This window comes from Camellia sinensis, chromosome 6 (assembly GCF_055761805.1).
Source record: "Camellia sinensis isolate YWXY chromosome 6, ASM5576180v1, whole genome shotgun sequence".
NCBI lineage: Eukaryota > Viridiplantae > Streptophyta > Magnoliopsida > Ericales > Theaceae > Camellia > Camellia sinensis.
This window is the reverse complement of record NC_138966.1, coordinates 89,509,118-89,581,206: the sequence shown is the minus strand read 5'-3', so window position 1 is coordinate 89,581,206 and position 72,089 is coordinate 89,509,118. Positions and strand designations below refer to the sequence as shown.

Sequence of the window (72,089 nt, the reverse complement as noted above, 5' to 3'; positions counted from 1 at the left end):
GTTCGTTAGGTTACTTTCTCCAAGTAACACCCAAAATTAACTGCCACTTGGATTATATACAAAATGCATGTGTTGGGATGTAATTTTGCAAACCCACATGGACAAAATTCGTATTTTACTCAAAATATAATACTAATTTACCGCAACAAGTCATAACAAATCAATACGAAGCCAAACCCATCGTTAGTTGATAAACCACACCGCAAAAAACCCTTCAGTTAGATCCAACCAAATATGGAACAGAAACAAGCAACCCGCAATAGGAATCTTGGAATACAGACATAAGCCAATTTCCCACCCAAAACAATACACAGACAACCCATATATATCTTACCTTTAATTAGTTTTCAAAATGACAAGTCACTGCAAACACAAATGACAACATCACTCTAAATAATATGGGAAATTTACAACTCGTGGCCTTGTACATAAGTAACGTTGTGCCATTTCCTGGCATTGTACGTAACCAATTATTTACACGTTACGTATAGCAATCCGTGCAAAATGAAAACTACATACATTATTTACATGTGTTTTCAATAGCTAGTATTGTCTACCTAATAAATTAAGGGAATAAGTAAATCATACAAATTATACAATACCTGATTCACCTCATCAATTGTGGTCGCATCATTTTTGCACACTGCTGCTTCAACACTACCGTATTGGCCCACAGGCTGCTTGGAATCAGGAAAAGCATCGAAAAATAGTCGCCGTTGCTTAATGTGCAGTGTATTTGGATCCACCAACCCAGTTTTGCAGCGAACGGGCAATGACTCTGCATTGTACTCACGGTCAGTTATGTGGGTTGTATCTGCATCTGAGTTACAACCCACTGTTCGGCTAAACCGAACCTTAGTGTAATAATCCCGACCTCCGATTAATGCTAAACCATGATTATTTATGCCTGACAGTAATTTAGAAGGAATCCGGAATTAAATTGCATATATATTGCATTATCTTTGTGCTTTTATCTGTTTGCCATAAAATGATCTATTCATGTTTTATGTTTTAAACTGCTAATTGAAGGCCTTATCGGCGGCCGAATCCGAAACTAATTAGTTTTTTGTGATAATTAGAATTAATGTGATTTTATGATAAATTTAGTTGAAATTTATTTTGGTATGATTAAATTGGATTAAATGGGCTAAATTACATTAGTTCAAGTTAATTACATCATTGCCCTTGAGTGGGCCACTTTCTCATACATTGTTTAGACTTGATTCATATACCATTCTCAGCCTTTTCCTTGCCTAAACCATAAGAGAGATGGAGTGAGGAAGGAGATTGATTTCATCTAGAGATTTTGCTTGGAATTGGAAGAATTGAAGAGTAGTTGCATATTTGAGCTTCTAGGCTTGGAATTCAAGACTTAAGGTACGAGATTTCCCTTTCAATTGTGCATTTAAGTTTAATTCTTACATGGTTCATGGAAGATTAGAGTTTAAAATCTAGAATTGGTTTAAAGAGTTGGATTTGAGAGTGAATTCATGCATGCATGCACATATTCTTGGATTTTGGAGTTGTTCTTCATGAATTTCCACATGCATGTCCACATTTTTGTTATAGTCCATGAATTCATCCTATTCTTGAGCTTAATCTTGCTTTGGATCATGTTTTGGAGCATTAGAAGTCATGAGAATTCATGCATGTTACATTTAAGTTATGTTCTTGAAGTTTTATTTGAAATTGTGTTTAGTTGATTCACCTTTGGGCTTTGATTTTACAAATTGATCTCTGAAACATCTTATACTATGAGTTTACAAGTGTTTTCCAGAAAATGGGCCCAAGAGGTCGAGTTTTGAGGTATTGAATGCTTGGTTTGAGCTTGGAAGGCAAATCTGAAAATTCCAGAATTTGGCTTCCTCGCTCGAGCGAAGGATTCCACGCTCGAGCGACCATCATTTGTTCAGAGCTTCGCTCGAGCGAAGGAATGGTGGCTCGAGCGTAAATTGCAAGCTCTCAGGTTTTTGGTGCACGTAGACGCACGCTCGAGCCACAAGACCTATGCTCGAGCGAAGAGCTGTGTCTCACGCTCAAGCGAGCATCGAGCGGGTATCGAGCGTAAAATTTCAACAACCAGTACTTTTTCATTTTTACAGACCGCTCGAGCGAAGGAGTCTACGCTTAAGGGACCCCTCTGTTTTGACAAGCTCGCTCGAGCGGAGGAAGCTACACTCGAGCAAGGCCCCTGTTTTCAGCAAGTTTTGAAAAATGTTTTCCAAGGCATCTTTGCATCCTCATTCCATCCTAGGCATTCCTAGGCCATGTTTAAGACTCTATAGTGAGGATTTAAGGTTAGAAACACACTAAGAACCAACGACGTAAGTTTTGTGCAATTAGAATGTTTGTTTCAAGTGTGTGTCCGTTGTGTGTTCATGTAGGTCACGCGCCTCAGAACAAGTGAAGGGCCGCCTTACCATCTAGTTAGGGCTACCAATCATCTGTGAGTAATAACTTTGTAAAGTTATGTTTAATGTTAAGTATTTTCTAAATATTATGATACGAAGTAATTAGTTCTCTGAAATGCCATGCTATGTTTGAAATGAACGAATGGTTGTCCAAAATTTTGAAAGTTATTCGTGGCATCCTTAACATCATATGATATGCGTTCCTTTATGGGTCATCAAGTCCCTTTTATGGGTCATCAAAAACGTCTCTGTGCACATGAGTCATCAGAATGCCTTCGAGGTCGTCCCTTTATGGGCCATCGGATTTGTTAACGCTAAGGGATGTACCACGTATGATTATATGCAAAATCTGAATATGGAAATGATTATGAATATGCATATGAATCTGTCTCTATTAAGAATTTGATTTCTAACTCTGTGATGAACATCATTCATTAAATCATTTACTCTGTTATTATTCATTGAGCTTTAGCTCACAGTTTATATTATGTATGTAGGTGAGCCGGCATGTGACCAGGGCCAGAGTAAACGGCCTTCTATTTTGTTTTTGTCATCCAACTGTTGTGCCTCCCAAGGAGGTTCCGAACGGAGTTTAAAGCCATGGCTGTTTTTTTGTTATCATGCTAGTCTTTGTGTATGCTCTGTAAAGTCAGGTCTTTGGAAGTACTTTTTGTAAATACCTTATGAATATTGTGTATCTGGACTGGCATGTTTATGTATATGTAAATAAGTTTTGAAATGTTCTGTCCTATGTACGTTATCACAGCTCATTGGACCTTGTCTATTATATATTATTGCTTCCGCAGTTCCTTATTATTTGCTAATTTGTTCAGAGGCCTTTGGTAATCCACAGATTACTGGCCGGTTACGGTGTTAAATCTACAGGGGCGGGTTTGGGTCGTGACAGAGTGGTATCAAAGCACGTGTTCTACCGCACGCACAGGTCCATATGAGCTTAGGAAGTCCTAGTAAGAAGTAGGGGCATTTCATCTGCATGTTTATGTGTATTGTTCGAAAGTGAAATTATAAGTTCAAGTATAAACATGTGAATTTGAATACATAAAGTTTTGTTTACCTATAGCAAATGAACAATGCAAGGAATGACGACACAACAAGGTCCTTTGATGCCCGAATGAATAGAATGGAACAAATGCTTGCAACCTTAACCGGAGTGGTAATGCAACAACAGAGGCAACAACCTTTACCACCTCCACCCCTGCCGGCTCAAGTTGAAATGGGCACCGGTGACGTCATCAACTTGACACAGAAGTTCATGAAAATGAAACCGCCAACATTCTATGGTAGAATTGAACCGTTGAAAGCAGAGACGTGGTTACTTGAAATAGAGAAACTATATGAGGTGTCCCCTTGTTCTGAAGTCCAGAAAGTCCTCCTAACCACCTATACTCTGAAGGATGAAGCCCGAAGGTGGTGGTTACTGATTCGAAATGGCCACGAGAATATGACGTGGACTCAATTCAATACAATCTTCTATGACAAGTATTTTCCCCAGTGCTTCCGAGACCAGAAGGTTTCAGAATTCCAGAACAAGGCAGAATGTCTGTAGCTGAGTACGAGGCTAAGTTTACTGAGTTGGCCAGGTTTGCTCCTCACATGGTGGACACAGACTACAAGAAGGCCCGCAAGTTTGAGGGTGGATTGGATCTGGACATACTGGATAGGGTGGGAGTCCTGAACCTACCCACGTACGTGAATGTTTTGGATAGGGCATTAATGGCAGAGTCCATTTTAGCAGCGAAGAAACAAACTCTCGCCCCACGAACTAATTGGACGGGGAAAAGGTATGGAAACAGTTTCAAAAAGGGTCGTTCATTTTCTGGGAATAAGAGGCGAAACACAGGATCTTACAGTAGCTCAAGCCAAAGTAGTGGTACTATACTGACTTGCTCGGAATGTGGTAAGAAACACAAGGGGGATTGTTATCAAGCTTTGGGCGCCTGTTTTAGATGTGGAAAGACTGGTCATATGATGAAGGATTGTCCTGTCAGGTTCGAAAATACCAACCAACCAACGGCAGGCTCAAGATGCATCCAAGACGAATACGAGGGCCAATACTGGGAAAGAACCCCTGAGACAGGGTCGAGTGTTCGCCTTAGTGCCTGGTGACGTACCAAACACCTATACCGTGGTGTCAGGTACACTCCCTGTATGTTTTCAAGATGCATGCGTATTAATAGATTCTAGTTCTACACATTCCTTTGTATCACATGCTTTCTCTCGAAAATTGACTAGACCATTAGAATTTATGACATATGTGTTATCTGTATCTACGCCGTCTGGGGATTCTATGATGTGTGCTCATGTTTATCCTGCATGTGATATTATGATTGGCGATATGATGTTATATGTGGACTTATTACCCTTGGATATTAATCACTTTGATTGTATTTTGGGGATGGACTGGTTGACTAAATACTGTGCTACCATTGACTGTGCAAATAAAACTGTTATGTTTAGACCACCGGGTATGCCTGAATTTACTTTTATTGGGAATGGGGTAATTCCTCCCCCATATTTGATTTCGGCTATGAAAGCTGTAAAACTCCTTAGGAAGGGATGTAGGGGTTATCTGTATTGTATACTGATGCACCATCAGACAATACTACTGTAGAAACAATCCCTATTACTTGTGAATTTTCCGATGTGTTTCTGAATGACTTGCCTGGGGACTTAGTTGATAGAGAAATTGAATTCACTGTTGAGGTGTTTTCGGGGACACAACCTATTTCCAAGACTCCCCATGGAATGTCTACCTCTGAATTGAAAGAATTGAAAACCCAACTTTAGGAACTACTAGATAAGAAATTTATCCATCCGAGTACTTCACCTTAGGGTGCTCCAGTTTTGTTTGTCAAAAAGAATGATGGATCTTTAAGATTGTGTATAGACTACCGAGAACTAAACAACCTGACTATCAAGAATAAATACCCTCTGCCCCAAATAGATGACTTGTTTGATCAACTTCAGGGTGCCCAAGTGTTTTCCAAAATTGACCTCAGGCCCGGGTATCATCAATTAAAGGTTAGAGCTGAGGACATAGAGAAAACTGCATTCTGAACTAGATATGGACATTATGAATTTTTAGTAATGCCGTTTAGGATGACCAATGCACCTGCAGCTTTCATGGATCTTATGAATAGGGTGTTTAAATCATATCTGGATGACTTCATTGTTGTATTTATTGATGACATTTTAATTTATTCTAAAGGCAGAGAAGAACATGAGAACCATCTGAGAACCACCTTGCAGATTTTGAGAGAAAAGAAATTGTATGCTAAATTGTCCAAGTGTGAATTCTGGCTTGACAGTGTGGCATTTTTGGGACATGTGATCAACAAGGATGGAGTTTCTGTTGACCCTCAGAAAATTGAAGCTGTCGTGGATTGGCCTAGACCGACAAATGTGACAGAAGTCTGAAGTTTTCTGGGACTTGCAGGTTACTACCGGAGGTTTGTGAAAAACTTTTCCAAGCTTGCCATGCCATTGACTCAGTTAACTTAGAAGAATGTGCCATTTGACTGGAATGAACAAAAAGATGCAGCTTTCCAAGAGTTGAAAACCAAGTTAGTAACTGCACCAATCTTAACCTTGCTTAATGGTACTGATGGGTTTTAAGTGTGTAGTGATGCTTCTTATAAAGGCTTGGGGTGTGTACTAATGCAAAACGGAAGGGTGATTGCCTATGCTTCTAGACAACTTTGACCTCATGAAAAGAATTACCCAACACATGATCTTGAATTAGCGGCTGTGGTGTTTGCTTTGAAAATATGGCGTCACTATTTGTATGGAGTAACTTGTAAGGTGTATACCGATCATAAAAGCCTGAAATATTTCTTCACCCAAAAGGAATTGAATATGAGGCAGAGGCGATGGTTAGAGTTAATCAAGGATTATGATTTGCAGATCTTGTATCATCCAGGAAAGGCTAATACTGTAGCAGATGCCTTGAGCCGAAAATCCAGTGCGAATTTGTCCTGTTTGCTATCTAACCGAAAAGAATTGTTGACTGACCTAGAACAAGATGGGCTATTAACGGTTATCGCCGCTCAACCTACCATTCTTGACGAGATCAAACAGAAACAGTGCGAGGATGAATACTTGAAAAAGATCACGGAGGAATTTGATTCAAAGCCGAGGCCAGGATTTGTGTTTGAGAATGATGTGCTGAAATTTCAGAACCGTCTTTGTATGCCCGATTGTTATGATTTGAGGAAACGTGTTATGACCGAAGCTCACAGTAGTAAATTTGCTATACATCTGGGGAACACGAAGATGTATCATAATTTGAAATAGAATTTTTGGTGGCCTAGAATGAAAAAGAGTATTGCTGATTTCGTGGCTAGATGTCTACATTGCCAACAGGTTAAAGCTGAACATCAACGACCCGCTGGTTTGCTACTACCACTCCTAATACCGGAATGGAAATGGGAGCACATTACCATGGACTTCATTGTGGGATTGCCTCGTTCTTCTCGAGATATGGACTCTATCTGGGTTATAGTTGACCGTTTAACTAAGTCTGCCCAGTTTTTGCCTATCAAAACTATTTATAACGTTGATAAATTGGCCAATATCTATATGACTGAAATTGTGAGATTGCATGGAGTGCCAGTATCTATTGTGTCTGACAGGGATTCAAAGTTTGTATCGAGATTTTGGCAGAGTTTGCAATAAGCTTTAGGGACTGAATTGAGACTGAGCAGTGCCTATCACCCACAGACAGATGGCCAAACTGAACGAACGAACCAAACTCTTGAGGATATGCTCAGAATGTGTGTGTTAGACTTCCAAGGGAATTGAGAGACCTACTTGCCATTAGCTGAATTTGTGTACAACAACAGTTACCACTCAAGCATTGGAATGGCTCCTTACGAAGCTTTGTATGGAAGAAAATGTCGTTCTCCGATATGTTGGGCTGAAGTAGGTGATAGACCTTTATTGGGACCGGAACTTGTGCAAGAAACAACCGAAAAAGTGAAACTGATACAGCAGCGCCTGAAAATTGCACAGAGTCGGCAGAAGAGCTATGCCGATGTTCGAAGAAGAGAGAGGGAATATGAAGTTGGGGATCACGTGTTTATAAAGGTGGCCTCGATAAAGGGTCAAACTCGGTTTGGTGTTAAGGAAAAATTGGCACCAAGATATATTGGACCTTATGAAGTCCTCAAAAAGATCAATCTGGTATCGTATCGGGTAGTCTTACCTCCAGTAATGGAACACATGCATAACATCTTTCATGTATCGATGCTACGAGAATATTTAAGGGATCCACTCCACGTCATTGAACCGACACATGTGCTTTTGAAGGATGACTACACTTATGAGAAAAGACCTATCTAGATTGTGAATCGCCGGATCAAAAAGCTGAGAAATAAAGAAATACCGTTAGTAAAAGTTGATTGGCAAAACCATGGAGGAACCTATGCAACTTGGGAAACCGAGGAAGACATGATGAAGAGATATCCGGATTTGTTCCCATTGGACCCAATGTTGATTTCAAATGAAGGTAATTCGAGTTTGGAGGACCAAACTCTTTTAAGGGGGGAAGACTATAATAACCCCGACCTCCGATTAATGCTAAACCATGATTATTTATGCCTAACAGTAATTTAGAAGGAATACAAAATTAAATTGCATATGTATTGCATTATCTTTGTGCTTTTATCTGTTTGCCATAAAATGACATGTTCATGTTTTATGTTTTAAACTGCTAATTGAAGGCCTTATCGGCGGCCAAATCCGAAACTGATTAGTGTTTTGTGTTAATTAGAATTAATGTGATTTTATGATAAATTTAGTTGAAATTTGATTTGGTATGATTAAATTGGATTAAATGAGCTAAATTACATTAGTTCAAGTTAATTACATCATTGCCCTTGAGTAGGCCACTTTCTCATACATTGTTTAGACTTGATTCATATACCATTCTCAGCCTTTTCCTTGCCTAAACCGTGAGAGAGAGGGAGTGAGGGAGGAGATTGATTTCATCTAGAGATTTTGCTTGGAATTGGAAGAATTGAAGAGTAGTTGCATATTTGAGCTTCTAGGCTTGGAATTCAAGACTTAAGGTAGGAGATTCCCCTTTCAATTGTGCATTTAAGTTTAATTCTTACATGGTTCATGGAAGATTAGAGCTTAAAGTCTAGAATTGGTTTAAAGAGTTAGATTTGAGAGTGAATTCAAGCATGCATGCACATATTCTTGGATTTTGGAGTTGTTCTTCATGAATTTCCACATGCATGTCCACATTTTTGTTATAGTCCATGAATTCATCCTATTCTTGAGCTTAATCTTGCTTTGGATCATGTTTTGGAGCATTAGAAGTCATGAGAATTCATGCATGTTACATTTAAGTTATGTTCTTGAAGTTTTATTTGAAATTGTGTTTAGTTGATTCACCTTTGGGCTTTGATTTTACAAATTGATCTCTGAAACATCTTATACTATGAGTTTACAAGTGTTTTCCAGAAAATGGCCCAAGAGGTTGAGTTTTGAGGTATTGAATGCTTGGTTTGAGCTTGGGAGGCAAATCTGAAAATTCCAGAATTTGGCTTCCTCGCTCGAGCGAAGGATTCCACGCTCGAGCGACCATCGTTTGTTCAGAGCTTCGCTCGAGCGAATGAATGGTGGCTCGAGCGTAAATTGCAAGCTCTCAGGTTTTTGGTGCACGTAGACGCACGCTCGAGCCACAAGACCTACGCTCGAGCGAAGAGCTGTGTCTCACGCTCGAGCGAGCATCGAGCGGGTATCGAGCGTAAAATTTCAACAACCAGTACTTTTGCATTTTTACAGACCGCTCGAGCGAAGGAGTCTACACTTAAGGGACCCCTCTGTTTTGACAAGCTCGCTCGAGCGGAGGAAGCTACACTCGAGCAAGGCCCCTATTTTCAGCAAGTTTTGAAAAATGTTTTCCAAGGCATCTTTGCATCCTCATTCCATCATAGGCATTCCTAGGCCATGTTTAAGACTCTATAGTGAGGATTTAAGGTTAGAAACACACTAAGAACCAACGACGTAAGTTTTGTGCAATTAGAATGTGTGTTTCAAGTGTGTGTCCGTTGTGTGTTCATGTAGGTCACGCGCCTCAGAACAAGTGAAGGGCCGCCTTACCATCTAGTTAGGGCTACCAATCATCTGTGAGTAATAACTTTGTAAAGTTATGTTTAATGTTAAGTATTTTCTAAATATTATGAAACGAAGTAATTAGTTCTTTGAAATGCCATGCTATGTTTGAAATGAATGAATGGTTGTCCAAAATTCTGAAAGTTATTCGTGGCATCTTTAGCATCATATGATATGCGTCCCTTTATGGGTCATCAGGTCCCTTTATGGGTCATCAGAAACGTCTCTGTGCACATGAGTCATCAGAATGCCTTCGAGGCCGTCCCTTTATGGGCCATTGAATTTGTTAACACTAAGGGATGTACCACGTATGATTATATGCGAAATCTGAATATGGAAATGATTATGAATATGTATATGAATCTATCTCTGTTAAGAATTTGATTTCTAACTCTGTGATGGACATCATTCATTAAATCCTTTACTCTGTTATTATTCATTGGGCTTTAGCTCACAGTTTATATTATGTATGTAGGTGAGCCGACATGTGACCAGGGCCAGAGTTGACGGCCGTCTGTTTTGTTTTTGTCAGCCAACTGTTGTGCCTCCCGAGGAGGTTCCGAACGAAGTTTAAAGCCATGGCTGTTTTTTTGTTATCATGCTAGTCTTTGTGTATGCTTTGTAAAGTCAGGTCTTGGGAAGTACTTTCTGTAAATACCTTATGAATATTGTGTATCTGGATTGGCATGTTTATGTATATGTAAATAAGTTTTGAAATGTTCTGTCCCATGTACGTTATCACAGCTCATTGGACCTTGTCTATTTTGTATTATTGCTTCTGTAGCCCTTTATTATTTGCTAATCTATTCAGAGGCTTTGGTACTCCACGGATTACTGGCCGGTTACGGTGCTAAACCTACAGGGGCGGGTTTGGGTCGTGACACTTATGACACGTTCACTTTGTGTGCCCAATGCATTTGCAATTCCCACATTTTCTTGGTCTTCGACAGTTGGACGAGGCCCGTTCCGGGTTTCCTTTTGTCTTCACAACATTAGAATTTTCTACTCCAAATTGTCGAGGGAATGAATGTTTCCCTTTGTTTCCATTCCCAGCGTTCAGATTCCTCTCATATAACTTCTTCATCCGGCTCGTCATCGAAAGACATGCATCCCTAGCCTCTTTGAAACCTTCCGTTGATTGCGAGGCATAGAAACACATTTCATTGTAGGAAGAACTCAATATCCCATACCGGGCCGTTTGTGTTGTAGTGCTATCAATTGAGGGTTGAGGCCATTGCTGGCCATCCTTACTTGCAGCCCTTATCCATCTATGCAGCACACAAATTGAGGGAATTTGCGTTAAATTTTCGGCTTTCATAACATATATCATGTGACAGCAAGGTAGCCCCAATGACTCAAACTTCATGTAAGAACATCTCATTGCAGCATCCACTGGACTATGTGTTACTATCCATGATCTATCCTTCACTTTGTACTTATGAATATAGTAGCATTTCTGACCATCCGACAAAGGGAACACGTCCTTGACATTCAACTTCCCCTCTTCTAAGATTTCATCACGGAACATTCTAAATATATTTCTGGTGAATAGCTCAGCTCCATGTCTCTCTATATCTCGCAATGGAGTAATCAATACCGGAAAAGTGTTATTTGTTTCAGCATCATCTCCAGCCTCGTTATACCTTATCCTTGCAAGAGCCCGATCATAGTGCCTAAAAAATTCATATAACTTCAATTTGTGTTGGAGGAAGGGACTAAAATAAGCATTCATACTCTCCGAGCACTGAATGCTCTTCATCCCAGCAAAGAAATGTCCACGCATATATGGCTCAGCCAACATATAACGCTTCTCATGTGTCTCCAACACCCAACTGTTGGTTTGAAGTCCAAATTTTTCGACTATTGTCGTCCAGCCATGCTCAAACTTTGTCTCATCCGTTTCCATGTCCATGCACTGCTTGAAAGCATGTGCAAAACCACTTTTGTGAACATTTGAAACAACATTTTTCCCAACATGCCAATTACATAATCGATGTCTTGCGTCTGGAAATACTCTTCTGATTGCCTTTCGCATCGCCTTATCCCCATCTGTCAGTACAGACACAGGTGCTTTATTGCCCATCGCCTTCGTAAATGTTTCCAAAACCCATGTGTATGTATCAATTGTCTCATTAGCTAGCAAAACACATGCAAATATCGTGGTCCTAAAGTGGCTAGTCACACCAGCCAACATGACAAAAGGTTTCTTGTATGCATTGGTTCTGTAAGTTGAGTCAAATATCAACACATCACCAAACTTTGCGTAGTCGGCCCACAATTTCGAATCTGCCCAGAACAGATTTTGTAACTTGTTATCGTTACACACGTCATACTTGTAAAAAAAATGTGCATCAACATCAAGTTTTGCACATAGGTAAACCAACGTACCCTGCGCATCACCATCCTCAACTTCTGCTCTACGTTCGGCTTGAATATGGTTGTGCAGATCCGTATGGATGAAACCAACATTCTCATAAGACCCAGATTGATTTACCATATAGTCTATGATTTGGCTAGTCTTCACACCGACGTTGCGCATAGCCATTGCTTGAGCTTTGTCAACGCTGTTTAAACTGCGATGTGACCTCAGATACATCACACAGTGTTGTTCCGCCAATTCATGGTTGTGGTCTGCGACAAAGTGAGTCATAACATACTTTCCCCATTCACCAACATCTGCATCGTACCGTATACGAAATTGGGCTTTACAACCTACTCTTGTTAGTGCCTTGGGAGCTCTACTTTTCTCAGCAACACGGTCCAAGTATTTTGGTAATCTCTAACCTTCCCTTGAACACAACCATAGCCTACTGACAACCTTTCCCTCTTTATTTGTGTTAAATCTGGATATTCGTATACTAAATCCATTGGCTTTAGCATACGCATTGTAGAAAGCTTCTCTATCTTCGACCGAATCAAATTTTTGCTCTAGAATAGCACGTTTAACATTACTAACCATGTCATTTCGATGAGCATCGTCAACCATTTCTTTTTTCACATCGGCTCCACCATCTTCAATGTTCATGTTGGTTGTTTCTTCATTGCTCGGACCAGCTTCGCAACCATGATAAGGTTCTGCCCGACTTTCATTCATCAAACGAATGTTATCTGCTTCATTTGGAATGTCATAATCACCACCTTCCATTTTAACTTCCGCTGGGGCCATACTGCACATGACATTAGTACAGACAATTACTTGATGACTGAAAAATGTTAACACAAACACAAACATGACATTTTCACACGGTTTAGTTGTTTGTGCAAACACAAACACTCGCTTGAGAAAGAGAAAGATTAGTTGCTAATGGAGGGGTTTCCGTTTGAGCGAAGCGTAGAGCGGTTGGAGTTAGGATGGGGGTTTAGTTGAGGGAAAATAGCTGAAGTGAAGAGGCCAGAGAGAGACAGAGAGAGGGAGACAGCTCCATACCTCATATCTAGTTGGAGAAAAAGGCTTCATTTCAGCAATGGAACCAACACAGCCTTGTAGTTCCGTTGTTGTTGGAAATCGCTCGTTATACTGTTCCCTACAGAGCTTCGTCAATGGAACCAACCCAATAGGGGCTTCTCGCTGTTAATGGAAATCAAGGGTTACACTGACTCAACCTTACACAGAGAGGAGAACAGAGAGAGATAGAGACGAAATACAGAGAGTGAGTGAGATGCAATCATGCAAATACAAGCATTAATCGGTTGTCTCGGTTTCAACTTTTTCACGATTAAACAATTCAATGGTCTTTATCAATTATTGTAATTTAACGGCTAACAATTGGGTTACATATGATGTGCAACCTTAAAGGGGTTGCACACTTAACCAGTGCCTATATGATATATTCTTGTAATTTTATTGATTATATATTACATAAACTAACCAATAAAATTGGAAGGCTCACTCTGGTTGGAATTCCTGCAACACAGGATAATTCCTCCTCTCTGTGACTATAGAAACATTGGCCGAAGACTCCCAACTCAATGCTTTCTCTTCTCCTCCCTTCTCTCTCTCTCTCTCTCTCTCTCTCTCTCTCTCTATGAATCTATGATGAACCCTAGTTCGTTCCCACCGGAAATTCCATTCAATCCAATGATCACTCTCGCGAAACCCTAGTTTGATCTTCGATCCCTGAGCTGATCGGCCTTTGATCTCTGTGTTTTTGTCGTCTCTGTATATGCGATGAAGAGTTCTTGTCAAAGCTCCGACGTCTTCGATTTCAAAGAGGAAGATAAGCTCCCTGAGTTGGCCTCTGCCAAGTCGGTCAGCAAATTCAAAAACCCTAGTGCCAATGGTGAGCCTTTTGCATATAAATTATGCATTCAATTTCGCGATTTCTTTCTCGTACTGAAATGTCTTGTTGAACTGATAAGTGTGTCAACTGAGAATTTACTTTTAAAGGTTTAACTTGTATAATTTTGATAGACTGGATGGGAATGAATTCATTTTCATGCAAAGATAGGATTTTTGAATCGCGAAGTAATCAGTCATTATTTATTGTACAAGACTTGGTCTAAATCTTGTGCGATGTTTTCTGTTTCGGATGATAATTTTTGACAATTTATTCACTGAATGCAATTTGTACACCCTCATGGAGAATTGTAGGCATAAATCTTATGTGGTTTGTTTTGCTAGAGGTGATGAGAGGTTACGTAATGTCTTCTACTTGCTTTTGAATTTTTGGTAATGCCAGGTGATCATGTTGTTTTGCGATAAAAAATAATGATGTATTATGACCTTAATTGTGTAGAATAGCAGTTAGTGCAGGCATCGGAACTCAAGGGCTGAAAGTTGAGTCCTTTAAATCCATAAATTGCTTCTTAAATCGGAAAATAGAGTTTGATTTTTTAATGGAAATTAACTAAAAGTGAAAGTATGGCCTCGTTTGGGAATATGTTTTTCTAGTAACTTTTTGATTTTTTGACTAAAATATGATATAAAAAAACTAGTATGTTTGAGATGACTTTTTGATTTTTTAGGAAAAGATGTGTAAAAAGTAGTGAGAAATGGGAATTTTTGACTTTTTGGTATAATTTGTTGATTTTTTGATTTTTTTAGTGACTTTTTGGCTAAAAAGTAATGTTGCCAACGAGGCCTAAAGAGAAAATAAATTAAATGGGAGTTCAAGTAGAGAAGAGCTTAGGGCTTAGAATAACCCAAAAGTCTTGTAACATGGGTTTTTGCATTGATTGCAGAAATTAATTTAGTTTCATGATTATGATTCATTGTGGCTACAAGCCTTGATGAGATATCCAAGAAAAGTTATATATTAACAATCAGGTATAACCTATCTTCTAGCATGAATTGTCTACGCTAAATCTATGGTCATACACGACTCATTTTCTCTAGGTATATATTCTCTCAATTCTTGATTACATGTACAAAGATTACTGTTGTATAGCCGTTGTATTTAAGGTCACAAAAATTAAACATAGCCATTGAAAACCAATTTGATAAAATAAATATCAAGGTTATACGACTTTCAGGACTAAATAATCATTCTCAAAATACATATATATGCAATGCCCAACATTACTTGACTAGGGGTTCATCTAAACTCTAAGGAGGAAAATTGGTTGTCCATAGTAGAGGTGGCATCTTCCATCGTTGATGTGAACTATGGATTTACCTTGGAAAGCTTTCTTCTTTGCCTCTTTTGCCGTTCTCTCGGGTTGAAGAGCCCTCTTTTTTTGAGTTTGGAAACCCTATATATGATCTCTAGTGTATTCAGGTCACTTGAAAAAAAGAAATGCGCTTCTTGAGGTAGATCCGTACATGTGACCCAATTTCACTACATGTGCGGAATTGTATGGTACGCATTGGGTCTCTTTGGGGACTTCTGCATGTGTGGGACATTTCTATTGCACGTGCGAATTTGATCGGTATGCCTAGAGTCCTTCCTTTCACACTTGTTTTGTAACTTTTCATATCTAAAGCTTGGTTGACCTATAACACATGAAAATACCCATTATGAAGCCAAGTAACATAGGATAAAGGACTAAAGTGTATCTTTGATGGCCTCAATGTGTGACATCTCGGTTTTGATCACTAGTCTAGTTGATGCGTTGATGGGTACACGTAAGAATTCAAATTGAACTCAGGTGCCAAGTTGTATGCATGGCTGTTCATCTGTTTCAAAAGTCTCTTTGGGGATGTGTGTTGTTTTGCATCCTACTTTTTCCTAGGGAACATAGAAACGAATGGGCGGTGTCCATATGAGTTCACGGGTGACAAATTAGCTCTTGTTAGGAGACTTATTTTTTTCTTTAAGCATTATTTGTTTTAATTTTATTTATTTTACTTTTATGTGTTTTGAATCACCGGTAGAATAATGGTGTTGGTTATCTTTATTACTCGTATCAAATTGGACATTACATTACATTACATCATGAATGACTTCTATCTCAAGCTGCTCAAGTTGAGTATCAAGGCTGCATTGCATTGGTCCATTCTTGATGCATTGCAGCTAACACAAAAAGGGATGTAAGGGGTGAGAGCTAGTTTATTGTGGGGAATAGTTTGATGTTTTCATTTAAATTATTTTCACTCTGCTAAATTGCAGTTAACTACAGTGTTGAGTTGTTGTTGTTGTTGTTGTTGTCCCCCCCTGCCCCCCAGCTCTGACTATTGTCGATGTATAGACAAGTGAGATCTCAAATTTTGTTTCAATGGTTGTATTGTCATTTTTCCCATGATTTCTTTGTTTGACCCCTTAGTTAACAGGTTCATTGTGGCCCATGTTGATGACTTTTTTGTATCTCCATTATTTTTTAATAACCTGATGCTTTTTTGTCTTTTATTTTTTGTTTTCTTTTGGTCCAAAAAAATAAAATAAAATCTGCTTCAATGAAGTGAGTGGGTGCATCATTCTGTCTGCTGCATCTCAGGTCTCGTTTTATGTTTTCACTGTTTTGTAATGGCTGCAGACAAAGTTCCTGATATGCTTATGTGAACAAGGGACATACTGACTGTGAGATTTATCATGTTGTCTGGCTGTTATTAAAGTTCAGTTATTGGTGCTGGTGAACAACTTTTGATGTATGAAGTGATTCATTACATTCTCAGGCTATGATCTTCTATTGTTGTCTCTAGGTCTAATATTTCTTGCTCATGCTATTGTTATTCCATTTTCAAATTAAATATGATGAAATAAATATGAAATTAGTTATTGGCAATGTCTCTGTGGCTTTACTTGTATTTTTTATTTTCGTGGCTATTGCTTTCAGTTGTAGTGGGAACTGAATTTCAACAAAATGAAATGGATGACAATGATCACAATTGTGACAATGCTCTCTCATATACCCCTCCAGGCATGGAAGGAGAAGACCCTGCTACCAAACAAATGTGTGGATTGGATGAAGTATTGCTATTTAATTCCACAAGCCATGAACAGCACTCTCAATTTATTTCAGATAAACTCAAACCTGAAAGTTCTTATGCTCAACTGGAACCAAGAGCTTCAAGCCCTGGATCAGATTCACCTGGAAACAGCCAATTAAATTGTGCTCTTCAAGAGACTCCATCTACGGTAATTGAACTTTTATGTTTTTTACTAATTTATGCTGAGAATGCATTTATCAAGAAATGGTCATTTAAGCAAAATTTTTTTGCAGAATGAGTCAGTTGATGTGATTCCAGAACCTGATGAAAGCATGAGTGAGAGTTCTCCATCAACTTCTGATGATATTCCAGGAGATGGTAAATTCTAATGCATTTGTGATTTTTACCTTTCTTCCTTGCCATATGTTTTATGTGGTTATCTGTGGAACGCACCTTGATCTTCTCACTGTAATTTGTTATGTCTTTGCAGGTCCGTTAGATGGGCACGGGCCATTAGCTGATCATTGCTTTGGTGGTTGGGACATGGTAATCACTCTCATTGTGTTCTCTTTCCTTGAATCAATTGTGTTACTTTGACTACAAAATGCCGTGGAAAGAGAATTATGTTCTGCATGTATGAAATTCGAAATGTAGTTTGGACATGCCATGCTCTACAGTTGGTCTACCTGCATTTCTATCCGTCATTTCTTATTCTCTTGTTTAACTTTTTCTGCTTTGCCTAAATCACTAAATATATATATATATATATTTTTTCTAAATTTATTTAGAGTATCTAGTTAATAATTTCTCCTCTATTTGAGAAATCTGGATTTCTCAGCAGTGCCATTTAAATCCTTGGGAGTAGTTGATGCTTTTGACGCTATCATATCTTCACCTGCTAGGAATGGAAAGTGGATTTGAGAAACAATGGGTATGTTTGGTTTGAGTTTGGGAGATGAGTTTTAGAGATAAAAAGTACGAAAAGTTGTTTGGTTTGGTTTTTTTCAAAAGATGTTTTGGAAAATTATTTTGAGAGAGAATTTTGGAAAAAGTGATTGATTTGATGTGTATGAGAGAGAGATTTGTTTGGAAAACTTGTAAACCAAACAAGTTTTGAGAAATTTTTTTGGAAAAATTTGTTTGGTTTGATTACTTTTGAAAATTTATTTGTAGAGAATTTTTCCCAAAATTTTTTGAGAAACACAAACCAAACAAGGCCAATTTGTTTCTTAAATTGTTGCTTTTGACGCTATTATGTCTTCACCTGCTTATAACATATGTTGAATAAGATGAATTTAATAAGAAACAATTTGTTTGCACAAGATGTATTAAATGACAGAATACCCTTATAGTTTATGGTTAATCTCAATTTGGTCCTTATAGTTTTAATCTGGACAGTTGAGTCCTTTTTGTTGAATTGTGTCAATGTAATTATTACACACTATTAGGATTTTGAACGAATGAATCATGTGACTAACATGACATTGTAATAAAGGCAATTGACTATTTTACGCAAACATGTGAAAGACCCATCAATTTGGATCTTATTTGGGTTGACTTAATTGTATGTGTATTTAGATTAACCTCTCTCTATCTCCCAAAACCATTTCTTCCTCGCCATTCTATCTTCTCTCACTCATTTGCCATCATTAACCCTTTCTCTTTGAGGCTGATTTAGTGGCGGTTGTGATTCAGTTGTTGGTGCTCCAATTTTATGATTTTCAAGGTAGTGGAACCCTACACCATGACCATAGCAAACCCTATAGGTAGTGTAAAAGGAAACCCACGCTGTTGCAGGGGCCAATTTGCTTCTTGTGTGGTTGATGATGGTCACTTAAAGGAAAAAGGAGGGTGGCAATAAACTTGGTGTTTAGGACTCTAAAGGACAAGGGCGTTAGTGCGCTTGCGTTGATGAGGTGGTGCTTGTGGTGGGTCAACGTTGATCTTACCATGGTGGAAAGTTTGTTTCTCTTTCTTTACTCTCTCCCTCTGTCTCTCTCAATTGGTAGGATCAATCTTTATCTTGTGATGGTGTTATAGGGGTGGAGTGGCCTATGTTACATGGACTCTTTAAAATAAGTCAAATGCCCATGTCAGACACCCAACACTTGGACAGTGCGAGATATGTGTACGATACTTTCCATCAAACACTTCTTATATATTTGTATTTAATACTATCATTATTTGTATATTGTTGTATAATTGTTATAAAATTAGTAAAGTACATTTTTGACAATGTGAATTACATATAACACAATTTATCTCATGTAATATATCAAAAATATTAAAAAATATGACCATTTTTTGCCAAGTCCGTGTATTCTTAAATTTGAGGTTTGATGGATCTGACTTCTACTTGCACCTGAAACCCATACTCAAGTCCATGTGACATAGGGAGTGGCAATGGCGTAACATTGGCAGAAGCAATCTAGTGTGGGGATGGTGGTGAGGACTAAATTAGGGTTTATCATGGATTGTTCCAAATTTCAATAGGTATATATATGTAGACGTATGGTGAGCCATTCCGACTAGTGTGTTGAGAGAGGCTGGGTAGTGAAATGAAGTATGGTTTGGCATTGGGTGGTGGTGGTGTTAGAGCCGTTGAAGGAGGGTTTTGTTTCAAGAGAGAGGTGGAGTAGATAGGGGGGTTTAAGGGTGAGAGGATTATGGAATGGTGGTCGTAGCTACCATTATTAGATAAACAAAGAAGTGGTGGACATAGAGAGGAATAAAGGAGAGAAGGTCATGCATATGAATCTGTATATATATAAATGCAATTAGGTCAACCTAAATAAGATTAAATGGATTGGGTATTACATAAAGGAAATGGGCAATTATCTAGAATGCCATTGCAAAATGCACTTGTGGCTCACATGGGCATTTTCCATTCAAATCGCTAATGGCATGACTGTTGAACTACATTGACACTATTTAAAAAATTAAGGGACTAAACTGTCCAAATTGAAATCTTAGGCACCGAATTGAGATTGGCCCAAACCACAGGTGTGTATTTTGCAATTTACCCAAAAATATTTGTTTTATCTATGATTTGAAGTTTCAAGAAGTTGCTGGCAAATTATTCCACATTCACCTAATTTAAACATCTTGCAATGGTTTTTGCCAAAACTTGCATTGTTTCTAGTGATTTCTTGGGAGCTCTTCAAATTTCTGCAACTGTTTGAAACTCTTGAAAGTGATGGATTTCTAGGTTTCATGGTTAAACAGGAGTCAAAATGCTTCTCTTGTTATATATCAGCCTAGTTACAGCCTAATGGAATGTCCATCAACTAATTTTGAGATAATGAGTATGTTTAAATCATTTTTTGTTTTAGTTGTGAAATTTCTTTGATGTTTAGAGTTTAAAGAATTTAGTTAATCAACAAATTGATTTGGCTTTGATTTGGATGTGCTCAAATTATCATGAGCTATCATGTTGCTATGTAAGTCCTACTCTAATGATACAAAATTATACAAGACTGGAAAAATGAAAATTTCAAATTGCATTTTGTTTTAGTTGGTGTGAGGTGGTTAATGCCTCTTTTGCTTCAATTCAATCCTTAAGTTTTATTTTAAATCAATTGAGATCATGCTGTTGCAATTACCATAATGCGAAGCTTTGTTCTACTCTAATTCCGTATTTTCAATGTATGTTGAACATTTTTTGGCTGTTTCTGTGGTGTTTACAATATCTTTCTTGTTTGCTAGCTGGAACACAAACTTAGAAAGGACTTCTAACCACTATGAATCAAAAAAAGAAAGAAAGAAAAAAGGAGTACTTCTCACCACGCAATTGCCTATTGTCTTCCTTTGTTGTGACTGTTCGTTTGTGTGACTAGCAGGGTGACAGGCATGTGGCGGTTGTTTGTCCTGGCTATGTTGTATATCGTGGTACATATTATACAGAGTCTGTGTTAATTTTTTCCAGCAGTTGCATTGAACTGAAGGGTTCAACTGCCTATGGAAAACAAGGAACCTTTAGCTTTCAACTGGGAATTAATGAGATTGTTGATATTGAATCACAGTGGTGTGAAAGGGTGAGTCCCAAAAAATTCTTATTTCAGATTATTATTTATTTATTTATTTAAAAAAAAAAAAAAAAAAGTTGTGATACTTCTATATGGTTAAGATTGAAAAAAAATCATTTTATTCTTTTGAGTGCAGCTTGATATAGCTATGGTGAAACTTCGCTTGATATCCCAAGATACAATGCAAGCTCAAGATGTACATGACACTTCAGGTTGTTGCACTAGATCGAAATTTATGCTCATTCTGCTTGTCTGTTAGTTTCAGTTCATTGATAAGTCTTATTTTTCTTGATTAGCTGAAACTTTTGTGTTAGATTCAACTTTTGGGATGTTTTTTGGTTGAAAGCAGAAGCCTTCCCTTGGGTTTTTGAAACTAAAGCATGTATTCCCTGTATTTTTTCATTAGTCTGACTTCTCTTTAAGTCTGTACCATTATACTAGCCTCCCTTGTTAGGCTTAAGTAATATCCACTTTGTTGTTAGTTATCTAATGCGATTTACACCAGGACAATATGAAAGCTCTTCAGTTTTGCTGAAGTACCCGTGTCGACATGATAGGACACGGGTACGAGGTATGGATCCAATCCTTCTTTTTTGGAAGGATAATTTTGGAGTAAAATCATTTGCCAATATATTAAAACTATAGTAAAGTCATTATAGATAATATGATATACGATGAATATATAATATGATATATGATGAATAAGTTTTACTCTTACATATATAAAATTATGTTTTCCCAATTAGAGGACATATTCCCTTACCTGTATCTAATTTTTGGATCCTTTTTTTGTCGAGTCTGCATATCCTAAAATTTGGAGTTTGATGCATTTGACCCCTAGCTATGCACCCGCACCTGCATCCAAGTCCACGTATCATAGAGCACTAACGTAGTGGCAGTTGTTAACATTTTTATTTCTTGAATCATTATCAATTATGTGCTTCAGTTTTCCAAATTTGAAAACATGTTGAAAAAATAGATGCAACAAGAAGTGGTTATGTTGATAGAAAAACATGTCAATGTACTTACAGTTAACTATTGAAAAATGTATTAGACCTAATGTTACTAGATCTGTTGGATTCTATGTTCTATCTCACAAATTTCTGGATTTTTGCCCGACAGAATTTTTTTCATGTAATCTAGGAAATTTGAAATGCTCAATAATTGGGCTTTCCGTCTTATAGATGAATTAAATTAATCATAGAATAAAGTACTAAAAGGTGTAATTCGCAAGGATAATTTTCTCTTCAAAGTGGCAGAATCAAAGCAAAAGATAAACTATAATATCCTTTTTTTCCTTGGAATTACTAGCAGCACAATAACTGAAGTTATAAAATAGCTACAAAATTGATTTAGCAAAATCTGTCAAGGAGAACTTTCATGGGGTATCTATCATGAATCATATCTGTCTTCATTTCTAAATCATAAGATGTGATCAGGATTCATTAATATACTCAACTCTCTCCAACTCAACAAAGCCTGGTTACAACTACTTGAGGTTGGCTACGTCATCACCGTTTTACTATATGTTCATGGGGGTAAATTTGATTTGTGTAATATATTCCAATTTTTTAACTTTTCGTTGCCTCTGCAAGCTTCATCCAGGCATTGAGGAGTTACAGTTCGCCATAGTTGACTTGAACTGGTACAAGAAGCAGGAAGAGATATTGTGCAGTTCTGTTGTTTCACCATATGTTCATGGGGATAAATTTGATTTGTGTATTGTATTTCAATTTTTTGACTTTTCCTTGCCTGTGGAAACTGCATCTAGGCATTGAGGAGTTACAGTTCACAATAGTTGACTTGAACTGGTACAAGAAGCAGGAAGAGATATTGTCTTTGGATGTGAGATATAAGGCTCTATGGAATGTTGTTTTCAAGTAAGTATTTGACACATAGTTTTCCCTGCTTATGTTTCTTGTTAATGTTCATAGATTTATGTTCCTTTTCTTTTTGGCATTGGATCATAAAGTTAGGTTTCCAGCATATGAGTGAATGTTAAATAGTTGATTGTTGAGTTTGTTGGGTGAAGGGATCCGCTTTCCAATTCTGGAGTTGATTTCACTGAACCTATTCTGTTTCTTAATGATCCATTGCTTGCTCCCAATGGCCAGCTGATGGAAATAGACCCAATTTGTTGTATTTGGATATAGATCTCTCGCATTTGTTGCAGTAATATAATAATGAATTTTTAAAATGAGAGAGATGCCTAGTTTTTAGAAATTATTACATGTTCGTAAACTTTTTGGGCGTTAGTTACCAAATAATTGTCATAATCTTTTATCATGCTCCAAAAATGTACATAAGTAAGGGAAAAATTGAAATTTCATATGCTAAAGTCTGATAAGTTTATTGTGGCCCTTCTCTTGTACTTGTATTTAAGTAGCTAACACTGTGACCTTGCCCCTCGTAATATCAATAGTTGGAGGTTCAGCGGTGGCTTTCACTAGTTGGGAAGTCAGTCATCAATTGTCTTGACATGGAAGTGATGGCGATTAATGTTAAGAGATAGAATGCTTGCAGTTATTACTGGTTCTTTGAGTAGTGCTGTTTAGATCTGAGTAGGCATCATTGACTTCCAATACTTATAATAAAAAGGGATTATTTGAAGGAGAATGACAGATTAAGTTCACTTTCAAAAAATAGAGTGTTCATCATGTTCTAATGTTTCAAAGTGGAACTCTCTCTCTTCCTTTTCTTTTTCCTATTTTCTTTTCCCTCCCTCATGCCCTTCCTTTCGCCAAAAGACGTGGTAGGGGGTTGGTGCATGTACCGAAGGCGTGACTTTGGTGTTAGCTGACCACATGTAGATATTGTTGGTCCACCACAACACGAGGGCATTTTGTGTCATGAATCCAAGCATCGAGCAAAGGAAGAAGAACTTTACCACAATCTTGTGGGCATATTGTGGTTTACCGTTAATTAAATACTTCTGTTGTTTTTTCTTCTTCTTTTTTTTCCCCTGTTTCGTCTGGTAAGAGAGATGACAACAGATCAACATTTTGGATATGTGCTACTTGCGAATTTTTTTTAAACATTTGACATCTTCATCTCATTTAAATTTAGACACCTTTTTTAAAATTGTGGCAAAGTTGGTTGGATTATAATATTTGCTTTTGCTTTTGCTTTTAGGGATTGGTTTTGGTTTGTTATTGCTATATTTGTGGTAATATGGTGTTTCATTTTTAGTTCTAATCCATCAAAATGTACTCGTTAATTTCCTTGTAGTACTGACATAGGAGGGGATGGAGAGGCTTTGCCCGGACAGAATAGTATATGCATTCAAAGGAAAAGATATTTTCCCAAGTGAGTGACTGAAATCGTTCTTCTTCATAATTTTCCCTTGGAGATGCAACTTTTCTTGTGTATTGGTCTCATTCTTATTTTGTATTTTGTATTTTTTATTTTGATACTTCTTTTGCTATCTATCAGCATTCATCTGCCCATTTAAGGTCCTCCATTCCAATTTGTACTGATGGTATTCTGTTCTATTTAATGATTTAAAAGTTGTTGGATGCTGATTATTTGTGGCATTTGTCTGTCATATTTTAGTTTCACATCCATGTCCGATTTTGTACCTTGTGGTGATGTATTATATACTAGTATATTGAGTTCAACGAGACATGTTCTTCTCCTCCTTTATCATGACTATTTAAGATTTTAGTGAATAGGTAAATTTACTTCTAAGTTACAATATGCTTTTTTTTCTTTTTTTCTTTTTTTGCAGTGTAAACACACCATACCATTGTAGTCACTCGGATTACGTGGTCTAGGTTTCCCTTAGGGACCATCCTTAAGTAACTTGACAAAGATCTCTCATGCTATTATTCATGCTCCATGATAGGGAAAGAAGCATGCATGGTTATATTTGTAAGTTTTCGTCAAAGTGCACATGTGATGCGCATGTAATTGTTAGTGATCTTTGGTTCAAACAATGACTAAAGCATGCATGGTTATATTTGTAAGTACTCATCAAATTGCACATACGATGCGCATGTAATTGTTAGTGATCTTTGGTTGAAACAATAACTAAAGCTAAAGGCTAAAGAGTTAAAATTTGGTAATACACATGGTGCAAGTGTGTCTCGACAAATGATCTAAAAAGGACGAACACTTGTAGCAAGGTGGCTTTTCCGTATCAAACTCCTATGCTCATCAAACACTTCCGGACACATGTCAAACACTCGTCCAAACATGTCCTATTATTACCACCATCACCATTGCGACACAAGTGAGAGTGCGTAGGTAGCAAGTCAAATTCAGCCTCTAAATCAATATTTACTAAACAACCACTATAATCACGATACTAAGAACGCATGCACTAATTAAAATAGAGAAGTGGTCGAGTCTACCAGAATTGCGAGAAACTTGCAATACAACCTCCCACAATGAGAGCTTGGTATCTCTTGAATAATGTTACTATTTCTGGCAATGACAGCAAAAACTTGTTACAATTTTATATCTCAGTGAGTCCAGAGTTTAACCATAGGGATCAGTATATTCCACTTGAAAAAAGTTGAATAATTATAAAATTTTAATTCGCTAAAAATAAATTTTGCATACAATATTAAGGAGGCATCAAGGATTCTCCACCAATGTTTCCTTTGTAACATCCCAGATTTTATTTTTGATAATTCAATTGAGAACTACACAGCATATTCCTAATCAAAAGAATAAAACATTGATTTCATAATAAACATCATTCGAAAAGATCAATTATTTTACAAAACAAAATTTTTTCCAAAAAATAAATTGAACTAATTAATCAAAATAATCTAGCATTAAAAACCATTATTGAATCATAGGAATACTTACGAAGAATTCATTGGGGTTTTGACTCCTAGCCTTGGCAAAGAAGCTTAACAATCCATTAAGAAGAAGAAAAAAAAAAACTTCGTATTAAAAATAACACATCATGAAGTATCTAATGACATTTATATATAATAAAATAAATACTCTCAAACCTAGTGTAATGGGAAAAGGAAGCTTATTGGCTTAAAACACAAGTAATTGTCTTATTAGAATATTTCATACAACTTGGGGACTCGTATGTGCTGGAGCACACTCTTTGTTATTGTTTTCTCCAATAAATATGTCCGCAGTAACTCAACACAGCGTAATGCATTTCTCATATGCACTGGCCTACCATGGTTGTACTAATAGCTTAAGCCTTTTTTTCCTTTCTTCTTTTGTTGAACAAGGAGGATGGGACCACACAATCAATTCATTTAAAGGCTGAAGCCTTTTGTTTGGGCAGCAATTCCATGTGTGCTAGCTCTGGGCACACTATGGCTCGTTTGCTGAAATGCTAGCCTGTTCTTCTTTTTTGCTCCATAATCACTGTAATTGCCAAAGTTTTTCCTATAAAAATAAAATTAATCCATTAAACTCACAAGAGGGCACAGATTGAGGGAATTAACATAATAAAAGTGCATTAATATTTAATACCCAAAAATGATGGAATAACTACACACTCTTAAACATTCATTACTGCTAGTAGGTAAAAGTTCTTGACTAGTATTGAATTGAAACTAGTAAAAATTGGTGATTTTTTTTTTTTTTTTTTTTTTCTCTCGGGTTTTTTTCCTTTTCTATAGTTATGAGGATTGGAGTTTGGCTTTTAGTCTCATATTGAAGTTTGCTTGCAATTTCCTCTTGTGGTTTTGTTCACAGTACACCAAATTTATGCCTTTGTTCTTTTATAAGCATGCTGATTCAATGCCCAATGCTGCAGCTTTGATGAGCCATTTGAGGAAGTTGTCTATCCAAAGGGTGATTCTGATGCTGTTTCAATTAGTAAGAGAGATGTTGATTTATTACAGCCAGACACATTTGTCAACGATACAATCATTGACTTCTACATCAAGTATGTTGGTTTACTTAGAAGTAATTTTTCCTTTCATAGAGTTGTTGAGAAGCAAATATTTTCCTTATGGCCTAAAGGAAAAGCAACTTATGAATTGGAAGAGAGGAGATGACAATCCAGTCTTTAGGTTAGAATTCTTAATGATGTGTTTGGTTGGGAGATTTAGGAAGGGATTTGGGAAGGGAATAGGAAAGGGAAAGGGAAAAGAGAGGTGAATAAGATATATCTACATTTCACCTAGTTTCACACACCTTTTTCCTTTTCCCGTTCCCTTCCCAAATCCCCCAACCAAACACAACATAAAGGATTCATTTGGGCTCATACCCTCCCTAGTAGGACTTGAACCTTTGACGGTTAGGCTTCACCCTCACCCTTTTGGGTGGCAGGTGAATTGGTGATACCTCCAAACTGAAGAGCTGGTGGTGGGGTTATTTTAAATAAATGAAATAACTTCAACTGAACCACCCTTTGGCTCTTCCGGTTGCACCCAAACCCACACACGCTCGCGCGCGTGCGTGCCCTGGTTTCATGGGATGTGATAGAGAGATGAACAAAACGAGAGAAACAGAACCAGGGCGGAGACTTGGCCCATAAGAGACCACCGAAGATCTAACTCTGATATCATGTTAGATCACTAATTGTCCCAAAAGTTTAAGGTGTTGTACATCAATCTAACAACTTTTAACTATGAGGATTTGAGTGTTGCTTTTTGCTGCATTGTAACATGCTTTACTGAATATTTTAATTGATGACAGATATCTGAAGAATGAAATGAAACCTGAGGAGAGGCACAGGTTCTTCTTTTTTAATAGTTTCTTCTTTCGGAAGCTGATTGATCTTGATAAAGATCCACCTAGTTCTTTTGAGGGCAGGGCTGCTTTTCAGCGTGTTCGTAAATGGACAAGAAAAGTGAATCTATTTGAAAAGGATTATGTCTTGATTCCTGTGAACTTTAAGTAAGACATTATCAGATTATCTGATCAAAATGTTTTTAATTGGAAAATTTCTTTGTAAGATTGAGTGCTTACATGCAACATGTACTTGTTTTATTGACAGTTATCACTGGAGTTTAATAGTAATATGCCACCCTGGTGAAGTCGCTAAGTTTCAAGGCAATTTCTTGCTAGATCTTAACATTTTCCCTTGTGATTCAAGTGTGGCAAATGGCTAATCTTTCCTCATTGTTGTGTATGTGATACGTCAGATGAAGATGTGGAGAAGTCACTTAAAGTACCGTGCATATTGCATATGGATTCTATTAAGGGAAATCATACTGGTCTCAAAGATTTTATTCAGAGGTATTCTGGTGGTTTTGAAATTCAATATGTGGTTTCATTTGCTGATGTAAATATTTTGTTCTGTGTGTGTGTGCACCATAGGCCATAGGCCATCATGTCTTTGGTCATTCTGTATGCCTTGTAGCACTGTCAATTTGAGACAGCTCAGTTCTTGTCCTTGTGCATTTAAGCTCTCACATAGTTAAACATTATGTTGCTGGCCCAGTTTTGCACTCAGCTAAAATGAACGGTTTTTATAGTTTGAATGGAACAGATGTTGCGCTATTAGCTGTTTTAAGTTGAGTAATAACTGTTTACCACTTAATCCTTTTTTGCACTATTATTACCAAGGAGACATATGAAGGACAGGATTAAATCCTCAATAAAACCACAATATCTCAGCTTCTATAGGGTGTAAAAGTGTCCTCTAAGGTGTTGCAACATAATTGTTGTCCTATAGTTTAGCTATAGGACAAAACAAAGTGTAGTAAAATTGGAAGCTCGTATAAAGAAGCTTAGCTAATATAATGCTTGGTGATAAGCTATTACAGTTTTACATACCATTTGTATAATAAATGTCCAAATGATTTTAAAATGTCTATGGTGTTCACTGTTCAGTAGAGAAATTAACCTATCACCATCATCATGCATCTATCATTACGTCCATTGTTATTTTTCAAAAAGTGTGCTCGCTTTCTTTTTTGTACTTTTTTTATTTGCTCCTCATTATGATCCTTGACGTGATCACTTCATTTCTCTATTTTATTTCTCATTTGTACTTGTCTAATTTGCTCATCATTTGTAGTGTAAATGCATTTAACATTCCTTGTTGAATTGCTTTCTAGGTTTTCTAACTATTTTGTTTTTTGTTATTTGTTATATTTGATTTTGATATTTAGCCTTTCTTTTTTTTTATTTGAAATTATAGTTACCTATGGGAGGAGTGGAAAGAGAGGCAAAAAGAGGCATCTGAAGATATTTCCTCAAAATTTTTCAATTTGAGATTTGTGCCACTCGAGGTATTGTGTCTATTCTCAGCTAATTTGGCATCTAATTTAGATAGTGATTTTCAAAAGAGAATCATTATATAAGTTGTTTCCTTTGTCATTAGAATCTCACGATCCACGATACGATTCATGCAAGATCAATGTGAGTCATGAGTCTATTTTAGTATAGAATCAATGGTGAATCACACGATTCATAGTTCTATTCACAATTTGATTAAGGTTTGACAATTTATGTGATTCTTGAAACTATTAGGTCCAACAAATTTGACCATGTTTTTTACCTTTTTTTTGTGAAAATGCCATGATACAACTCATAAGAGTGTTTAATATGAAAATAACAAATATTTATGCATAATTTGTTATTTTGGTGATCTAAACCCACCCCCCCCTAAAAAAAAATGTAAAATACATATTCTTAGGATGTTTGAGGCTTAAGTAGCCCACACCCATGAATAGTATATCACTCCCTCCATCCCATTTTGTTAGTCCTTCTTTCCATCTTGGGATATTGCAAAATATTAGTACTATTTAAAGAGTAAATGACGTTTAAATTTCCAAAAACTATTTGTTACAAGTGGCTATAATTATATTTAAAAATGAAAATATAGGGGGCATTGTTGGAATGAATGCTTTGAAAATTGAATTCAAATGCACTAATTGCATGTCCCCTATATGATTTATAACTCCCAAAAGGGACTAACAAAATAGGATGGAGGGAGTATTATTTTGGCGAGGTAAACGTGAAAAGATGACATAGGTCAAGCCAATCAATTGATTCTCTCAGAAGTTTTAATTTAGTGCTAATTCCTCAGAGTTTCATCCACTAAGATAATATCATCTGCGAACGATGTATACTATGGAATATCATCCTTAATGTGTCTATTCAGTTCATCCATGACCAGGGCAAATGGGTAAAGACTCAAGATTGGTGCAATATTATATAGTAATGAAAAATTTTCTTGTTTCTCATGTAGGAAATCTAATTGCAGTTACAGCCTCATCATATATGTCCTTTTTCGCATCAATAGTTAGCAGCCATCACTAACATATTATCTTTAGGCACCATCTCATTAGCTTTTTTCTAAATTTATAAAAACCATATGAAGATCACTTTTTTGCTCTATGTGCATTTTTATAGTATATCGTTTCTGTAGTTGAACTATCAAGTATAAATCCAAACTAATCCTCTAACAATGTTGTTGCAACTCTTAAACAATGTTTAAGCACTTTCGTCAACAATCATATGACTCATCAACTTTATATATCTATAGTTGTTGCAATCTTGGATATATATATATATTTTAATTTTTGTATATAGGTACTAAAAACCTTTCCCTCTATTTGTCAAGCATTTTCCTAATCAGTATTATCTTGTTAAATAATTTGATTAGCCAAGACATTCCCTCCTTACCTAAGCATTTTCAAACCTTAATAGTGATACCATCTAGTGTTAGAGCTTTACCTAATTTCATCTTCCTTAGTGCAGTAGTTTTCACCTTTGTTTCTTTATTTTACAATAAAACTTCTATTCTTTAGTTCCATCAAGGCTACCATATTCCTCTCCTCCTAAACTTTCCAAGTGTTTTTGATTTAATAATCTCTCAATATAACTTGTCACCTTTCCTTAATCTCCTCATCCGTTGCTATCACCCCTGAATTCTCACTTTTTTATAATCTGATTTTATTAAAAAAAAATGGAAATAAATTTTTTTGATGGTATTATTCTTGACTCATGGGTTATCTAATTGTTAAATTTGTTGCCAATAATGAGAATAAGACACTGCAACATTGTGTTTCTTATGGGTGTTTAGCGGCACTTGTTAAATTTGACCTTTATGTTCCTGTCATGATAAGAAAATTTAATTTATGGTGAAAGACAATTAATGTTGTTTTTACTAACCTCACGTGTTGATCCAAATTTCTATAGAATCATGGTCCACAAGATGGCACAGGATTTTTATTTGTGATATAAGCGATGGGTGTCCTCCCCTTAGTCGTTAAGGTTTTTGGTTTTGGGCACGCATGTTTTTGGTGTTCGTAATGAGTCATTGCTTGATGTAATGATGAAAACCAGGCTGCTAAATGTGCAGATACTGGTCTAATTTTTGGGGCAGCTGTTTTATGCAAATACTGCGAAAGGTTGTTCTGTACCCAGTTCCACTCTCTCAGCTCCCTGAATTAATGGTGTCCTGCTCTGAGTGATGGCCTTTGTGATTTTGGTGGTGTTTGTCCACCTTCTCATACCAATCTCAAGGTTTTTCTTTAGAAGAGTCTGACTGAAGATGCTGATTTTTGTTAGGTCTTTTGTCTCAAGTAAAATGGTTAGATCCATTTGCGATGGGTATAGACACTGGTTTAATCCAAATTAGATATGTACATATATTCAATCTCATCATATCCTCATGTTTTGGCTCTGTTCTTGTAGAAGGGTGTTGTGGCAATGATTCAAATGTATATTTCTAGGCCACTTTTTATTTGCATGTCCAGTTTCTATGGTGGGTAAGTTGAATGGAGGAGGTTGGGGAAATCATCCTAATGTTACTACTTTAACCCTTATAGAAGGGAGGATGATAGGAGGTTTCATTTCAAGTCTTATTTATTTGTTTCAAGAACAAAAACATGATGAAGGTAATACAGAAAAAAAGTTCTATTGAATTTAGTTATTTCATACTTGGGTGAATGCACAATTGGCAGACGAGGATTCATGGAGCTGAATGAAAAATTGCAGTTTGACTATGTTGTGTTGCAACTTAAAATTGTAGATTATTCTGAAGTACACTGTGCTCAGTTGATATTATATATGTTATCCTAGTAATGACAACCCAGGAGGGGGAGGGGGAGGGGGAGGGGGAAGCAATTATGAAAACTAATGTAGTTTGAGCTAACTCAAAATTAAAACAGAGATATAAAACTTAAGCAATCAAACTATAACAAATATATAAGCAATGCAAACAATCACACAGGAAAATATAAGTAGAGATAAAGAGAGGAAAAGAGATATCAACACCGCGATTTATAATGGTTCGGCTCTATGAAGCATAGACACGGCAAAATGGAAGCCGTGGCAGTGTCGGATACGGGGACACGCCGGGGACACGGGGACACGTCGGGGACACGTACGGGACACGGCATCTGGCGTGTCCCCTTAATTTAATTTATTTTTTTGCAGGGGACACGCGTGTCCGAATCTGGACACGCCATGGACACGGCGAGAAGAGTAACTGAAAAGGGGAAAACGAGAACAAACCTGGTCGGCGACATCCAGAGCCCTTCGACTTCGATCGACGATCCAGAGCCCCATTTTACTTCGACGATCCAGCCCCTTCGCGTTCGCAGAGCTCTCTCTCTGTCTCGCCTTTGCCTTCGCAGAGCACTCTCTCTCTCTCTCGCCTTCTCTCTCTCCCTCGCTTCTGATCCTGATCGCGATCGCGATCGCGATCGTCTCCCTCTCTCTCGCTTCTGATCGCGATCGGCTCCTTGCTTCTGTCTCCCTCTCTCTCGGTTCTCTCCCGTCTGGCTTCATTTCTTGATATTATATTATATATTCATATATAATATATATAACTAATACCTATTATATAATATATATAAACTAATACCTATTATTATTTTATTATATAATAACTATATATAATATATAACTAATACCTATTATTATTAACTAATACCTATTATTATTTTATTATATAATAACTATATATAATATATATAACTAATAACTATTATTATTTTATTATATATTATATAATAATTATTATATAACATAAATATACTCATTAGATAATAGATAATACATATTATAAGATAATATATACTTATACATATTAATAAATAAAAAAATAAATACATGTATGTAAAATAAAATAATTAATTACAACACATTATTTAAAAATATAATAAATAAATAAAATAATTAATATGTATTAAAATAAAAATATTTATAAAAAAATTAAAAAATTTGCCGTGTCCCCTGCCGTGTCCGTGTCCCCATTTTTTAGAAATTCCCGTGTCCCGTATCCGTGTCCGTGTCCGTATGCGTGTCCGTGTCCGTGTCCGTGCTTCATAGGTTCGGCTTAACCCAAGCCTACGTCCACTCCCCAAGTATCCTCCTTGGGAATTTCTTCACTATCTTCAAATAGCATTACAAACCCTAGCTTTACAGGTGCTAGTGAACCTTTACAACAAGTGATCAACTCTCGGTCACTCAAGTCGACTAGTTTTGAATTCGGTGCCTAGTCACACCTAATCCAAGTGATTTTATCTAAAAACCACTCACAAAAAGATCACGACTAGTTTTGAATCCGATGCCAAGTCACATGCACCTATCTCAAGTGTTTTTATCCCAAAAACCACTCGCGAAAAAAATTACTCTCGCAAGAGTAAGAAGGGGGTGCAAACCCTTTTACAATAAAAGTTAAACTCTCAACGAAATCTCATTCAAAAGTGTATATCCCAATAAAGAACAGTGGAGAGCTTTCTCAGTATAACAGAGAGCTTTTCTTGAATATCACCAATGTGTTTTGCTTCTTCTTGTGTTTTTGTTGTGTCATTCAACTGAGGCTAGAATGCTCTTTTTATAGCTTCAAAAATATGACTGTTGGATCTTCAAAAATATAACTGTTAGAATTGATTCCATTTCGCAAATCAATTCCTCTTCTATATTGAACCTTCCATATGAGTGCAATTTAAATTTTGAATTTCTATGTTCTTCAATTAGTCCCACTGTCCATGCTTTCCTTCATCATGTATATCTTCACTTTAAAATAGCAGACAAGAGGGATCTTCAAATTCAAATTCTAATTCTATCTCTAAGCTTCATTTCTTGAATATCAGCACATTGCAATTTGTCTTGGAAAAGTTCTGAACAAATTTCTTTGATTATGCTATCTTTCCTTGTAGAGCAAATCTTCCTTGTATATCAAATCTAGTCAAAATCTTCATTTCAAATCCTTCAATATATTTTGAATTCAAACTCTTCAGACTTGATTTATGTTTGAATAATCTGCTCTGCAGAACACTTTGAGCTGACTCTCTGTGTTGAGCTGACTTTGAAAATTCTGGGAATTTCCTTTTGCAATCCAGTAAGCTTTGAACTGGCTCATTCTAGATTTGAGTTGACACCTTCTTTTTTGTTTCGATTCTATTCAGTACAATATATTTTGAGCTTGCTCCTCTTTCTTCATGAGCTTACTCGAATCAAGAATATTGTTCCAGTCAATTCTACAAGTTAGACAAACTTTAGTCAGCTTTAAATTTAACAATAACTTATTATAAGCATAATCACCTAAGCTTTGTTATCATCAAAATCAATTATATAATCCTTTGAAAACCATGGGGCTAACAATATAATTATGAGTCATGACTGTTCCAGTCAAGTGCCAGTGGAGTTTTCCAAACGAGAAGAGAAGAAAGGTGGTTAAAGCAATTGTAGCATTTTTACCTCTTTTGACAAGTTCACCTTCTTTATGGGAAAATATTTATAAGCAGAAACATCAGAAGTTTAAAGTGAGTTCAAGACAAACGAGTCACAACAAGAAGATATCTAGTCTCAAAAGGAAATGAAATTGAGAAATTATACTTTTAAGAGATTCTAGGCTTTATGGAAATCAGCCTGATGAAAAACCTATGCATTAATCTCTTCCATGAACACCAAAAGGAGAACAACCAGATATGTTCAGTATTAAGTCTGCATTTGTCTTGTGATAGAATCTTGCATTAAAGATTCAATCTGTCATTCTAACACTGGCCTTGCCTCATCTGCAGTTTTTCTGATATTTACTATATGCTCTGTGCAGTTACCACAGCAGCAAAATTCATTTGATTGTGGCCTCTTCTTGCTCCACTATGTGGAACGGTTTTTGGATGAAGCACCTCTGAACTTCAGTCCATTCAAAATAACAAAGTTCTCCAACTTTGTAAGTGGCTTGTACTTCTCACTTAATTTCACTAGCTTCTCATTCTTGTCTTAATACTTTGGTTTCAATTTTTTTGTTCGGATCAATTATTAAGTGGGAACTGGATGATTGCAAGTAAATCTGTGTTCACTGGGTTTTGTATTGTTTTTGTTTGTTGTGAGATGGCTTCTCTTCTTTCTTTTTTTTCCATGTCCTTGATGGATTTTTTGGCTGGATGGTGGTTTAGAATTGGCTATCAGAGATTTAAAGGGGAATGTGAAGTATAGATACATATTTGCAAGTGTTATGAGGTGTAGCCTTGGATTCTGTTTGATTTATTTGTAAATTATAAGGGGTGAAATGGAAATTATTAGAGAACCTGGAGTTTCCTACCTTCAAGTTGTTGAAATTGGTTTTGAAATAAATGTACTACTCACCCTCCTCTTTTGACAGGGTGTTCCCATCACTCTTTTATTTACTTTTTTGGAGTAATTCAATTTTATTATTATTACTATTGTGGTTGGCTTTAATTTTTGTCAACATTATCTCAATACTCTCTTCTTGGAGCAGAAACAATTCGCATATACTGCTGGATTTTGCATTCCTAGGCTACCCAGTTGGTTTCTCTGGGGTTAAATTATACAAACACCCCTTGGGTTAAATTACATTAACACTCATTACTTCACCCGACAATATATAAAAACACCCTATACATTGATTGTCCATCAAAATACTGGATGAAAAATGTTGGTGTCAACACCTTATAGTGTTTATATGGTTAATTTATCTTTATCCAACGAAAGTTCAATTAAAATTGTATTTTAGTGTTGTGTGAGGTCATTCCCTAGCTTCATTGATGGGATTATATATGTAGAAGAATTTTGCATGAATATATAGTGTATAAATTCCTGAAATCCTTGCTTTGTTGTGATGGTCTCTAATTGGTCAACCTAGTGGGACTCTTCACTTCTTTTTCAAATTTTAGTGCTAAATTAGTTATAATCTGAAAGAAAACTCTTGGCAACTCCTAGTAACTTGCCTTTGGTGCTTGGGTTCAACTAACTTCGGGCTTTGATCTGGACACCCAGTGCCAATGAAAAAAGAAAAAAAAATGGACTAGATGAAATGGTTCTTAAAATTGATTTTAGTTGTCAGCTTTATTGACTAATACTTAGTTGCAAGACACTCCACTGGAGTCTGGGGGGGGATGTTTCTGCTTCAGGAATGCAATTCCTTAGTTCAAGTAAAAATATTGTCAAAACCTCCAACTGGGATGTGAATAGGGAAAAGCTACCAAGTCAAAAGAAACTATGGGAATTGAAGTATGAAGACTTTTTGATAGATCTTGCAATTTGGGTTTGTGAGGATTGGAGTAAAGATATATGTTATTGGTGATGACTTGTGTAGAAATTTAATGTATAAAGAAAAATAGAGAATTGTATTATTGATTTATGTATGTTATATCTATTACAATGATTCATGATTCCTATATATAGAAGAGGGTGAGTGTGTAGTAGGTAAGGAGTAGGTGAAGTGGAGGTGGTAGTGGTGTAGTGGGTTAGGTTTAGTGGAGTAGGTGAGGTGGTAGTGGTGTAGTGGGTTAGGTTTAGTGGAGTAGGTTTAAGTGGGTGAAGTAGGTGGAGAGTAGGTGGATTTTAACAGCCCCCCGCAAACTCAAGGGGGATAGGAACTAACCAACTTGAGTTTGGAGAGAGGAACAAAATAAGAAAATACATAAAAATAAAAGAGGATATGTGACACTGTATGGTCGTGTCAGACCATTGGTGAAGACACTGGATGGTGGTGTCATAACGTTGTAGAGGACACTGTATGGGGGTGTCATAACGTTGTAGAGGACACTGTATGGTGGTGTCATAACGGTGTAGAGGACACTGGATGGCGGTGTCAGACCGATGTAGAAGACAGTTTATGGGGTCATGTCGGACCGTTGTAGCAGATAATGCTGTGACAGTTGGTGTGACAGTTTACGGAGTCTTGCTGGACCCTTGTAGAAACTAACCGGAATCAATGTCGGGACAGTTTACAGAGTCTTGTCGGACCCATAAAGGAGCTAACCGGAATTAATGTCGGGACAGTTTACTGAGTCTTGTCGGACCCATGAAGGAGCTAACCGGAATCAATGTCGGGACAGTTTACAGAGTCTTGTCGGACCCTTAAAAAGTCGCACCCTCAAAAGGTGTGCCCAATCCATAAAAAGGCGTGCCATCAAAAAGCGTGCCCAATTCATAAAAAGATGTGCCATCAAAAGGCGTGCCATCAAAAGGCGCGCCCACTTCATCAAAAGGGGCGCCTGACACGCGGCGATGCACGTGATTGACAGAGCGCGTGTCGGCCTCGTCGTCTCTGTCTTTATAAACCAAAGCGAAGTCTGAGGCTTGGAAGCATAACAAACCAGTTGAAACCTCTGAAACCAACCCTTCGCTGAAAAACTCTGCCTCTGCGGAGAGAGAAACTGTGGAACACTTTGTTGCCATTCTGTCACCAACCCTTCCGAACATTACCAGTCTGAAATTGCTATTTCGCTGAAACACTTAGCAACCCAAAAACATGGCCTCTTCTTCCCGTCCAGTTACCCAGAACCTGCTCACGCTCTTTCCAGAACTGAACGAGCCCACAAGAGAAATAACTGGTGCGGTGGCCAGTGAACCGCAACCAAACACCTCTGGTTTTGCTCCATTGAACTTTCCGATGCGGTCGGTGGAGCAAAAAATGGCGATGCAAACTGATATTGAGGCTAATCAGTATACTCTGAAGTCATGCGTGGAAACCATGACGGCGGTCACAAATTTGTCGAACCGGCTGCAGAGCAGGACAAATGAGGTGCAACAGTTAAACTCCCAGCTGGCTCTGCTCCAACGCATGTATAAGGATGCGCGAGCAGAGATAAGTGTGCTAAAGACAGAAAACAAGGAGCTGAAGCGGAAGGCCACCGTGATGTTCCGATTTGGAGGTCCACCGTATGCTGTAGTGGAGGAGCAGGGAGGAGGCAACTTGCTTGGTGGTCTAGGAAGCACGGAGGCAACACCGTCAAGGGCCGCACAGGACGGAGGCAAGAAGAAGAGACCGGCGGCAGAGTAGATAAGAAAAAATCCCGCCTGTGGATGTGTTGTTTGTTTTTTTTTTTTTTTTTTTTTTTTTTTTTTTTTTTTTTTTGTAAAATTGTGATCGGGGTTGAGCCCTGATATGAATAAAATATGGTTTGTTTTGCAAATTTGTAAATTGTTTTTTTTTTTTTTTTTTTTTTTTTTTTTTTTTTTTGAATGGAAAAATTATGTGTTGGAAAAATAAAAATAAAATGAAAGAAAACAAAGGAGAAAGAAAATAGATAAAAAAAAAATATTTATAGATGGATTATATGAAAAATATCAGTGTGATTGTTTCAAAATAAAGTGGGGTATTTAAAAAGGAGGAAAAGTGATTTGGAAAAAATAAATAAAAAATAAGTGATTTTAAAATCAAATGGAGGAGAGTTTGAGTAATAGAATATAATAAAAAGAGATATATATATATATATATATATATATATAAAATAAAGAAGGTGGGGAACAACATGATAAGGGTGTATTTTAAAATGATAAACAAAAGAAAGTTGAAGACAACATGATACCGGTGTGTATGAATGTGATAATGAGAGTGAAACAAACTTGGTGAGTGTGATTAAATAAATAAAAGAAGAATGGGTGTGCTTTCCTTAGTGCTCCTCTCTCTGCCTTCAAAGTCGAGATTGGTCTCTCCAAACGAAGGCTCAACATTCAAATCATTGTAGTCCTCTGAAAAGGTTCTAACCATGTGCCACAAAATTGGCCCCACCATTATTTGCCTGATAGATAGATGGCTGGAAGCCCTTGACAACACCAGCACCACATATGGCACCAAGGCACTGCATCACTATGTAGAAAACAGCCCTTGTTAGGGACAGCTTCCTTGCCAGAAACAATCCAAAGGTCACTGCTGGGTTAATATGTCCTCCTGAGATACCAGCAGTGCAGTAGACAAGGGCAAAGATCATACCACCAAAAACCCAAGCAATCCCTTGAATACCCACAGAGGCACACTTGGTAGGTGCCCTAACAACACCCATGACAGTCAAATTACTATGCATTTAGAGGCCATGAGGTGTACCAAACACCATTCAAGGAGGGGAAGAAGAGAGGGCTGAGAAGCTTGATCAGAAGCAAGTTGGCCATAGGAAGTCCATTGATACATTTGGACAGAGGACTTCACAGTATAGAGATGTCACAAGGCATAGATGGACTGGTAGATATGAAGCCAATCTATGGGACAACAGTTGTAAGAAAGTTGGAAGATGCAGGAAAGTGAAGGTATGTGTACAAAATTCCAGCGGGCAGCGAAGGCAAGGTTGCCGGCCGGCTGCCCGCCGGTGAGAAAACAAAATACGGGCCTAAATCTTATGGCTCTGATACCATGTAGAAATTTAATGTATAAAGAAAAATAGAGAATTGTATTATTGATTTATGTATGTTATATCTATTACAATGATTCATGATTCCTATATATAGAAGAGGGTGAGTGTGTAGTAGGTAAGGAGTAGGTGAAGTGGAGGTGGTAGTGGTGTAGTGGGTTAGGTTTAGTGAGGTGGTAGTGGTGTAGTGGGTTAGGTTTAGTGGAGTAGGTTTAAGTGGGTGAAGTAGGTGGAGAGTAGGTGGATTTTAACAACTTGTTACTTTTTTGTAATGAGAATTTACTGGACTTATGTTTGACAGTTTAAGTGCTATTATAATATATACAATTAACATAAATATTAAAATTTATGACTAAATAAAAATTTACACCCAGTTTAGTCCCCATTTGATGAGAGTCTGGGAGGGGTAGATTGGGTATTGACCTGATGCATAATTTGCACAAAGTACCTACCCTCATGTTCGAACCCACAACCTTAAAGTTAGTAGGTTGAGTTTTAACCACTGAACTAGTGACCCCATATATAAATATTACAATTTACAACTAACCAAAATATTTCTTCTTCTTGTTTTTATATATAAAATACATAAAGGCTTCCCTCTGTGATCCCAACCTAAATTCTTCTATATGATCTCGCTACTGATCCCCACCCCTACCCCAACTAAGACTAGTATATATATTTAGAATTTTATTATAATAGAACCCAACTTTAATTATAGTTACCTCATGGCTTTTTTATTTTATTTCATCTCTTTCATGTTTTGCTATACATAAATGACATCTCTCCCTTTTCCAGCTTAACGTGGATTGGTTTCCAGCTGCTGAGCCTTCCCTCAAGCGTGTTCATATCGAGAAGCTTATCAATAAAATCCTTGAAGGGGAAAATTCTCCAGCTGCTTGCAGTGGCAAACCTTGTGCCTCTAACTACCAGGCAAATACTAACATGATTAAAACCAGTGTGGAGTTTATTTCGGAGAGATGCACTCCTTTAAAGAGTTTTCATGGAAATTTATCTAGTTCTCGAGTTGGGCAGGGGATTGAAATGACTCTATTGCCTACATCTTCTCAATGTGCTGCTGATTCAGGCTTGGTTTTGAGGGAGTTCTTTGAGGAAGGAGTTAATCCAGGATCTTTTTTTGATGGACAATATCGAACTTTTGACCGGTCAGCATCTTTTGGCGATTTTAAAGGTGCCATTTCATCAATGGAGGTATTTCCCATTTCATCATCTTCTAATCATGTGGTATAATTAGACTTAAAAACTTAAAATAGGCTTGAGCATGAATATTTTTGGTGATGGCAACTGAAATGGTGGTCTATTCTCTTGAGTTTAGGAATAATTTCTGCCAAAATTGGAATAATTGCAGCTTTAGAAAGCAATATGATTTCTTGCAGATATATATATGTTTTTTTTTTTTTTTTTTTTTTTTATGGCAAATGATCAGCACAGATTAATAAAACAAATTTTTGTCCAAGAATCCAAAAAAGAATCATTTGCAAATTTGTTTTGAAGGAAAATCCCCAGACGAAAAAACAAAAAATAAATCATTTGCATTGAAAATTTTAAAAGGCGGTGTTACGTAACGGTTGCGGTGGTAAGCGCTACTCGTTACACCTGCTTTTGCGGTGTGACAGAAATTTACACGTGTAATGGCTATTTTGATATTATATAACGGCTTGTTACACACCGTTACAATATCTTGAATAGCTTCCTTTCCCAAAAAAAAAAAAAAAATTACAAAAAAAGAACAAATACTCAAGTGATCAAAGTCTAAAGAAAAAACCTTGTATGAATTTTTTTTTCTTTATAATTTATTTTATAATTTTTATTTCATTGCATTAGCATGTAAAATAAAAAAATTATATAAACAGTGGTTGTATTTATTTTTATATTCATTTCATTTAATATGTAATTCTAAATATTTTTTATTTTGTTACTATAATGTGTTGTCTAAAAAATGTCTTTAAAAAAAACCACTGATTTTTATGATTATTTCATTTAATACTTAATTGTAAATAATTTTATTTAGTTAGCTGTAAAGTGTTGTCTAAAAAAATGACTTTTAAAAAAAATAATTAGCTCAAAAATAATTTTTGTTTATGGCACAGTTTGTTTTTTTTTTTTTCATTTTTATAATCATTTTATTTAATAATTGTAAATATTTTTTATCTAGTTAATTTAGGTATTGGTCAAAAATAATTTTATAGACATTTAAAATCAATTATTCTTAAAATTATTAACTATTGAAATAAAATGTAAAAAGTTCCTTTTATAGTGACTTAAAAATATGAAATATATTAGATCATACTTAAAAAATAAAATGATCAAAATCTATTTTAAACCCTTATAAATGTGATTTTGAAAAAACAAATATGCGTATCGGTAAGTTTTTTTCAAATTGTGCGAAAAATTAAAAAATTCATGGTTTAGTTACCGCAACCATTACGCTACGGCCTTTACACCTCGCCACCGCAACCGTTACGGCAACCACAATTGCTTTTTGAAACCTTGAGCCTGATACATCAACCGATATGTGTGTTGATAATGACAATTTATTTGCCATGTTTCACCTCCCAAATTTATTTTCCTTTTTTAAATAATTCACTCCAAGGAAACTGTAATGTAAAAAAATTGTAGTGCGCTCACTAAATTCCTAAAATCCTGCAATTTTAACAGGTAGATGCAGAAGCTGGTGGGCAATTTGTCTATTCACCGTCAAACAGAACTGGTTTTCAGCAATTGGCTGGAATTACACCTGGAGCTTGTGGTTTTTCCTATCCGTCCAGAGATTTTGGTGCAGACGCGTCGTGGCATCCAGGAATTCACCAAGGTGGCCATGAAGATATCAATGCATCCCCAGAAACATCAATTTGTGCCTCTGATGATTCCTTAGAAGTCGAGGTCAAGGAAACTGACATAGTTAGGGAAGATCTCAATGTAGAAGAGAAGAAAATAGATCAACCAAGATCTCCATCACCAGAAAATGTTGAGTGCCTGACAGAAACCCTTGTCTCTGCTCCTAGAGAGATGCTTGATGTTGCAGATTCTCAGCCCTCTGATCATATGCTTGATTCTAAAACCCTTGGGTCTGCTGCTAGAGAGATGCTTAGTGTTGCAGATTCTCAGCCCCCTGATCATATGCTTGATTCTATAACCCTTGTCTCTGCTGCTAGTGAGATGCTTAGTGTCATAGATTCTCAGCCCCTTGATCATATGCTTGATTCTAAAACCCTTGCCTCTGCTGCTAGTGAGATGCAGAGTGTTGCAGATTCTCAGCCCCCCGATCATATGCTTGATTCTAAAACCCTTGCCTCTGCTGCTAGTGAGATGCAGAGTGTTGCAGATTCTCAGCCCCCTGATCATATGCTTGATTCTGTAACCCTTGTCTCTGCTGCTAGTGAGATGCTTAGTGTCATAGATTCTCAGCCCCCTGATCATATGCTTGATTCTAAAACCCTTGCCTCTGCTGCTAGTGAGATGCAGAGTGTTGCAGATTCTCAGCCCCCTGATCACATGCTTGATTCTATAACCCTTGTCTCTGCTGCTAGTGAGATGCTTAGTGTCGCAGATTCTCAGCCCCCTGATCATATGCTTGATTCTAAAACCCTTGCCTCTGCTGCTAGTGAGATGCAGAGTGTTGCAGATTCTCAGCCCCCTGATCATATGCTTGATTCTAAAACCCTTGCCTCTGCTGCTAGTGAGATGCTTAGTGTCATAGATTCTCAGCCCCCTGATCATATGCTTGATTCTAAAACCCTTGCCTCTGCTGCTAGTGAGATGCAGAGTGTTGCAGATTCTCAGCCCCCTGATCACATGCTTGATTCTATAACCCTTGTCTCTGCTGCTAGTGAGATGCTTAGTGTCGCAGATTCTCAGCCCCCTGATCATATGCTTCATTCTAAAACCCTCGTGTCTGCTGCTAGAGAGATGCTTAGTGTTGCAGATTCTCAGCCCCCTGATCATATGCTTGATTCTAAAACCCTTGCCTCTGCTGCTAGTGAGATGCAGAGTGTTGCAGATTCTCAGCCCCCTGATCACATGCTTGATTCTATAACCCTTGTCTCTGCTGCTAGTGAGATGCTTAGTGTCGCAGATTCTCAGCCCCCTGATCATATGCTTCGTTCTAAAACCCTCGTGTCTGCTGCGAGAGAGATGCTTAGTGTTGCAGATTCTCAGCCCCCTGATCATATGCTTGATTCTAAAACCCTTGCCTCTGCTGCTAGTGAGATGCTTATTGTTGCAGATTCTCAGCCGCCTGATCATATGCTTGATTCTAAAACCCTTGTCTCTGCTCCTCTTAGTGTCGCAGATTCTCAGCCCCCTGATCATATGCTTGATTCTATAACCCTGGTGTCTGCTGCTAGTGACATGCTTACTGTTACAGATTGTCAGCCCTCTAATCTTATGCTTGATCCTAAAACCCTAGTTTCTGCTCCTAGTGAGATGCTTGATGTTGCAGATGCTGAAACCTCTGATCATATGGTTGATTCCAATGGCAATGCTGATCATCTCATTCCTGGATTGTCTGATCAGGGTTGTGATGTGCAGGAAAATGGAGACATTACGTGTGCTGATGTGAGTTTGATTGGTGATACTAAAGTGTCTGAATCAGATGGCCAGCAGGTTTTAGAAAAGATTGATGACAATTCCGTGTCAGAAACGGATGTGCAACAGACTACAAAGAGGATCGGGGATGATTCTGTGTCAGAATCAGACGCACAGCAGCAGCACGAGGATGCTAATAAAATCGGCCATGATTCAGTGCTAGAGTCAGATGAGGTGCAGCCTGCTACTACTAAAAGGATCGCCGATGATTTGGTGGTGACACAGTCAGATGAGATGCAGGCTGCTAAAAAAGCGCGCCTTACACCTCCTGTTGAAGAGGAAAGAAGACAGATGAGAAGCCTCTCAAAAGATCTGCAATTGTAAAATGGGCTGTGCTAGTTTTTCTTCTTTTTTTTCATTGTCTTCCTTTTTCTACACCCAAAAATGGGATCTGATTAGGATATTGAATGCTATGATGTGAATAGTGTTGTGGTTTTATTATATGCAGAGACAATGTTTATCCTTTAAATTCCCCATTTAAGTTGGAGAGTGATATGATGATATATAACCACTTTGGATTTTGTATGATGATCCAATCACAATCCACATCGAAACAAATTTTGTGTGTGGGGTCAAAACGATATTTACTTGTACAATTGAAGATCTAAGTACAGCTTTTTAAAGCTCAAATGTGAGAAAGGAAATCGCGTTAATCATGTAAAAAGTGATGTAGAATAAAGTAGTAATAGGTATGTGGCGGAATTCCTTTCTCATGCTTGGGCTCTATATAATTATATAAGATTGTTTTGCTTAGACCTTTAGAAGATTCATATAGAGATGAGTATTTTGTGCAGTCAATATTTACTTCAACTTTCCTATTCTACTTGCTTCCCTCCATAGTTGCTTCATTTTTATTTTTTTTCCATTTGTTTCCCGCACAATTCAAGATTTAAACTGTTGTTTGTTAGGATTTTTCTTTTTCATTTTTAGAAACTGGTAACAAAAACTTGTTTGATATATCATTTTTGTTTTCTTAAAAATGAAAATTCAATTTAGGGGTTGTTTGGGGTGTCCTAAATAAAGTTGAAAAAAAAAATATAGATGTTTGGGTTAACTTTTTGACTTTTTATGAAAAAATGTGTATTAAAAAATTGTATAAAAAAGTGTGTAGGAGAAGATTAGAAATGTGGGTTGGCAGCCATACAATCTGTGCAATTGAATTGATGGTAAGAAATTATTAGCCAATGTTTGGGCAATGCTTTGAACGGTTTTGTTCAGCCCGTGGGGGCCATTACGGGTCCTATTTTGATAATCTAAACCGTTGAATGTGTAGAACTCGTCGAGTACTATATATCTATAAAAATCACGTTGATCGGATATTGATAGCTATCTGATCAGATTTATTTTTTTCCATTCGTTAATTATAACATCATCCATTTTTTTATACAAAATTGATTTGATCATTAGTTATCGATATCCGATCGACGTGATTTTTTACAGGCATATAATACTCGACGAGTTCTACATATTAAACGGTTCAGATTATCAAAACGGGACCCGTGATGAACCCCCACGGGCCGAACAGCAGTGTTCAATTGCACCCAATCTAATCAGATTTGTTCCGCCACACACAGCACAAAGCAGTGATTGCTTACATCACTGAGTTGTACTTGGCTCGGAAAATTAATTTTTTAAATTTTTTTTTTTTTGTGAGTAGTGATAACTTTTTAACTTTTTGAGTAACTTTTTAACTTTTTTGACCTTAGTAAATATGCATATCTTCTTTTGTTTTCAAGTACACAAAATAAGATTTTTTTTAAAAAATTTAAAATAAAATAATCAAACAAATAAAATAGTGACAACGTTATCAAATGACTCAAAAAATTTCATTTTCTATTTTTTGCTTTTATTTTCATTTTATATTCAGAAACAGGTAACAATAACTTGTTTGATACATTGTATCATTAATGAAATTTGAAAATCATTTTTTATTTTTTTCAAAACTAGTTTAGTAAAATTAGATTAATTTGATTACCATAGTAGACTGATACTAATGAGATCTCACTTCATTGACACTTAAATATCATCTCATGACCATTTACGCTACAAGTCAAATAAAGTTTTTTTTTTTTATATATATATATATATATATATTTTGCACAAAAACATAAACCTTGCTCCCCATTTTATAAAAATGAAAAACTAAACTAACAACGCCATCAAATTTTTCTGTCCAGTGCTGTATTAAATTGCCTTAAAACTAAGCTTGCTAATGGGTCGCTTTCCAACTTCAAAACTTGTTCCGTCAAAACACAATTCTCAAAACTCAACTAAAAATGTATCTAAATTAAAGAAACTGAAAGCCATTAAAGAGAATCAGAACAATTGAAACATGAATCAGGTCTCTCATTGATTGCCTAAGCTATTCTGCTCTGCCCAACAAATTCTTAATTCAACAATGATTTTTGTAAGGTTACTCATCAGTTCACGGGTTCAAGCCCCCAATACCCCTATCCCCTAGGTTTAGATAATATAAATTATTTCCTAAAAAAAAAATAAAATTATTCCCAATTTCGGGGGATCTTGTGAGAACAGTGTGCATTCCATAATGCAAGCTTAAAAAAACACAGCTTCAAGCATTTCTGGATGGGCACTTCTTATCTCATCAAGTTTGATCACCTTTCTTTTTGCCGCTGATTGCTCCGTGTAGCAGCCGAAACAGCTGGATTCTGCTCATCTTTCGAATTCGTGCCATCTGGGGCGGACCCACTCCCATTCTGTGAGGCAACCAATTCCATTGACTCTGTATTCGTAACAGACATAGATGGAGTCATTTCTTCCTCAATTGGCAGCGTTCGTTTTGATCCCTCTAAAGCAATGCCAAAAACAATTTTATCTTCCAATGCAGGCCTAGACACCAATGACAATGCAATAGGTCTCTCACCATCTTGCTTGCCAGATTCTTGGCAAGTTAAAGGTGGCTTGTTGTCAACAGAATTCACTTCTTTCACCCCATCCATAGCATTTTTCTTGAGTTACTGCTTTTCAGAGTCTTGGACTGGACCCACACACTCTGCATTTGGAGTTTTGGCATTGGATGTTGACACTGCTGAAACCTTAGAGTTTAAGCTGGCATCGGAGCTTGTAGCCGATGGCACCTCATCATTGGTTTTGGTCTCATAAAAAATTGAAGAAGATCCACTCTTGACATCTGTCTCGGAGTTGGATGTTGAGGCTGCTTCAATCTTGGCATCTTTTTCTTCATTCATGTGTGATGAACGAGTTGAGGCCTTGGCTTTATCATCGCCATTGATTTTATATGAGGGCTCAATCAAGAGCAATGGTCGGTTGCAAGTGGCTCTAGGACCAGTGAAGATGGTATCAGCAAAAGGTAGAATTTCAATGTCAGCCTCACTATGAAATTTCTGAATTTTGCGGATGGGTGTGGCAAGTCGAGCCTGATGGTGACTGACAACTCTCAGAAGATCCAACAATATAGCTTCCTGTTTCATTAAGCATCAATTGGTCTTGAGTGGGCTAAACAATCACATTTTACAAAATGTAGTGGAACAAACGAGGAACCAAAAATATTGTCCACAATTTTTTTTTTTTTTTTTTTTTTTTTTTTTTAGTAACAACAAAATTTTATTAAAACGGGAAAGAGAAAGAGGACAAGAAGTCCTTATACAAAGAAAGAAAAAGAGAAGAAGAAAAAACAAAACAAAGTCGCAAAACTCGTAACCCTAAGGATGGCAAACAACAGCCCAATCCCTAGAGATCAAAAACGAAGGGACTCCTTTGAAAGGAGGCGATACAAACGCCCAAAATGAAGCCAAATATTCCGCCTTATCCCACAAAGGCTCTACACTTACTTCCTTACCTTCAAAAATTCGAGCTTTTCTCTCCAACCATATAACTCAGAAAATAGCAAAAACAATGCCTATCCACATTGTTTTGGCTTTCTTGGTACTCCCAAACCCGTCAAACCGAATAAGAAGCATATGCATACACTCCCGTGGAGCAACCCACTGCACATCACATAACTTGAAAAGACGCTGCCATAATACAGATGCCACCGGGCAATGAAGAAAAAGGTGATTTGCTACCTCCAAATTTCTCTTGCACATCATACACCATTGAGGGCATAGAGAGTGATTAGGCATTCTCCTCTGGAAAACATCATTAGTTGTAACACCCTTTTGAGCCAAAGACCACATGAAAAACTTCACTTTATGAGGGACATCTGCTTTCCAAATTTTCTTATGAAAAGGGAACAAGGGAACCGAGGGATTATCAATAATCTTATCAAAAAAGGATTTGCATGAAAAGACCCCTGAAGAGACAAAATTCCACACCCTACTATCAAAAGACGAAGAAAGAAAAACCCCCTCTAGCACTACCAACAAAGATGCCAACTTCCCCCCCTCCCTATCATTCAAGTTTATAATGAGATCAAAATTCCAGGAGATGGGTGCCATAGACGAGCAAGCCACCGATGCTATTGACACATTTGGAGAACGAGCCAACCTGTAAAGAAGGGGAAAAGATCTAGCAAACGAAATATCTCCTAACCAAACATCCTCCCAAAACCGAACATTCTCCCATTCCCAACTCTGAATGAAAAAAAATTAGACACAAGAGGATAGAAACGAGAAATGAATTTCCACAGTGAACGACAATTGCCTCTATTAACCACATTAGAATTCCTACCATTGGATTAAACTCCATACTTGCTTTTAATAACTGAACACCATAACGACTCACTTTCAAGAGGAAATCTCCACAACCACTTGCCCAAGAAAGCAATATCCTAACAACGATGTTTCCTATAGCCAAGCCACCTTTTGCCCTAGAAAGAGAAACAGTCTCCCACCTAACCAAATGAACCCCTTTACCCTCATCACACCCTTCCCAGAGAAAATCCCTCATCAGTTTCTCAATCTTTCTTGCAATGCTAACCGGAATTTTGAAAAGTTGTACACAAAAATTTATAATTCATGAAGCTAGTCATTGAAGATGAGTCAAGTTAAATCAATGAAGCCCACTAAGACAATCAAATAAAATAGTTAATAAGATTTTTTATTATTTTTATTTTCCTTTTTTCTCCCCCCATTCAATGTGAAGCGATGTAAATATTGGTGATCAGAAGCAGCCTTGATTTGCATGTTGGTCAAAGTTTTAAAACTAAGTAGTAAATACAGAATTTAAGCATCTTTCCTTGCAATCCAACATTAGGAAGTCTTTCCTTCATATAATAAGGCATGATCATATAAAATGAGGTTACGGAAACATATAATAAGACCTGGGCCAAGTTATACTACTTGCTACATTCCTACCAAAACTAATGTCATGAAACTCCAACCCAAAAAAAGACAATAGAAGTGAGCTGGGATACTGGTCAGCATTGAGAAACAGGTGCGAACTAAGGACGCACGACTCTTTCCATCTTTGAAAAGGCTTCACAAGACCCAAATTTGGTATGGAACTAGAGTATAAAGATTTCCTTCCACAGATATTGCAGTGCTGCTTTGTAAATTCAATATTGTACTAACATACAAGTAATCTCTTATTGAATGCTAGAATGTTGTCAAGGCTCATTAATGACAAGCCCAACTACAGAATTTACAAAATGGAAATATGGCATTGGTGTTTGTTTTGTGGCTGTTTTTGACCTGTTTGTCTGCTTGTTCGGTGGGGTGATGAGAATGGCTGCTACACTATGCAATTGGGCTTCTTGTCTAGATATATGCTTTTGCTGCGGCTGAAGTAGGACTGGTATGGTTTAACACTTGTTCTTCATTAATGGTAATATCATGATAAAGTTTTAGCTTTACAATGCTTCCTTGCAGCTTATGGAGATTTTTGGTTCCATAATTTGGTAAGGGCAGTTGAGGAAAATGAGTGATATTGTCCTCTGGTGAGCTACTGGACAAGTTGTTCCACTGGTCAGTTCAAATATGAGAATTTTGTTTTTGTTCTGTAATTCCCTGATCACTGTGCTGATGTGCTCTTATCCTAGGGGTATGACTGTAGGATCTTTAGTAAGCTTCTTAACTGAGTTCTGATTCTTTACCCTTCTTGATTAGTAGATATTACAAATTTTGTTTTGAAATTATAATTACTTACCAAAACATTTCATTCTGTTTAGTCGAATTTCATAATTTCATGATTAGTTCTGTTGTAAGCTGCATGAAACATCTATTCAAATCACAAAAATTCAATTGCAATAAATGACAGTTACCTTGATGCAGAGGTATTCTTTAGAATGTGAGGTTTTCACAAAGCAAGACACCAAAATCTGTAACATAATGAAATTAAAGATCTTAAAAGCTTTGTTCACAATCAATCATCCATTTATATAACTACCAACATGAAAGCAATATAGTTAATTCCACATTTCTGATAATGCAATTGAGATGATTTGCTAAAAAAGGGTGTGAACAAGAACATAATTTTATGCAACATGAGAAATAAATAACAGTGACCTTTTATAAAATAAATAAAAGTATGTAGTGGTAATGTCAAACGATATATTTGGGCTAATATTTATCAAAAACAAAAAAAAAGAAGATCTATTTTGGCTAATACATGTCATTTTGTGGGCAAATTTTAGCAAGTGCATATCCTATGAATATGTTGTCAACCAAGATGTCTATGCAGCCATGAATCTGCAACTCATTGTCTCCATAGAATGCAATTCAACCAAAGTACTCCATGTTGAGTTTTGGTAACTCAAGTAAACCAAGATATCAACAAAATTCCCAGAAAGCTATTATCATCAGGTTGTACACTCGGTAAAAGTTAATAAATCAGAGGGCACACTATGAAATACTAACCATAAGAGCTTGATTCTCTGGGTTGATATTTTCCAGAAATACTCTTCTATGCAACCTTTGCTGTTCGACTTGAGGATTTTTTGCCAAAACCTTGCGCATATCAGCTACAATATTCTGTCAACAAGGGATGACCAATACTTCATAACATGCAAGAAAAAAAACATGCCAGTGATTGCACAGACTATTGTTGGCAAACAAATGAATCGAGTACACTCACATTAATCTTATTGACATCCAAGTGACTGATGGCAAGGTACATCTTGATGCGCCAATGAGTCTTGTGGCTAAGATTCCTCACCACATTTATTGTAAATTGGTGGTTTGGAATGTGAATTGCTTCACGATCATCACCTCTTACGATTGTTGGTGACCACCAGCCCACATGCTGAAACGACATCAAATTCTAAGTCAACATCTTACAAAAATCAGATTGTTATATATGTATGAGTAGCTGCAAGTAAAGGAATGACATGCATGCATTTGCAGATTATACTTTCCTAGTTTATTATCCCAGAATCCCCTTTTCTAAGGAATAAATGGACATAAATCACAAACCTCCACTGAACCAGAAACTTCATAGCCTTCAATCTTTGTTTGAATCCTTTCATTTGCAACAAATGGTCGAGTCACATGGATCATTACACTTGAAAGAAAATTTGTAAATATCTGAATAAAATAAAAAAATGTGAATCAAGCTTTAGTACAAATGAGAATTACCCTTCTTAACAAGACACTAAAAAAGTGAATGTTTTTATGGTCCGTAGACTGGCTGTTTGATGCAAGCATGTAGGTTTCACCGGATAAGGAAAAAGAAACAGGTTATACCTCACGACCAGCAAGGGTGATCAATACTGTGCCAAGACCCCCAGCAGTAAGCCACTTTTGGGTAGAGAAACCAAGCAATTCCACAAACAACGAAACAGCAGCAACCCATACTGCAGTATAAACAGCTTTCCCAGCAAATTGGAAGCCCATCTGCAAATTAAGAAATTGTAATTGAGGAATGAGTATTTATGTTACTCTGACAGCAGCCTCAGGTTAATTGGATAATTGATTCATAGCTCCTAACCAAAAAAGCCAAGAGTGGTTTAAAAAAATAAGTGAAACAAAAAATTCAAATTTGGAAGAGGAAACTATGCATCTATCCTTCCTCAAAAAGTAAATCAACAGATGCGATCTATAAAATGTCTGCATGTTGAAAAGGCATCAATAAGAGATATCCTTGAATGGATTAGAAGGAAGCATAAGAAACAAATTGATGAGAAAAGAATACTATTCACCTTGTTTGGTTTTGATTGATTTTCTGAAAATTGAGCTTTTTGTTTTTCATGTTTTTTTGTTTCTAGTGAATTTTGTTAATATTTGAAGTAAATTTTTTACTTTCTAGATGCATATAACTTAGATGCCCCTACAAAGTAAAATATTTGTAAAAAAAATATTTTAAAAATTCAATAAATATACAAGAATATGAAAATGTACTGAATTTATATATATATATATATATATATATATATATTTTGTACTTTTTGTATTTGAAGAATGTCTTAAAGATATTTTCCATAAATATTATACTTTTTAAGTGTATCTAGGTTAGATGCATCTAAAAAATAAAAATAAAAAAATCTTAAAATATTAAAAATTTTGACTAAAAACAAAAAAAAAGACGGAAAACAAAATACTTAATTTTCTGAAAACAAACAAGGTTTTTTTTTTTTTTTTTTAAAGTGTAAGAAAAGAATAACAATGACCGTGGCATGTTGATGTCATCAAACAAATAAGAAAGAAACATGATATCATCAGCATTCCAGAGTCTGAAACCAATAGCTTACACCAGCTGGCTACTCCGATTTCATTGAAGTATACAAATCAAATGATCTCTGCAAAGAAAATAAGGTACTCCTTGTTCACCTAGCATCTGTAGGAAAAGTCATTTTAACCAATGGCATCCTTATAAATTCATCAAGCTTCGCTAGTATGCACATGAAAGGAAAACATTAAAGGAAAATGGTGCTTGTAATTTCTTTCTTTTGTTTTCTTTTTCCCCTTTTTAAGGGAAGAGAATGTGAAAGTTACAGAATATTGATAAGAGATTATTAGAGGGTCTGCTATTCCCAATGGAAAACAAAATCATGAAAATGGTGTGAACCACTGCTGTTGGATAAAGCAGGCAATTCATCAAGTAATAATAATTACCTTCTTCCAATGAAGCATAAAGAGTTTACCATTTACAGAAAATTAAATAAAGTCATAAACCACATTGTATGCCCTTAAACAAGGTGTCATGATTAAGACAAATATACTAAGGCATCAGCATGTCATTTTTTATTGTTGTGTTCTAAGTTATTTGCAGTTATTCAACAATACTGTAGCCTAGGTTTCCATTTGATATTCATTAAGTACAGAGACCTCTAATCCTCTTTCTCCAATATCAATGATAGTTGAGTTTCTTTACTTCGCAAAGACATGGCAAGTGTTTGTCAACCAAAAGCTACCTTCAAATCTTTTAAATCTAATAAAATAAAATATGATAAACAATTGAAAATTTGAAGTAACAGAAACATACATTTCTTGCATCATTACAGTCATTTGTCTCCATAAAGAATTTTTGTGTTTGTCGAATCAAGCTGCCAAAACAGAATATGAATGTATTCAAACATCACGATGCAAACCTCACCGTGAATCCAACACATAAAGTGACCAGAATCCAATAAGATAAAAATAAACTGTGGTAAAATAAATGAATTAGGACATTACTAGTGAACAAGGAAAGAAAGGGGAAAATGAAGTAATTACCAGATATCAGTGGAAAAAAAAAAAAAAAAAAACTTAAAAGCTAGAACACATTTATGTTTGCAGTTCAAAATACTAGAAATATCAAATGGTTAATCATGATTCAGTTTATTATCTTTGAGAAAGATATACTAATTAATAACCAATCCATGAATAAGCCATTCATTGCTTAATCAACACTCAATTAAATGGTTTGATGACTATATTCACCAGTTCCAAAAGAGATATGACTGTGACAGCTACTACACTACCTTGATAAACAGTATGCAAAGGCCAGCACTGTAGATAATGATCGAATAAAATCCAAAAGTCGTTGCTTGACAGCTTGGCTTGCTTCTGCAGGTAAAATTATTGGATCCAACACCCTGAAGGAAAAACTTTCTAGTTAGCACCAAAGAGGCTAGCAATTAGTGTCAAGTCATATATAAAACATTAATTTCTTGCAGTGAAGAAATAACAAAGGTTCTGAAACCTGCAGGTAAGTGTTGTTCCAGTCCATAGAAGCAGAGGTTGGAGATATGAGGTCATCAGATAGTGTGAGCTACTTTTTTTCCAACTACTGTCACTCTTCTGCAGGAAATTTCATCAGGGAACCATCAGCCAATTAAGGGATGCAAAAATTGCTGAGAGAAAATAAAGTAAACACAATGCCAGGAAAAAAAACAGATAAATAACAAAAGTAACTGTACATGAAGGAAAATAATCCTGCTCATACGCATCAGTGGCCCAAGACCCCACCCAGCAAAGGCAATGATACCAACTGCTGGAACCAACTGAAGTACAATTGGGCTTCCATGAAAAGCATTATATGACCTGCATTACCATGAGAAAAGATTGCAGAGAGATCATCTGAAGAAAAAATGGGAGAGAAGAGAAAGAAACTTGAAAGAGAAAAGGCGTTGTTAAGAAATTTGACATGTAAAATTCCAACCCCTCCCCCACCCCCACTCCACGAGAGAGAGAGAGAGAGAGAGAGAGAAGTGAATTACAGAAATAAGTAAATTTAAAAGTGTAAAAAAATAAGAACAAGGAACAAAACCAACACTTGATCAATCAGGACAATTAGTCCCAGTGATACACATACACACATCTAAGCATTTAGATAATGAATATGAATATAAATGACAGGGCAGAAGTGACTAACAACTAACAGACAACAAAACCTATAGCGTGCTACCTGTTGAATAAAAGCAATTACAAAATTCTGTTTGAATTACAAAACCGTAACAGTTGGTTTCTTCACCCTGGCCTCGAACCTAAGATCTGGGGGCAATAACGAGGTATTCTCCAAGCTCAGTACAATAGGCTTGGCTAGCTCACACCCTCCATTTCCAATACCTCACCAAACCAATCCCCCCCCCCCCCCCCCCCCCACAATGCATTAGTGTGGCTACAGGTCAAAAGTAGGGCTTTGGGAACTCCTTGAGCGAAGAAGACAATCAAGTGTATCTTTGACAATATTGCTATGACCACCACTGAAGCATCATTGGCTAGTGTCAAGGGTTCGTCAAGCTGTTGTTCCCTTCTATGGAAAATGTACCCTGACTAGTCTTACACACACACACTTTCCTACTTCCTACATGGCCCCTATCTTCCAAGAACATGTGTCAAGCTCCATACACCCTCCATACCTAGGAGCACATTCCATGATCTCCACTATTCTTGTCTCTCTCTATCGCCTAATAGTATGGACACTTCTAAGAAGGTGACATGTACATGTCGAACACCGACACTCATTGGATATTCCTGACATGTGTCGAAGACACGTCCAAACATGTCCTATTAGATCTAGGCACGCTTTGGACATGTGGGACACACACACACACACGTGTCCACTGTTTAGATATGCATGAAACATATTACAAGTTTGAACCAAATAAGTTGGGGTCCAATAATAAAAGAAACAAACGAAATTTATAAACTTAATCATGTCTTCTTTAAACTTTAGAAATTAGTGTTATGTTACACTTTTATTATTATCTTCGAGTGAAATATTTATATATACGATGTATAATAAAAACATAAAATTATATATTTTGTGTGTACCCCAAATGTCGTGTTCAGTATTTTTTTTAAATTATTGTGCCAACCTGTCTATGTCCATGTCGCGTTGCGTGTCTGTTCTTAGTCTTAGTGTATCACAGTTACAATGGTGCTAGACATTGTATCAGACTCAAAGGAGACTACCTCCTAGCTCTTGTGCCAACTAGGATAAATGTGTGCCCACTCTCATCAATAGAAAACCTCCATCTCCTTAAGCATGCAAGCAAGCACCTTCAATACCTAGAGATTCAAGTGATCTAGTCTCCTTCAAAACTTCCACTACTTCCTGTCTTTCTTGCTCTCCCCCCTGCTAAAAAAGACCTTTGGTTCTCTCCCCTAGCTTGGTCTCCATCAATCTTGCACAACTCTACATGTTCAATCACTATTTCTTGAAACCCTCTTATCTATTTAACAGATATTTAAATAGGACAAATGTTTTACAGAAGTTAGATATAAGATATTAGTGTAAAAAAGTTTTTTAAAAAAATACTATCCTTAGGAGATTTGAAATTTTGAGCTTCATCTTAGAAATAGGTGGCTACGACCATAAATATGCTTATCAAAAAGTCTTTTTATAAAGCAGTGAAATGTACATGACCCCTGTGGGCAGGGACCAAATTAGAAGACAAGTGAGTGAATGTCATCAAAACATTAGGTCTGAATTTATTGCTAAATAGAAAAGATCTAGGAACTATGACTTTTGATGCCTTAAGACCAACTTTAACCAGAGAAAGGAAAGATGCATCTTACTCATATATTCTTAACTTCTTTTAATGTTGGACAGCATTAAGTTGTAATGTATAAAGATAAATGATTGTATTATTGATTGTTGTATATTTTTTTATTACAAATGGTGAGGGGCTCCTTATATAGGAGATGTAGTGGAGTAGGTGGTAGTAGGTGGTAGTGGTAGGTGTGTAGTAGGTGGTAGTAGGTGGTGGTAGGTGTAGTAGGTGGAGTAGGTGATGGTAGTTTTTAACAGCCCCCCGCAAACTCAAGGGGGATAGGAACTAACCAACTTGAGTTTGGAGAGAGTAACAAAACAAGAAAATAATCTGAAAAATAAAAAAATGGATAGGAGACACTGTATGGTCGTGTCAGACCGTTGTAGAAGACTGTATGGTTATGGCAGACCGATGTAGAAGACACTGGCTCGTGTTGGACCGACGTAGAAGACAGTTTATGGGGTCATGTCGGACCGTTGTAGCAGACAATGTTGTGACAGTTACGGAGTCTTGTTGGACCCTTGTAGAAACTAACCGGAATCAATGTCAGGACAGTTTACTGAGTCTTGTCGGACCCATGAAGGAGCTAACCGGAATCAATGTCGGGACAGTTTACAGAGTCTTGTCGGACCCTTGAAGGAGCTAACCGGAATCAATGTCGGGACAGTTTACAGAGTCTTGTCGGACCCTTAAAAAGTCGCACCCTCAAAAGGTGTGCCAAATCTTTGAAAAGGCGTGCCATCAAAAGGCGTGCCCAATCTATAAAAAGGCGTGCCATCAAAAGGCGTGCCTATCAAAAGGAGCGCCCATGTTGTCGGCGAGCGCCGAGAGGCGCATGATGCGCGTGTCTGCCTCGGCTATTTAACCAAGGTTGAGGCGGAGGCTGTGCAAACCAGTCTGAAACCGCCGAAAATCCTTTGAAAAAACTCTTCCGTTTCTGAGAAAGAGATTCTGGAACACTCTGTTGCCATTCTGTAACCAACCTTTCTCTGAAACACTCAGCAACCCATAACATGGCCTCGTCTTCCCGTTCAGCTACCCAGAATATGGCCTCTTCGTCCCGTGGTCTGCTCACTCTCTTTTCCGACCTCAACGAGTCAACAAGAGAGATAACTGGTGCGGTGGCCAGTGAACCTCAACCAAGCGCCTCTGGTTTTGCTCCGTTGAACTTTCCGATGCGGTCGGTGGAGCAAAAAATGGCGGTGCAAACGGATATTGAGGCCAATCAGTATACTTTGAAGTCATGTGTGGAGACCATGACGGCGGTCACAAACCTGTCGCACCGGCTGCAGAGTAGGACAAATGAGGTGCAGCAGTTAAACGCCCAGCTGGCTCTGCTCCAGCGCATGTATAAGGGTGCGCGAGCAGAGATAAGTGTGCTAAAGGCAGAAAACAAGGAGCTGAAGCGGAAGGCCACCGTTATGTTCCGATTTGGAGGGCCGCCATATGCTGCAGTGGAGGAGCAGGGAGTAGTGATCATGCCCAGTGGAGTGGGAAACACGGAGGCAACACCGGCAAGGGCCGCCCAGGACGGAGGCAAGAAGAAAAGACCGGCGGAATAGGCAAAGAAGTGAGGTCGGTTGGTGGCCGGCTGCAGAAAAGAAAACAAAGCTGTTTTTTTTTTTTTTTTTTTTTTGTGTAAAATTGTGATCGGGGTGGATCCCTGAGATGAATAAAATATGATTTGGTGTGCAAAGCTATATGGTATGAATGGAATTAGAAAAAGATTAAAAATAATGTGAAAGAAAAATAAAGAAAAAATAATAAAAATAAATTTGAAATAAAAAATGAAAGATGGGGGAAATAAGGAAAGTGGTTTGGAGAAAATAAATAAAAATAATGGAGTTGGAAATCAAACGGAGGATAGATGATGATTTTTTTTTTTATTTTTTTTTTTATTTTTTAATATAATATAATAAAAAGATATATATATATATATATATATAATAAAGAAAGTGTGAGATAATGATGTTGTCCCTGCCTTGGATAGTGGGCTCCATGGGTATTCAACTCCCACGTGACCAAAGAAAAAACACAGCTGTAAGCAACACTAAAGACATTGGGTATAGAGAAAGATGTTTTCTCTTTTGTCTGTTTCTGTCCCCACCATCATCATAAAAGAAACAGAGAATAGGGGAGATGCACACAAGGCCAAGATTCCTGTGTTTTTAACACCAGGATCTTTAGTCTGGATGTGGGGAGAAGCCCGCTACCTTTGGAAACATGAGATAAATCGAAAGCCAGGTTTTCAGAAGTGGGAGGGGAAAGATATTGACCAGAAAAAAAGAACCTCCATTACCCTAAGGAAGCTTTGCCACAGCGAGTAGAGTGCCATAGCACTTCAACATATGAATGAATCGTTTTATCGTGTTCTGTGAACTTCAATGGAGAACAGTGAGCTCAGTTTGATGGAGAACAGTGAGCTCAGTTTGTATGTTCCCATAGTATTCTTAATTGTTGGATTATGAGCGAACTGTTAACGTGGTGTTTTGGATTTGAAAAGGCGCGCCTGGAGCAATGAAAGACATAGGCCGATCACTGCAGAAAGCCGCTCGAGCCAAATGTATTCTGCAGCTTCTCGTTGGTGGAACAACCGCTGGAGATCGGCGTCGCTCCACGTGGCAGCCTTCTGGTTATCCGGGTGCGCGGTCGACACTGCCGGCGGCCCACGTCTTTGTATCTGCATCGGACTTCGAGCTCGTCGGATATATATATATATATCACATATATATATACATATATATATCTCCATCGGAGAGAATATAGAAAGAAGCCATAAGAGAAAGAGCCAGCTAGGGAGGCAGCACATGCAGAGTGATCAAGGTATGTGTAGAGGTCCGGCGGGCGGCCAAGGCGAGGCTGCCGCCCGCCGGTGAAGCAGAATGACTAGGTTGTTAACCTTGCTCTGATACCATGTAGAAATTTAATGTATAAAGATAAATGATTGTATTATTGATTGTTGTATATTTTTTTATTACAAATGGTGAGGGGCTCCTTATATAGGAGATGTAGTGGAGTAGGTGGTAGTAGGTGGTAGTGGTAGGTGTGTAGTAGGTGGTAGTAGGTGGTGGTAGGTGTAGTAGGTGGAGTAAGTGATGGTAGTTTTTAACATAAGCCTATAAATACAAACAACGGATAGTCATGGCAGCACATAAATAAATTTACATGAGGTTGCTATATAAACAACGCATTGTGCATTGCACTAGTTTGGCAAAAGATAGATTTGGCTAATTTTCTATCCGAAAGGACCGAACCAAACAAACAAAAAGAGCAAGAACAAGATGGAATTAGCGAATTAGCCAAGACAAGGAACTAAATAAACCTCATAAACAACACAAGCAACGTTTGTAGTACATAGCATGCATGCAAATACGAACTGACGCAAGCAAATTAAAAAATACAAATAAAATAAAATAAACAACACCACCACCACCACATTTATACCTTGTCAGTGTGGCAGCAGTTTTCAGAACAGGAATTCCAATGCCTTCACTTGGAACTAGAAAGGATCGGCACTGGAAAACATTACATCTGGATGATAGAGAACTTTTTGGTTCACTGATATTGTATAAAAGACGGTGACACCAAGCATCCTGTCGCTGCAGATGTTAAAACAAATTGGTAGGAGAACTATAGGCTCCATTGATGTCACATGCACAAATAAGCACATGAAAATGCACAAATGAGCACATATAAGTGCTCTGAGTTTCTCATAAAAGACAAACATAAGACCAGTATAAACCAAATAAAAACTTCTTAAATAGATCTTTGTTTCAGTTCAAGTAGTTTAGAAAAATAAATAAAAAAATCCTCTAACAAAAATGCTTACTACAAAAGTATTAACTTTCTAAAAAGAACAATGAAATATAGATCTTAGTGACAAGCTACTGAAATATCATACAATAAACACCTTCTGGTAAGAGAATATTATATAATTGTAAAATAACCAACTCTTAGGCCTTGTTCGACATGATCTAAAATGCCAAAAAGTCAAAAAGTCACTATCTTATTTAAGTCATATCATCTTATTTAAGTCACATCACCTCTCTAACACATCACTTCAAACCCAACTCATATTTCATAAAAAGTCAAAAAGTGCACTTATTTAGATCATCCCAAACCACCCCTTAGTTTGGGAAAAAGTTCTCCCAGATTAAAGTTACAGCTCAGTGACTTATTTGCTTCAAAACAAAAAAAAAAAAAAAAAAAAATGTAAGACAACCTGTTTAATTCAAACTTGCATACTTCAAATGCACAGCCACATGATATTATACCCACCAAGTTTTAGAATGTAATACACCAGAAGCTCAGATCTCACAAAACTTTCACTTGCAGTATTAGAGCACACAATCTATCCTGAAAAGCTATGAAGACAAAACGCCATAACAAGATACCCTGCAGTATTAGTATAGAACATTTACAGCTATGCAGTTCTAAGATTCTAAGAGTGCAATAAAGTGGCATATATACATTATACACACTGGCAACATTTTTAAGAGGAGACACAGAATTAAAAGACAAGAATACCATAGCGTGTGATGAAAGAGTGACACTGAACAAATGTAAGCTTCCCTTGCCTACCATACCCTGTAATAACATTTAGACCCAAAATAAAAATAAATAAATTAAAAGCATTGGCCATCCTGGCAATCCAAAACACATGGGAAAAGTCTATAATTTGACATGCAAATCGCGCACCTTAGGTTGATAATTGTATCCACAAGCACTGTGAATTCCCAATTCACGGGAGAGTAAAAAAGAACCAGCAATGGTCATTTCCAGATAAGGTAGAGATGCCACTACTAGTGCAGTATTATAACAACGTTCAAACCAACTTTACACCAAACCCAGAAATATATTGTCGAACAGGGTACAGAGAATACATCTAATTTAAATATCATGAAATATAACACCTGTCAAGTTGAAAATAAAAAAATCAGGACATGACAAGATAACCAAAAGTAGCCAACAACTACATATCCATCTCATGAGTCACCCACAGCACTAGGAGCGGCATGGTATCATAATTCATAATGAGGTTCAAGCAGAGAGCAAATCAATTTTCAGAAAAGGCCATAACGCCAAGACTCAAAGACTTAGCATAAGCATATCAAAACTAAAGGAATCAAAACTAAAAGTAACTCCAAAGGCAGCATTGCAAATGGAACTTGTGGATTAAATTTAAGGGGAATTGCAAATCAATGTGAAGTAGAGAAAGTAATTGCAAAATCATGGAGGTGCAAGTAGGTATGTGCTTTGATGCAAGTAAAAACTGTGGCTTACAACAAAGCTCTCACTTGCACCTCCATAATTTTGCTATTACTTTCTCTATTTCTCACTAATTTGCAATTCCCCTTTAAATTTTATTCATGCTTCTAAAGAAATGAAAGCAAGGGTGTCAATGCAGTTGGTTGGGGATTTTAATTGTGTAATTATAACCCACCAATCATGTCATTGTATAAAATTATTTAAAAGGATCAATTAATAATAGTCTAAGACTCTAAGGCTATGTTTGAATCATGGATTTGGATAGGGATTTGAAAAGAAAAAGAGAAAGTGTGTGAAATGTAACTATATTTCATTCACATTTCACTCACTTTTCCCTTTCCCTTTCGCTTTCCCCATCCCCATCCAAATCCATGATCCAAATACAGACTAAGAAAAATGTATACACATGTATTTGTATGTATGAAAGACAGTAACTCACCCAATGTCAAATTGATACACTAATACGTCGGTTGAAGCCTGAAAACTTTAAATCAAAACCCTCCATTATTGCAGAGAAAATCTAGCTGGACAAAAACAAACAAAACAAAACAAAACAAAACCAAGTACCATGTCAGCAATAAATTTGATTTTCTCAGGAATAAATAAATAATCAACTCAACTAAACAATTAATAGTTTTAGGTTCAAAGCATATCAATTTAAAATCTTTCAGGGCCCTAATTAATTAGCATACATACAAATGTAACTATATATAATCTATTAATAAGAAGCTTGATTTTCTTTTATCTTTTTTCCTAAACTTTCTGAGCAACCAAACAAAACCGCGATACCATCAAATCACAACTCCACAACCTTGCATTTCTGTTCGTAGCTCTCAATTCGAAATGACAGCAAAAATAACAAACTCCGATGAAAACAAAACCCTAGATTTACAAGTACCCAACAATTTTGTAAATTCACGAACCACAAAACTTCCAAATGCACAACAGAAAAACGATAAAATTGACTTAACAAGATCGAAAATACAGAGAATTACCTCCGACTACGGATACTGGTTCTGTGATGGAGGAGAGAGAGTAGAGAGAGAAGAGGACCTCGAAAATGGAGGGGACGATGATATCTTGCGCAGGAAGTGTTGGTTTCGCACAGTTGCGCGGTTAAACCAACGTGCATTGTTTTGAATAGTTTTAAGGTTTGTGTGCTACGTGGCGGGCTGGAGGGGGGTGCCTCCTAACGTGCGCCGTGTGTGGTGTGTCTTCCGCTTCCTCGAGTCTCAACGGGGACTTGGTGTAGGTGCTGTGCCATGTGAGCGCCCGCAGAGGCGTGTTCAAAAGTATATACTCGTCTCCTCTCGTCTCAAAATAATGGACTCTTGTGGGAAATTTAATTTTGGATAAATTATATTGACACCCTTAAAGTTTATATTTATTATAATTTTTTTCTCATCTTTTAAAAATTACATCTCTTTTTTGAGATTTAAAATTGGGCAAATTACATATACACCCCTCGAGGTTTGGCTAAATTACAGATACCCCTGAGGTTTCGGAAATTACATCTCACCCCCTGAGGTTTGTATTTTCATAACAATTTGCCCCCTGAGGTTTATATTTCATAACAAATTACCCCCTAATTTCTTATGCAAATATAGCATTCAGGGGGGAATTCGTAATTTCTCAAACCTCAGGGGGGCATCTGTAATTTAGCCAAACCTCGAGGGGTGTATATGTAATTTGCCCTTTAAAATTTTATTACAAATTGTTCCCTCCAACAATTTAATTTTTAAATACCAATTTTACTTTCACTGGGTAAATTATAGGGCAAATTACATATACCCCTCGAGGTTTGGCTAAATTACAGATACCCCTGAGGTTTCAGAAATTACATCCCGCCCCCTGAGGTTTGTATTTTCATAACAATTTGCCCCCTGAGGTTTATATTTCATAACAAATTACCCCCTAATTTCTTATGCAAATATTGCATTTAGGGGGAAATTCGTAATTTCTCAAACCTCAGGGGTATCTGTAATTTAGCTAAACCTCGAGGGGGTATATGTAATTTGTCCTAAATTATATTGACACCTTTCACATTTTAAAAATTACAATCCCCTCTCCAAGGTTTAAAGTAGCATTACCAATTGCTCCTTCGGTTAGTATTAGTTGAAAAAAAAATTCATTGAAAAAAAAAATTAATTGGAAAAAAAAATATTTGAAAAAAAAATTTTGTTAGTCAAATTTTTAAATTTCTATTTAAAAACCAACGTAAACTCATTTTTTTTCATTTACATTTTTTCCTCAAATTTACAAACTGAGACAACCATTTATAAACCAAAACAATTATCAAACAAGTTTTTATGATAGTTTTTAAAATTTTTGTATATATAAATTGAAAATTGAAAACAAAATGGTTGCCAAACAAGCCTCAGATGGTAAAAATATCGTAAAATTAACAAATTATTAAATAAGTTATCAACGTAAGAAATGACTTATCAAATGATTCTTAAACTATGTATGGTTTGATTTTTAGAATTTTTTTTTTAAATTAAAAATTAATTTGGTTAAGAAATAAAAAAATAAAAAAAATAATTATCATTTTTATATAATTTTTATCTTTTGAGTGTAATAAACATAAACCTCAAGGGGTGTCAGTGTAATTTTTATCTTACATTGGTTTTCAAACAGAAATTTAAAATTTTTGACTAACAAAATTTTTTTTCAAATAAATTTTTTTCCAATTATTTTTTTTTTCAACTAATACTAACCGATGGGACAATTGGTAATGTTACTTTAAACCTTGGGGAGGGAATTGTAATTTCTAAAATGTGAGGGGTGTCAATGTAATTTACCCAGTGAGGGCAAAATTGTTATTTAAAAAAATTAAATTGCTAGAAGAAGTAATCTTTAATGAAACTTTAAATCTCAAGTAGGAGGATGTAATTTTCAAAAGGTGGGGAGAACTGTAATAAACATAAAACTCAGGGGTGTCAATGTAATTTACCCTTTAATTTTTTATGGTAATATAATTATTACTCTTTTAAAATTTAATTTTTTTAAAATTATCTTTTGATAGTACATTTTTTAAGAACTATCAATAACATAATTGTACTTTTTATATTGTTAATGAATTTAAAAGAATGGCAAAATAGGAAAGTTATATTATTTTTGTGCTTAATTTTTGAAAATGCACTAATATTTTGAGATAATAATAAATGAAATAAGAGACTAATATTTTGAGACGGAGAGAGTATTATAAGATTAGTCGGGTAGATTATTTATTAAAAAAAAATTGAATTAATTAGATATTTATAATTTCATAATAAGTTACATTTGTTTTAAACAAATATAACCGATTTGTATAATTTTTATAAAAATAATTATGGTTGATCATGGATTTATATATGTTTGATTAATTTAAAATTTTTTTATATATAATATATTTAACGAATCTTATAATATGAACAATTATGATTATTAAAAAAAACTCATGACACTCCCGCACAAAGCCTTACAGTATGAGTGTTGTGTCACGAGATACAAACATCAACCCCATTCTCATCGCAACGATCCACATTTAGGCCTTGTTTGGCAAGTGGTTGTTTTAGCCTAAAAGTCAAAAAGTTACTAAAAAAATCAAAAAGCCAACAAATTATACCAAAAAGTCAAAGATTTCATTTTCTCTCTACTTTTTGCACATCTTTTCGTAAAAAGTCAAAAAGTCATCTCAAACATACTAGTTTTTCTCACCTCATATTTTAGCCAAATAGCCAAAAAATTATTAAAATAGCCTATTCCCAAACGAGACCTTAATTCTAACTTGGTACTTCATTCAAGTTGGGTTTCAGGGGAGGGAAATGTTTGAAACTCCTAATAAGCCCTCACAATGTGAAACGATCGCTGTCAACTTTTTAGTGGGTGTTTGGAAAGTTAGTTATTTTAGGGTTTGGTTATGGTGTGCAACTTACACCTTACACCTTATACCTTACACTTACACCTTACACTTACACCTTTTGTAAAAAATTAAACCTTACACTTACACCTTTTTTGAGGTTGCACACCATGTGCAACCCACTTACACCTTACACCTTACACTTACACCTTACACTTACACCTTATACTTATACTTACACCTTACACTTACACTTTTTGTGTAAGTGGCACATGGTGTGCACTTGCACACTTAAGAAAACTCCGTTATTTTAATAGGTTAAAATTTTTGTGTATGGAAAGATAATTGAATTTTTTTTTATAATTGGATGTAACGTTTATAAGAGAAAAAATGAAATGATTATGAGTTTAATGTGACATTTTATCTTATTAGCTATTTTAACTTATTTTATCTTTTTGTGGATTTTAGCCAAAAAATAGCCTAAACCTAAGTTGCCAAACACCCCTATGATATGATCACTGTGAGACTCTACTTCTTTCCTTACCACATTATTATGGGTGAATTTGAAGGTCTCAAATATGAGTCTCTAGCATTACTCGATTTCAGGTAGATCTAAAATTCTTGGATCAAATCAATAATTCTTAGCAGAGTAAACTATGCCTTGTTTGGCATCATTTTTTTTTTTTTTGAGGGGGTTAAAATTGTCAATAAAAATTAAAAATGTATATATTAAAATAGTCATTAAATTAAATGTCACATCATACACATCAATCAATCATTTTTTCTCTCACAACTATCTATTCAACTATAAAAAAATCTACAAATTATTCCAAACATATATATATTTTTTTTCATCTCATAAAATAATCAAAAAATAAAAAAAACTAAGCTATGTTTGGTTTGGCTTTTTGGCTAAATAAACACAAAAGACAAAATTAGCTACATAAGTCAATAAGACAAAATGTCACATCTAAATCATAATTATTATATTTTTTTCTCTCACAAAAATTAAAAAAACCAAAAACAAAAATCAAATAAGACTAAAAAAGCCAGACTAAAAAAACCAGGCTAAAATAATAAAAAAAATAAAAAGTCAGGCTATTTTAACTCTTCCCAAACAAAAACTAAAATAGTTAAGTTCATGGGCCTAACTACATGACAGCTTGTGGGTTCAATTGAATCCACTGAAATTTTATAGATAATTAGGGTTTGTTTAATATTTTAACTAATAATTTGTAATATCATGGAATAAATTAAAAAAAGTAATGGATATTTTGAAATTTCATCAAAATAACCCCACTAAATTATATTGTTGAAGAGAATGCTAAGTTTTAACATGAAAAAATAATGGAAAAGTTCTCTAAAATGTGATTTTTACTAGAAATTTAATTCAAAATAAAACATGAAATGAATGCTTTTAGCTTTTTGTGTTTTTTAATTTTTAATTTTTTTTTTCTTTTTTGGTGAAAGAAAAAAAAGGTAGCGTAGGTTCCACGACTTCCCAGCACCGGATTAAGACATTGCTTGAGGTAATGCATAAAGGCGTCACACCGAGAGGCGATGAAGGATCGAAACCGAGTGAAAGCGGTTTTAGGCCGATCTCTAACCACTGAACCCATCCCCTCAAGGGCGTTTTTTAATTTTTTTTTTATAAATATATTTATACTCGTATAATGTATTGACTACTAATTAAACCCATTTCAAGTTCCCAAACGAGACCATAAAAAACATAGAACATGTTTTTTGTTTTTTTCATAAACATTCCCCCTATTTTTTACACTTTTTTTTTGTAAAAATTTTTAAAAATATTTTTAAATATTTTAATTATCTTGATTAAAAAAATTTCAAACTAACCCTTTAATCTTGTATTTATGCCATAGGAGGGGATGGTGTACTTGTGGATTTTGTAGCAAAGGAAGCTTAATTTTTAGAGGAATTTTTTTTAAGGTCCTTGATATTAAGGTTTTATAAGATAAAAAAACATATAATATTTTCATAGTAATTAAGGTCTCTTAACATTTTCACAGAGAAAATTTTACTCAGAAAAATTTTACATGACTCAAAGAAATTTCACCCTAACTCAAAAAAATTAATTTTCACAGAAAATTTTTGAAATTTCTCTGTGAAAGAAATTTCAAATATTCTCTGTGAAAATGCTGAGGAACCTTAGCTAATAAAAAAAAATCTTGGACCTCTCCTACTACACAAAATTGAAGAGGGATGTTTCACTATTTTTTCCTAATTTTTATGGGGCGTAATTTAAAAAAAATAAAATTAATGAGGCTTCTTTTTATACATTATAAATATTATATTTTTTGTTTATTTAAATATTATTTTTCTTACTTTATGTGATGCAAAATAATCAATTAAAATTTTTCAATTAAGTCTTTATAATATATTATTTTCAATTGATATTAATAACTAATCATGTATTCTTTGGGTAAATATGTTATGATTAATTCAATGAATTAATATTGAATTAATCTTTCTTGCATTGTACTCAATATTAATTAATTTTGAAATATACATTTAAAACTAAGACTGTTTTTCGAACCAGCCTTTTGAGGTGTGGTATTTAGGGAAGGATTGAGAGGGATATTAGAAGAGGCTTAGGGAACCAGCCTTTTGAGGTGTGGTATTTAGGGAAGGATTGAGAGGGATATTAGAAGAGGCTTAGGGTGTTTAGTAGGGAATAAAGAGGGGGCTCGGGAGGAGGAGACAGATTGGGAGGATTGATGTTTTGCTAAATTTTTAGCCATCCAAATATTATAATTATAGCGCTCCTTGTTTAGACCCGACCCGTTGATGTTTTGAATCCGGGTTTTATTTGTCTTATTTAGATATTCATACCATGTTTCTTCTTATTTCTCATTGAGTTTGGGTATTGGAGTGTCTTGGTTGTGTTTGGAACAGGTTGGTTGTTAGTTGGTTCAAACTGTTATTGTCCAGAATTTGGCCTCTTCGCTCGAGCGAGCTTTGTGAGCTCCCAGTACTTTTGCAAGCCTGTAGAGATACTGGGGAGGTAGTATTCTTCGCTCCAGCGAGACTTCTTACGCTCGAGCGAGACTTTTTGTGCTCAAGCGATGGTCTTCTGTCTGTAAAACTTCTGGGATATTGTATTCTATGCTCGAGCAAAGATTCTTGCACTCGAGCGAAATAACTTGTTGTGTCTAGTCGCTCGAGCGACAGGTCTTGCACTCAAACGAACTGTGTATATCAGTTCGTAAATAGGCCATTTTATATCACTTTTTCATCTCTCTCTCTCTCTCTCTCTAAAACATTTCAAAACCCTAAGTTGAGACCCTCTCTCTCTAAACCTCATCTTATCTCTACAAATACACCAAGATCTACCCATTTCTCCACCCTACTCCTTTTGTTAAAAAGGTAGAGCTCACTTAGAGCGTTGTTTTCATCCGAGCTAAGTTGGATTTCGACTTCTTTGAGGTTTCTCCATTTCCTCATTGGTCTTCTAGTTTCGATGTAGGGATTCTCTACACTCTTTTATGATTTTTAACTTAGCTATTTGTTTTTATAGAACAACCTTGTGATTTTGGAGGATTTTGAACAAACTTAAGATTTTGGTTTAAAATCAAAATAGGGGTTTTCAAATGGATGCATTGAAAATGGTTATGGGGTTGGAAATGAGGTTGAGTTATGATCAAACTATTGATTTTGATACTTGGAATGAATTTTGCAAGAAAAATGAGGTTTTATCCTAAATTGCTAAAATATTTATTTTGTATAAATAAATGGAATGGATGTTGAAAATGTGAAATCAGATGGATATTGGTATGAATGGTAGAGTTGGATATGTATTATTACTCACATCTTAAATTTCGGGAAGTTTATCTGTATTGGAGATTTTATATCTATTTAGAAATATCTGTTTTGGGCTATCAATGGAGGATCGCTATGCTTGTTGTAGAAATTATCTAAGGATTAGGTGAATTGAAACTAATTTCTCATCCATGAGTATTGAACATTGTTGCTCATTTAATACATTACAAATGTATATTAATTTGAGAAAATGAGTGAATATTGGAAAGTGGTGTGTGTCACTAAATTAAGTTGGCCTGTGTGTCAAGGATAAAAGTCCCGAAAATGAACGTATATATGGATGTCGATTCTTGCAGAAAAAATATCTATAAAATGGCAATAGTAGCGCTTGTATAGACTACGTTTACATGGGTGTCATTTGATGGTTTCCCGCGGACAAAATATCATTGAAAGGTTGTACTAATTTGAGAATTCGCCCTTATTTTGCATTATAAAGAGCATGACTTGAGAACTGTGATGTAGACTGAACATGGCATTGTTATTGGAAAGAAAAATGTAAAACATTTCGATATGGGCATTGCATGTGCATAAAAACTTTATATCTTTATTAAGATTCATATATTGTGTTGGATTATTTTTACTGATCTTTGGCTCACCCTATATGGGAAAACCATTTTTAGGTGTTAGTGAAATGTCTCCGCCAAGGTAGTAGCTTGGAAGGATTGGAGCAAAGGCTTCATTTTATTTACATGTTATTATTTTGTACAAGCCTAGGGCTTTATATGTATTGGATTTAAATCCATTTTGATGTAACCAAGTATAGTCTTGGAAAGTTGTAGCCTTCAAGGCATTTCAATTATCTGTTTTACTTCTATTTCACATAGTTGTTGTTGTTGACACATGCTATAGATTTAGGGTTAGGACTTATGAATGTATATTTGCATGTGTCACCCTTTTGTACAATTGAGTCTTATGTAATGGAAGGATAGTATATATTGATTCACATTGTTATTTACTCATCGTAATGGATGGTTTATCGTATTTATTTCGGGATGTTACAATAATAAAGAATCTTGTGGTCTCATCAGAGATGATGGATGATCAGATAATTGAATTTGAATTCTTGTTGGTGGTGGCTGAGGTTGTTCTCTTGGGTCAGAAGGTCCCTGCAAAAATTCACGAGTTAAGAAATCAAGAAAAGAATTAAAATCTCCTTGGATATATTTAATTTTGAAATAAAAAGCACATAACAGTGCTTGCCATTGACTAAAACTTTAATTGGAAACAATGTTTTTAACAATCTTTTCAATAACTTATTTTCCTACCTTACAATCAATGCGTAATAAAAACTCTTAATTTAATACATCAGATTCACATTTCTTGATACAAGAGACAATAGATAAAATTTCTTTTTGAATTGTAGAATACTATACTTGGGGCCTTTCCATATTGCAGAAGTAAATCGGACTAATTTTTCTTTACCTCGATATTGTTGTTTGAGAATGCCACCATAGCCAATATTACTAGCATCTGTCTCAACAATTTTGTAAGTAGTAAGGATTGGTAAGCATAATAAAGGTAAATACTTTGATCATTGTTTGATGCATTGGACAACAAGTGTATGGTCCTTGGTCCAAGGAGTTGGTTTTTTTCTTAATCAGGAATAAAGATACTTGGGTTAGTGTTAGAAGAATAGTCAGACTCAGAATTTGGTAGATTAGGTTCTTTATCAAGTAAAAGAATTGATTCTAATTGACTTTTGAATTCATCTAAGATGCCTAATTCTTGTATTTTCTTTTTTGTTAGACATTTATTTGTTTAATGTTCAATTTTTTCGCATTTCTAACAAGTTGCAGGTTTCTTTGAGGAAGTTGGTTTAGATTTGGAATTATTGAATCTTTTCTTTTTGAAATATGGTTTCTTTTTATAATTTTGAATTTTTCTATAAGGATATCTCCTTTTAGAATATTTGCGGTTTTGTTTTATGTAAAGAATTCTTTTGGATGTAGATCTAGATATGGGATACAAAATGGAATTATATCCAAAATGATAACAAAATTGGCCTAATTCAATTATGCTTGTTTTTCTTTCTTTTTTTAATTGATTTTTAAGTTTAATATTATTAGAAAGTGATAATCATTCAGCACAAATCTCATATATTAGTTCACCAAAAGTATATTGATTATAAGGAATTACTCCATTATGTTTTACTCTAATTCGAGTTTTTACTTTTTCAACAAATAGAGTTAGAAGTCCGACTATAAATTGTTCTTTCCAAAAATCTTGGTGTTTTTGATATAATTTGGAAAAAAAAATGCCTTTATACCATAAAAAAATGAGTAAGTGTTGGAGAGCGCAAAATAATTAGTAATTCTTTGGGAAAAAAATATATGTCATTGGAAATAGAGTTGGGAGTTCAGTTATAAATCGTTTTTTCCATCATGTCTTTGATATAATTTGGAAAAAATGTCTTTATACCAACAGAAATAAGTAAGTGTTGGACAGCGCAGATTAATTAGTAATTCTTTGGATAAATCAAAAAATAGTTTGTGTATTTCTTATGAAATGTTGAGTGATGGCTCTAACTAATGTGGCAACAACATCACTAGTTGGCTACCAGGTGGTTGGATCAATAATAGAGTTATCATTCTGATCCCGTTTGACAACAGTTAAAATTGCTTGTCGTTCAATATTGAGGCAATTGTCCCATTATCCTTTTAATTGTCCAGTAAAATCATAAATAATTATTCTAGCAACGGTTGAATCATTATTATTAGCTGGATGTTTTGCAAGTGTAGCATTGGCTACTATTATCATACGTTAGCCAAGATTAAGGATTTGGTAATAAGATTTTTCATCTATATTCCATTCATGAAGGTCACTACTGGAAT

At 36.1% G+C, this 72,089-nt stretch overlaps 2 protein-coding genes across 14 annotated transcripts; one reads left to right on the top strand and one right to left on the bottom strand.

Annotated features, from left to right (window-relative positions):
- The first annotated feature begins 13,442 nt into the window (after nucleotides 1–13,442).
- LOC114278059 (putative ubiquitin-like-specific protease 2B) lies at nucleotides 13,443–44,500 on the top strand. Of its 8 annotated transcripts, none has more exons than XM_082874177.1 (17): nucleotides 13,518–13,834; nucleotides 16,467–16,632; nucleotides 16,767–17,068; nucleotides 17,154–17,238; nucleotides 17,351–17,406; nucleotides 20,700–20,894; nucleotides 21,022–21,097; nucleotides 22,657–22,765; nucleotides 24,114–24,191; nucleotides 26,620–26,751; nucleotides 27,507–27,707; nucleotides 27,808–27,863; nucleotides 27,956–28,049; nucleotides 28,957–29,047; nucleotides 34,831–34,950; nucleotides 40,169–40,582; nucleotides 42,050–44,500. In XM_082874177.1, the coding sequence occupies exons 3-17, from the start codon at nucleotides 16,799–16,801 to the stop codon at nucleotides 44,300–44,302; spliced, it is 4,230 nt and encodes a 1,409-aa protein (XP_082730303.1). In that variant the 5' UTR covers nucleotides 13,518–13,834; nucleotides 16,467–16,632; nucleotides 16,767–16,798; the 3' UTR covers nucleotides 44,303–44,500. The 8 variants fall into 8 exon arrangements, with proteins under 8 accessions (XP_082730302.1, XP_082730303.1, XP_028075843.2 ...); XM_028220045.2 differs by having other exon boundaries at nucleotides 13,523–13,834; nucleotides 20,697–20,894; XM_082874179.1 differs by having other exon boundaries at nucleotides 13,526–13,834; nucleotides 16,851–17,068.
- A 1,803-nt stretch (nucleotides 44,501–46,303) lies between these two features.
- LOC114278058 (mechanosensitive ion channel protein 3, chloroplastic) lies at nucleotides 46,304–62,907 on the bottom strand. Of its 6 annotated transcripts, none has more exons than XM_028220033.2 (15): nucleotides 62,576–62,907; nucleotides 62,020–62,104; nucleotides 61,011–61,225; nucleotides 60,840–60,899; nucleotides 59,757–59,911; nucleotides 54,234–54,357; nucleotides 54,017–54,114; nucleotides 53,796–53,909; nucleotides 53,318–53,378; nucleotides 51,580–51,729; nucleotides 51,310–51,420; nucleotides 50,972–51,139; nucleotides 50,755–50,868; nucleotides 50,160–50,216; nucleotides 46,304–47,421 (listed from the first exon to the last, which is right to left on the bottom strand). In XM_028220033.2, exons 3-15 carry the CDS (start codon nucleotides 61,086–61,088, stop codon nucleotides 46,954–46,956), a joined length of 1,758 nt encoding a protein of 585 aa, XP_028075834.2. In that variant the 5' UTR covers nucleotides 61,089–61,225; nucleotides 62,020–62,104; nucleotides 62,576–62,907; the 3' UTR covers nucleotides 46,304–46,953. The 6 variants fall into 6 exon arrangements, with proteins under 6 accessions (XP_028075834.2, XP_028075838.2, XP_028075835.2 ...); XM_028220037.2 differs by having other exon boundaries at nucleotides 59,757–59,905; XM_028220034.2 differs by having other exon boundaries at nucleotides 61,011–61,111; nucleotides 62,576–62,896.
- Between the last annotated feature and the right edge of the window lie 9,182 nt (nucleotides 62,908–72,089).

Excerpts from the sequence above, each read along its gene's own strand:
- LOC114278059 (XM_028220041.2), top strand. The coding sequence starts at position 13,723 with ATGAAGAGTTCTTGTCAAAGCTCCGACGTCTTCGATTTCAAAGAGGAA. Across the intron at positions 17,069-17,153 it reads TTCAAGAGACTCCATCTACG|AATGAGTCAGTTGATGTGAT; the intron begins GTAATTGAACTT and ends ATTTTTTTGCAG. Across the intron at positions 40,583-42,049 it reads GTGCCATTTCATCAATGGAG|GTAGATGCAGAAGCTGGTGG; the intron begins GTATTTCCCATT and ends CAATTTTAACAG.
- LOC114278058 (XM_028220033.2), bottom strand. The coding sequence starts at position 61,088 with ATGACCATTGCTGGTTCTTTTTTACTCTCCCGTGAATTGGGAATTCAC. Across the intron at positions 51,140-51,309 it reads AAGTTTCTGGTTCAGTGGAG|CATGTGGGCTGGTGGTCACC; the intron begins GTTTGTGATTTA and ends ATGTCGTTTCAG. Across the intron at positions 47,422-50,159 it reads AAGAATACCTCTGCATCAAG|GAAGCTATATTGTTGGATCT; the intron begins GTAACTGTCATT and ends TTAATGAAACAG.